Here is a 72,089-nt window from a genome sequence, read left to right as displayed (position 1 = left end):
ATAGGATGGGGAAGGTCTTGGGGTCAATCTAATCAAACACAATAATAAAAATAATAATAATAATTCAAAGATATGTAATGGGGATGGGGCCCCCTACTGTGGCCCCACTGGTTCATAGCTCCAGTCAAAAGCTATTCAGGTTTCGGCCAATTACCTATCAAAAAAAAAAAAAATATATGTACCGTCAAGCTATCAAGGCCAAATGAAATGGCCGACAAGGTGCCCTCTTGAATCTGTCTCAACTCCTCCTTGGTCATCAACTATTAAATAGACCATGTAAATAAAAATTAGTACTTAATATTATCTGGATTATAAATATCCATTTAAAATATAACATGAACTATGAAAATAAAAATCTTACTACATCATCAATGTATGATGATGGTGCCTCCTTGCCTCTAGCATGCGAGGACTCCCCAGGGTATCCTCCAGTCTGTGTCATAACATCTGGTGCATCATGGATCTCATGCACCTCATAATCTGCACTGTCTGCAGGAGGATCAACGGGTTGTCCAACTCAACCCAAGCATATGTGCCCACACATGACACAACTATGGGGCACACTTATATGTGGAGTCGAGGATGACATGTCAGCGCCACCAGATGCACTACTACCATCAAAAGTAGGCTGAGCTAATGACCTAGCCTGAGAAACCAAAAGGCTACTCAAAGAGTGAATAGCCGATATGGTCCATGAAGCTGCCTCACAAATGATATCTGGATGCTGCACTGGAGGTGGGGGATCAACAGGGGGAGGGGGGACATATGGGCCTTGGACTACTCTGACTGCCCCAAGTCTATTTTGGGGCATACCTAAACCTACACCCTGGAAAGGTTAGATGTCAAAGTAGTTCACATGTTTGCGTAAAACAAACTCAATATACAATTTTTTTACGAAATAGAAGGGGACATCAAGATTGTTGTTGGGTGGTTTGTCGAAAATCATCCACCAACGATCCCAAAAGTTTTTCACAATACCATAATTTGTGCACCATTTAATATAAATTTTTATTTTTGGGGGGTCTATGGGTTGACCAATGCGGGGATTCACAAACAATGAGGCAATATCGGCTTTCGATATCTTGTGATCCTTGATATCCTTATACAACAAGCCATCCGCATATTTTTCCCTCATAGAATCTTGCCACAAAATGGTGGCATTGTGCTCCTCAGTCATGGTTTCCATACTCTTTATGATCGACGTGAGAGGATCAAACATTGGGTTTAGACGAGGGATCCTATGATATACATATGCAATCCCCATCAATTCATTCAAATTTTGTGCAATCAAATCCTGAATTGAGGGGGGGTTTGGCAAAGGAGGGTTTGGTTGTTGCAGTTGTGGTTCATCAATGTTTTCATTGTTATCCCCCATTTTTAACCTAATTGAATGTAAACAATTGAATTTAGTCAACAAATTTAAACAATTTTGTATTTGATTTAAAAAAACCTAGTTTTCATGAAAAAACCCATATTTTCAATGAAAAATCAAATAAACATTAACAAAAAATACAAAATTGAATGAAAATGATTGAAAACAATAAAAATCTTACCTTTCAATCTATTTTTTAGCAATTTCTGGCCAAAACACCGGATATCGGATACAATCGAATATCGGATTTTTATAAAATCATGCAGCCCATGGGTTAAAAATGACTCATGAGCTATCACAGTCGAAATATATTTGTCTCAGAAAATTGGATATCTGATTTTTATACTTAAATTATTTTAGAATAACATTATATTATATAATATAATAATATATTATTATATTATAATATAATATTATATAATATATAATATTATATAATTATATAATATATTATTACATTATATATATATATATATTATATAATATGTAATATATAATATTACATTATATATTTTTAAATTTAAAATTACAAATAAAAATCGGATATCCGATTTGCCTAGGAAATTACCATGCCAAGGTGTACTGACACCCAAGCCAAGCAAAAAGTCAACATGAATTTTCGCATTTTTAGGTGAGTGGAGAAGGCTATTTTTTTCACATCGCCACTTTTTGGCCCCCCATGATCCTGCACTAACCCTGCTTCTCAACTAAGACCACCTTTCCCTTAGCCACTATAGACAATTCTAGATCATCAAGGGAAATAATCTCTTTCTATTCTCCACCTTTCTTCTTCTTCATTTGTTTTGGAGAGGACACATCAATTCTCCTCTTCAAACTTCTTCTGTTGGAGGAGCGACCCTCCTTAGGAGCACTGATAACGCTAGGAGTCAGACCTAAATGTAGTTAACATCTTCTGAAGGTTTATGAAATGACTCTTAGATGCCTATTCTTTATCTGCAAACAACCTAGATATCTATAAATTTGCTTTCCATTAGAGATATTTGATTTTCACACTACATTATCCTTCAAAGGTAAAGTTCTTGTGAAATAAAACATCAAACACATAACCAAAGAACCAAACTAAAATGGTTATCCTTGATCTTTTGTCATGGTAATGTTTTCTGTTAATTGTGTCTGCAATAACTCACACAAATCAAAGTCTTTGCCTTCTTTCACCATTTGATAAGCAATAAACACTGTAATTGTTGAAGTTGATCCTTCTCTATTTTTTAAATAAATTTTGTAAGAAATTCCATATGCAACATACCTCACAACAGGTTCAATGATAGTATTAATTATTAATGCTTGTTGATCAACTATGATGCCGGTTATGGTTTCGACTTCTTTGTTTTTAACAAATCTTTTCACCAGAATGAGTCCATTATCACATAGACCAGAAACAACTGCTTCTTTTGAAATTTGATAAGGCTTATCCAACACCATATGACCATCCTCAATACACTTCAAAAGACATTTGATTATATCCTCATTTTCAAACCACGAAAATTCGCTCCAAACATTCAAACACTTATTTCCTAATTCACTGAATTTTTTCGAATAAACATCTGACAAAGAACTACCCAACTTTTTATTTTCTCATGATTATATTCCTCTAATTGCACACCTTCAATTTTCTGAATAATCTTACTGCTAGATTCTCCCGCAACTGACTTCATAGGATCCATACATAAAAGATGTGAAAAATACCTTTTGTGCAATCTCTGCTCGAAAATTCATTATGCTCTTTAACTACTTTTCTCTTCAAATTATTCAATGCATGATACAAAATGATCAAAAAATTAGATATTTAACTTATTCGATGCACCTAGGGTTTCGCCAGCAAAAACTGTCTTGTCATATTGACGTCAATTGAAATTTGTACTTTTGCATACACGATCCACTAGAGCATATAACCACAACACAAGACACCACGTGCATCTTTTTCATGAAGTGGGGACAAATAGATTTTTCTTTGAAGCTCCTTCTAAGCCAAAGCTAGTGGGTCAATTTTTGGAGGAAGAAGCACCAACATCAGACTTAGGTGTAGTGCACTCAACCATTTCTTTCTTTCTCCATACCATAGTATTCTTCTTCTTAAGATAATTTATTAATTTTATTTCACCAGAGTATTCACATTCCTACATTTGTTAGGAAAATGTCCATACTTGTTGCAATTTTAACATTTGATAGTCCTATGTCCTGAATTCACAAAATTTGTTCTAGATTTGCACTGATTAGCTCTATGACCAAATTTATAACATATGTGACAATAACCTTGAAAGGGCCTATTCATAAATGATCCATTTATTCCATTCACAAACGATCTACAACTTCTATTCATGACTTGATTACTGCAGTTATTACCCTTGTGTCCAAAACATATACATTTAAAGCATTGAATATTTTGATTTACATTACACTTGTAATCTACAAATTTATGTCCAAAATAATTGCACCGAAAACAATAGCCACTGAAAGATGAGTACCTTTGAGCATTAGGTTTCCAAATCGGAGGTCTATTTACAACAAGTCTGGGATTTCAGACTTTGTTTAAATCTTTATATTTCTTCTCTATTTTGAACATTCACCGAAAAATCCCAATCCTTCCTTGTCCTTATGAGATTTCTGCATGGTTAGTAGTTTATCCAATAATGCACTGCTTTTACTAACTTTTACTTTTGACTTCAACTTCAATAATTCTTGTTCCAATTTCCCACATGCATCTGACTTCTAACTAATTGTATTATTCAGGCATTCTTCTATTTTCTTTCTTTCTTCTATCTGCAACTTCAGATCACAATGGTTTCATTCACTTTCTTTAAATCCTTATTAACTTCTTGATGACTTTCTTTGAACTTTTGGATCTGATCTCTCAGCTTCTTAACACATTCATTTGCTACCTTAACATTTTCTTTCAAGTCTTAATTTTCATATTCTGCACTTTCAAGATTTTCAAGAGTTGTCTTCAATTCTTCATCCAAATAATATTCTCCATCCATATCCACATGAGCAATTTGTTCAAGTCAATATCTCCCTCAAGCGGTTAAGCTAGCAACAAAAGACCAAGCTCTAATACCAATTGTTGAACAAACTAGAATACTGAGAGAAGGGGCGGAGGGGGGTGAATCAATATTCCCAAAACAAAATACTCTAATAAACTGAAACTTAACTTGATCCTAAATAGACTTAGCATGAAATGAAACATGCAATAGAAGTGAAATGCACAACATACACAACCATAAGAGAGACACCGGATTTTTTATACATGGAAAACCCAAATGGGAAAAACTACAAAGAAGGTTAACTCTAAATATAATATAACTAGTTATATGGGATTACAAAAGGAGGCTCACTTTTGGATTGGTTGAAAGGAACATAATACTGAGAGGGGGGGGGAGGGGTGAATCAATATTCCTACAGAAACCACGACCTTAAAATATAATTTCTTAATCTTTTTATTGATATATCAATTAAGCACATCAACATGAAATATCAAATGTGGAATAGACATGAAAACATAGCCACAAATGGAAAACCAGATTTTATACGTGGAAAACCCAAATGGGAAAAACCATGAAGAGTGTTAACTCTTGAGATGATATAACTAGTTATATGTTCTTTACAAAATGGGTGGCTCACTACCAGATGGCTCACTATCAAATTGCAAAAATGGCTCACTACCAAAATGCTCATTGCAATAGATAAAAATGAACTAAGGAAAGTTTCATCTCCAAATGCATGAAATCAATTCTAGGTTAAGCTCAGGTTACAATACAAAAGTTACAATAGATCCAGTAAAGGATCTCTATACCACTGACCACACACACCTACATTAGATCTAGTAAGGGATTACTACAATATTGTCTGCACTCTGACGCTACTCCATCTGCTTCACTGTCCATAAATCGCACTTCACACACTACTTCTTACTTGTCCACACCACACACAAATCCATACATACATATACTTCTATATATACTAGAAAGCTTTACAAATCGGGATAATATGTCAGCCAAGCATAAGTAATACGTTGCTCGGATCAACACGTTATCCAATAAATCCTTAATTAAAAAATATGATAACCAAGTCGACCTCTGCAAGATCTCTACATGCTTCCTTTACACAATTCATTCACCGATGCATATACCTTAAATACCAGAATAGAACAAGGGTCAACTAGACCCATAGATGCTGACCTATAAACACAAAACTCCACGCATAGCAACTCCAAACTCCAAAATACAAATATCATGCATACTATAGATATCGAACCACGAAACATGAAAGATACAACCGACATAACTAAAATAGCTAATATCGGAATACACCATTGATACCGGGACCAAAAACTAAGCATAACTCAGGATTTTAGAGATGAGGATATTTCATTCATGATTTCCAACAATACCAAAAACTGCATACAACATCTGCACACACGCACACACACACACAGATATATATATATATATATATATATATATATATATATATATATATATATCTCATCCAGACCAAATCAGATAACTGGTTTGACATCAATGACAACAATGACAATATTCACCCAAGTCTAACACTCACTATCGGAGGGCTCACTGCCCAGATTACAATGACTCACTGCCAAGAAAAAAAGGAATGAACTGAGAAAATTGCATCTACATATGCATGGGATCAGTTCCTATTAAGCTAAAACGACACACCGATTGCTTGCAGTAGATTTGGTTAAGAAACTTTGTGATTCATCTATTATCTACCTATACTAAAAAATATTGTCGCACTAAATATGTCCTTATTCTTTACTCATACAACATCCACTTTCTCGCTTTTTCACTTACCACTTTACTCTTCACTTACTTCATTGTCATTCATTCATCTCATCCATCAAACATAATGTGACTATACACACACACATGTATGTATATGTATATGTACATGTACATATACATATACATACACATACACACACACACATCAATAAGAATATACATCAAGTCGGCCTCAATAACATTTTCTCAAATGATTCTTCAATGGTCAGATCACACACTACAATCACTGGAGCAAAATAGCAACACAATCAATCAAGGTCGCCCTGACCCAGAATGAGCATATCCTCAAATTTCCATAATAACACGCTACCAAAGCACACAAATCACAATCCAACTCAACATTATGAGGTTAAAGACATGAATAACAAGTCAACGAAAGATTATCATCAGATATTGAAAGACCGAAGGAAATCAAAGCATATAAAGGTACCAAATATTGCATAATTGAATATGTTTCTGGAGCACAACATTTGGAGTGCGAGTTCCAAAACACCAAAACATGAACACGACAATCTCAAACAATGACAATAAGCATATCAAAATTTCACTACCTGTAAAGCGAAAAATCGCGATCGAACCCTCGTTGCTCTTCCCTCTTCCAACTCCAAGGAGAGAGAAGGGAGATTCACTAGGGTTGATGGTTTTCACTTAGGGGAGAGACTTTACATTCAAAAGAGGGGTTGAAACCCACAAGATCCAATCCCACGCAATGTAAGATTGGATGCTAAATGAGTTTCAAGGGTTATGACAGCAAGGCTACCCTCTTTTGTAAAGAATGTGCATAGAAGAATTAAGCTAGGAATGCATAGAAAGTGACAAAGATTCGCTTATAAACTGAGATAGGGATATAGTATGAAGCTGCGGACCTGGAATTAGCAGTAAAATGTCGATACGGCGCTGTCCTGCAAATTTGAGCAAAAGTTGTCGGGACGATGGCGCCCGAGCGCCACGGTCCTCCAAAAAATCCGCGAAACGAAGGGGGATCTATTCGTCTTTGCACAAGGATTCCAGATCTTCAATTTCAGCCGCGTACCTGCAACCTACACACAGAAAAGCGAAGACGATTGGGGGGTTAGGGATTAGGGGTTTGCCTTTAGGTCAAACCCCGGTTTTGGAATTAACCAAGAAATGAGCAAGTGCTGTAAATGTAAATGTCTGTAATGTAAAACAAGTACTAATACCTTGTTGTAAGGATGTTTGTATCCTTATGTGCGAAGGTATAGATGTTGTATGTTGTATGTTCTAGTAGTATGTTGTAAGTGATCTCCTCTTCAATGGTTGAATCCTTGTCTTGAATGCAACACTTAGCCTTGAATGGAGACTTGAAATGGTCAATTGCTTGAAGGAATGCTTGAATGCTTGAACGTTTGGGTATAGTTTCCACGCTTGTACACATATGTCCTTCTTACCCAAATGGGAGAGGCAAATGTAGTTTATATACTTGTCAATTAGGGCTGATAGACTGATTTTCCCGACCTTAGGCCGACCAGGAAATGATAATTTCCAAATTGCAAACAAAAAGACCCGAGACCCCTTAGGAGACCGGGCCCAAAATAGGACCCAGGGACTAGGGCGCTGGGCGCCCTGGTCCTGAAGGACCAGGGCGCTGGGCGCTCTGGTCCCACCTCCCGGGACAGCAGGGTGCAAAGGAGGTTCAGGCCAGGGTGCAAGAAAATGCAGTTTTCAGTGTCATAATCAGGTTTCGAGGTCTCCATTCAGGTTGCGTGTTGCGTCGCCATCATGAAGACCGAAATGCAGTTGAAATTGCAAGTGTCGCAATTTTAGGACGCTACATTTAGCCCCCACTTTAGCGGGAGTATGTATGCTCATACTTCCGGTAAAGTACAAGGAACAATCATTGAAAAACTTTCACCACGTCAAGGAGGCAAGACACACCAAGCCCCCAGTGGACTAAGGATCTTACGACTTCGATTGACAAAGTAAAAGGGAAGATCACGAGGGAGAACCATGACTGTCAGTAGTAAGGTTCCCTCACTATGAGTCATGCAAGAAAAATACCAAAAATTTTCAAGGCAAAGCTAAGTTCGCCAAGAAATTTTCAAGTATCTTGAAAGGATAGACAGGGTGTATGCCCCCCTACGTTAAAGCAATCGCACATGCCTCAACGGGGGTGATTGTTTTAACGTAGTGATACACATAAGAAATGAGCAAGGAAAGGAGCACGTTATCACAAAGATTTAGCCCCCAAGTGTGAGATAAGCCCAAGGATAATAGACACAAAACACAAAGCACAAGGTGACTTCACTTTCCTCGGGGTCAGTATGCTGTATGACAATTCATGTATATCATATGTATGTATGCATAATTGTTCTTCATTCCCCAATCAAGGAAGGTCACCTAGAAGAAGGGAACACATGTGTCTTTTGAGTCAACATGAGAGAGATCGAGAGATCTCAATGCTTTGCATCGTCCTCAAGTAGACAACACTAAGGACAACAAATAGAAGAATGAGAATAACATATAGAAGAAGTAACACAAGAGAGGAGGAGAGAATCTGCTATGCTAATGTATCTAGTCTAGCATGTCATCTACCCCCTGATCTTGCTGATCAATGTTTCGGGAAGGCAGGGAACACGCTAGAGGAGGAACATTCAACACAATAGATGGAGCTATCACAAGATCCAAACAAGGGCTATGTTCATGTTCTGAGCCACGTTGTTCTTGTCTAGGAGCTAGGATAATTGCTTTAGAAAATTCGTTAGATAAATGGTTATCAATATCAACAAGTTCATATTCACTATCAGAATGAACAGGAGAAGTAGCATTTTCATCATGAATAACATTTTCATCTATAGCATCATCAAGATTTATAAAAATAGGGTCTTTAATTCGCACAGGATCAAGACCATCATGCATCTTATGTTTTGGAGATTTTGGAGAAAATGGAATAATGCTTGTTGAAGGTGTTTTTGGAGATTGCAAAGTTTGAGAAGCGGCTGCTTGAGCCCTAAGACGACGCTTTCATCGGCGTTCACGTGTAGAACGATTTCGTCTAGTCTTAGTAGGAAGTGGAGAAGATAGAGGAGGAGGAATGTTCTCATCCCTATCACTTGGGTGTTTAGGTTGTGGTCTCTTAGGCTGGATAATAGGAGAAGAAGAAGGTCTCTTCTCTCTATAAAAAGAAGGAGGAGGAACTGCTCCATACAAAGGAGGAATATTTGGTTTAGGAAGAAGACCAAGTCCATCATGACGAGGAGGTATAGGTCTACTCTTAGAAGGTTTATTCGGCATAGACATAGTCACATCCATAGGGATGGGTTGGGAATCTTCTTGAGGAAAGACATTAGTTTTATCTTTCAAAGGAAGAACTTCCTTCTCAAGAACGATAGGAATATCAAGTTTAGGTGTTCTAGGTTCACTTAAAGATAGGATCATATCTGTTTTCCACTTTTGATAAGATTTGAAAAGATGATCACTTCGTGGTGGAAGAGATTGGAATTGTTTAGGCCAAAAGTAATCAATAGGAACACTAGAAGTTCTTTCAGCTGGTTTAAAGAGACTATGATTGACAGTAACAACTTCACCATTATGGGAAAATTTCAAACACTTATGAATAGGAGAAGCAATAGCTTTCATGGAAGATAGCCAAGGATAGCCAAGCTTCACACGAAATTGTTCGGATGAAGGAATAATAGAAAAGTTCACATTAAGGGATTTGTTATGGACCTCAATAGGCAATGTAATAGAACCAATTGCAGGAGAAGAAAATGCATCAAATAGTTTCACAATCACCTCTGTTTTGTCATATATCACTTGATTCAATTGCAAAGTAAAAAGAAATTCTTCAGTAATAACATTAACCATGCACGAAGGATCAATAAGCACTCCACGGCAAGGTGTATTCTTGACTTTTGCAACTATGTATAAAGGACCATCAGGTGCCCTAATGGTTTCACTGGAATCAAATGTGATGGAAGGTTCTTTAGGGTTTTCTTGCTGCTCTACAAAGTTAATCACATTCGGAGTCATAGACAAAAGACCATCAGATGAAAGAGAGGAATCATTAGCCTCAATCGCATTAGAGGTATGAGAAGTATGAGAAGGTAATGGATCAGTAAAAATCTGAAGATTTTGGTTAGGAGGAGCTACAGATGTATTGCCTTTATCATTCACTCCAGAAACAGAAATAGTATTATTATCAATCAAATCTTGAATTTTACCCTTTAAAGAAAAACATTTTTCAGTATCATGCCTAGGCTGACGATGAAATTGACAAAAATCTTTGTTATCAAAATAAGGTGAAGTAATCTTTGCAGGATCAATTTGTCTTATAGGAGGAAGAGTAAGCACATTTTGTTCCAATAACTTATTCATAATACTATGCAATGATTCATTCAAAGGAGTATACTTTCTTTCTTTCTTGAAAAATTTAGAAATAGGAGGCACACCTGATGCTGCATTCACATTGTTGTTGATGATGTTTTCATTGGATTTGATGAAATCTCTGTTCGGTTTAAACTTTCCAAATGGTTGTTGACTGCTATCACCCTTATCACTCGGAGCCATAGGATGTGATTGTTCCATTTGACTCACAGTCAGTTGATAATTGTGAAGAGTTGCACACAACTGTTGGAAAGAAGTAAACTCAGAAAACAGAAGTTTGTCTCGAATGTCTTTTTGTAAATTAGAAATAAAGATTCTTTGAATATCATTGTCAGGCACTGGAAAAGAAATTTGAGCATACAAATGCTTATATCTACCAATGAAATCAGTCACTTTTTCTTTAACACCTTGTTTACAATGCATTAAATCAATCAAAGTAACTTTAGGACTTATATTGTTTTGAAATCGTTGAATGAAAGCATTTGCAAGTTGTTCGAAAGAAGTAATAGAATAAGAAGGCAACGAGCAATACCATTGTAGGGCTTTGTCTCTTAATGTTCTAGTGAATAGTTTTGCAAGCAACCTTTGGTCATAAGCAAAATCAGTACAAATTGTTTGAAAAGTCTTAACATGTGTTAGAGGATCACCCTTACCATTATACAGTTCCAAATGCGGGATTTCAACATGTTTAGGAGGGATAGCTCGAACAATGTCAAGAGAAAGTGGGCTCGCAACATCAAATGTGGGCACACTAAACTTAGATTGATTCATAGAGGCAATTTGTTGCTGTAAAGAAGAGACAGTTTGTGCAAGATTGTTAATGGTCGCTTCAGTCGAAGAATTCATATTAGATGTGTTAGATTGAGATGGAGGTGTTATGTTATTGAAAGAAGGTAAAGAGTAAGGTGGTGGGACCCTATGATAGTCAGTCATAGGAGATGATTGGACAGGAGGAACACTACAAGGAGGAATGAAATGATTGAATGAATTGCCCCCTTGCGTCATGTTCATTTGCGGAGATGTAATAGGGACACTCATTGAAGGAATGAATGAAGAAGTCGGATTAAATGAAGGAAGAGGGTTAATTGAAGAAGAGGGAGGATTGCCCCCATGACTAGTGATCACAGGGGGAATGTCTTGTATAGAAGTAGCCATTATGTTTGATGTAAAGGTAGGTACGCTAGCAATAGGAGTCATCAAAGGAATAGAATGATTGACTTGTGTAGGAGGTTGTGTATAACCTAAAGTTTCGGCACAACTCTTCATAGGCATCACATTCGAATCCACAATGTGTGCAATACCACGCAAAATATCAATTCCATTCTTATCACTTTGAAGCATATGTTTTAGACCCTCAATTAAAGGAAGAGCTTGACTATCGGGGTATTCTTGAGACATCCATTGTCGAAAATCGTCAAATTGGTTATCCAATTTCGAAAGTTGTTCTTCAGAAACCTCATGGAGAGCTTCTTCATCATTAGGAGGATTAGAGGAATTACCCATGTCCTCGTTAAAAAGGCTATTCAAATTAGGTTCCATCTCCTCAGTAGTTAAACCTTGGAAAGACTTAATTCTACGGCTTCGTCTAACGGGAATAGTGTAAGTAGGGCTTATTGTTGTAAAACTCATGCACTAGAAAGAGAGAGAATATTTTGAATTTAGAGGTAGCAATTTTCAATAAAATCAGCCAATCTTCTGGATTTAAGCTGTTAAATGCAATCACGACAGTCTCCCGAAATTTCGGAAAAAATGTCCGGGACCATGGCGCTCGGAGTGCAACACGGTCCTTGCAACTTTTTTCAAAATTTGCAGGGATGAAAGTTATGATGATTTTAGAGCTAATCTGAAAAAATTGAGTGGTTTTACAATCTGTAGATAGGCCAAATTAAAGTTGCAATCTCGAAATTGAACCCTACCCAGATTGTCGAAAAATGCAAAAATTTGAATTTTGAAAAAGAGAGGGAAACTGAAATTTTGAATTTTATGATTTTAGAGGGAATATCAAGAGCAATGCAAATTTTGAAATTTAAAAATTGACTCAATTTCACGCAAAATTCAATTTTGAAAGCGGAAATTAAAGTTGTTGTAATTAAGCACTTAATTTCAAAAGTCACAAATTGTAAGAATTTGAATAAAGCACTGAAATTTCGAATGAATGCAAACACACTTTTCAGATTTAGGACAGTAAGAACACAATTTTGACACAAAATTTCAATTTCGATGATTTTTGAATGTTTAGAAGCCTTAATCCAAGCAATCACAAGACCAACTTTGACTTTAATTTTGAAGGTGTTATAATTGATAAAATCAGCTAAAATTCTGGATTTTAGCAAGAAAATACAGTAAGATCTAGCTCCCGAAATTTCAGAAAAAATGTCGGGGACGATGGCGCTCAGAGTGCACACGGTCCTCGCAACTTTTTTCCAAATTTTCAGGGATGAAAGATATTGTGATTTTATTGCGGAATCCAAAGTTACAGCTGATTTGGAGATGTTTTGATCGGTCAAATTGTCGGACAAAGGTTGAATCAAGAGGGTTTCAAAAATTAGGGTTTTGACACTTAACCACTTAATTTTCAAAATTAAAGCACAAATATGAACTGATAATTTGTAATAGAAGGGCAGATCTGAAACAAGCATTAACAATTAAATATTTCACAAGTTCAATTTCCAAAAAGAAAATTTAGGGTTTTTTATGCAATCACCTCTAAAATTTTGCAAAAGATCAAACATGGAAATGTAATCAAGGAATCAATTTTCAGATCTAAGCATGAGTAATCAGAAAGGATGTTCACGTCGGGTTCACCAAAATGTAAAGCGAAAAATCGCGATCGAACCCTCGTTGCTCTCCCCTCTTCCAACTCCAAGGAGAGAGAAGGGAGATTCACTAGGGTTGATGGTTTTCACTTAGGGGAGAGACTTTACATTCAAAAGAGGGGTTGAAACCCACAAGATCCAATCCCACGCAATGTAAGATTGGATGCTAAATGAGTTTCAAGGGTTATGACAGCAAGGCTACCCTCTTTTGTAAAGAATGTGCATAGAAGAATTAAGCTAGGAATGCATAGAAAGTGACAAAGATTCGCTTATAAACTGAGATAGGGATACAGTATGAAGCTGCGGACCTGGAATTAGCAGTAAAATGTCGATACGGCGCTGTCCTGCAAATTTGAGCAAAAGTTGTCGGGACGATGGCGCCCGAGCGCCACGGTCCTCCGAAAAATCCGCGAAACGAAGGGGGATCTGTTCGTCTCTGCACAAGGATTCCAGATCTTCAATTTCAGTCGCGTACCTGCAACCTACACACAGAAAAGCGAAGACGATTGGGGGGTTAGGGATTAGGGGTTTTCCTTTAGGTCAAACCCCGGTTTTGGAATTAACCAAGAAATGAGCAAGTGTTGTAAATGTAAATGTCTGTAATGTAAAACAAGTACTAATACCTTGTTGTAAGGATGTTTGTATCCTTATGTGCGAAGGTATAGATGTTGTATGTTGTATGTTCTAGTAGTATGTTGTAAGTGATCTCCTCTTCAATGGTTGTATCCTTGTTTTGAATGCAACACTTAGCCTTGAATGGAGACTTGCAATGATCAATTGCTTGAAGGAATGCTTGAATGCTTGAACGCTTGAACGCTTGGGTATAGTTTCCACGCTTGTACACATATGTCCTTCTTACCCAAATGGGAGAGGCAAATGTAGTTTATATACTTGTCAATTAGGGCTGATAGACTGATTTTCCCGACCTTAGGCCGACCAGGAAATGATAATTTCCAAATTGCAAACAAAAAGACCCGAGACCCCTTAGGAGACCGGGCCCAAAATAGGACCCAGGGACCAGGGCGCTGGGCGCTCTGGTCCCACCTCCCGGGACAGCAGGGTGCAAAGGAGGTTCAGGCCAGGGTGCAAGAAAATGCAGTTTTCAGTGTCATAATCAGGTTTCGGGGTCTCCATTCAGGTTGCGTGTTGCGTCGCCATCGTGAAGACTGAAATGCAGTCGAAATTGCAAGTGTCGCAATTTTAGGACGCTACACTACCATATCTGCATCAAGACATAAATACGAAGGACTGCAAATCTAAAATAAGTCAATTGAATACTGTTAGACTACATGAGTGCTTGGGGCACGAAATCAATTGCCACAACCAACACCAAATCTATCACATCACGATAAACGTATCCACATACTGACAATACATATTTCTAGAGAAATAACCATATTTGCAATACATCAGTAATAACTAGGATCCCCCATCTACATTATACACACCTATCTTCCACTATTCTGCACCATATCATTTGCACCATACATACCTATTCTCCACTATTTTGTACCATATCCAACCAGTCTGGATCCCCAGGTTTGACATCAATGACAACTAAGATATGTATTCCTAACATGCCAAAGCTAGCATAGTCAAGGTCATACAAATAGTTGGAAATGATCACATGATAGAGGTAAGAAGCATAAAGAAAGTCTTTTGAAGTCTATTCAAGACAAAGGACATGTTACGATGGAGATATGCAAAAGGCATGTGATAGTGTTGAAGGAATGTATTATTTCAAGGCATGCTAGTATTAGCATAAACAAAATATTGATAGAAGGAAAATAAATGTATAATATGAGAACATGGGCCATAGCTTCCAACGACATTTAAAATTCCCGTCCTCCCACCCGGAAAGAAAGTTAGGCAGGGAGAGCATGCTTTCATACAAATTCATTTGTATTTTTAAAATCCAAGCGTGTTGTCTCAAATTGTAGTCATTATGGTTTGTTTGCATTTACAAGGACCATGTTTTCCTTTTGGCAACTTCTCTTTGTTTGATGCCTCTACTACCAACAAGCTCCCTATTAGAATTTATATACAGTACATCATAACATTCACTAATTGCAGAGGTTCTATTCTCAAAATTCTTGCAAAAGCCTATATATTTTAGAAGAATAGGAGGCAATGAAGACTACAAGGTACGAGCAAAAAGAACAACCCTTTCATCATGATGACAATCCTAGTGTTAAGAAGTTAAACTCAATGGATGCAAGTTTCATTAGTAAAAGTCATGACACACTTCTCATGAGCAGAGGGAATGTTTCAAAGAATACAAAATACAAAGGATTGTAGAAATTTCTTAAACAAGAAATGATAGTTTGAAAGTAAAAAGATCAAAGCTTTCTCTAAGTTAAAGCTCTATTTGATAAAAATATAAACATAAAAAGAGTGTATAGCCATGTGTGAAGGAGTAAACAAGTGATAGATCTATCATGTTGAACATCAATAATAGGTAGATGTCATTGTGGTTGAAGCCTGTATGTGAAGGCTAAGAACATGACAAATGAATCAATAACAATCATGAAGGTAGATGGTGGGTATGATAGGTAGGAAGAAAACAAAACATGAAATAAAATAAAAAAGGCATAAAAGAAGATTATGCATGCAATTTAATGAATGCATACTTAAAAGATAGTATCATGCCAATAACAATGGCACATCAGAAAAATGAACTATGATTTAAAGAAGTTGAAAGTACTTCTACTACCATCATTTCAAATTAAACTTTTGCTTTTTGTTGATTTTTCCAAAATTGTATTTTAGCCGCTTCTTGTCTTCTTGTCTATATTTGAAAATAAATAAAGGAATAAACATGCTTCTAGTGAAAAATTGGAAGAAGAACAATATAAAAATATAATAAAAGTGATTTTTTTCTTTGCAAAAGAGAAACCAAACTACACTATATGACACAAATCATAGTGAAAACATAACCTAGATTTGGTAAAAAAACTACTTATATAATAAAATATAAACAAACATGGCAACAAAAACTTGTACTAAAGCCAAATGGCTAACAACCATTAGGGGCTGATAATACAAGAAGAGTTCAACAATGAAAGCTAAAAGAAGCACTTGCATCTAAACTTAAAAAGACACCAAAACAATTTACAAACAAGAGAATTTGGAAAGCAAATTACCTAGAAAGCTTATTGCATGAACAACATAGCAATTACCAGCCCAAATAATTCTTCAGCTATGTTGGTGAGTCTATTGATAATTAAGGTCCTCGAATGACCATTGTTGAGCAAAAGCTAGATATATGGCTTGTGGTAATCAAAGACCGCATTTGACATGGAACACGAGATTGCAACATCAATGTAAAGATGCCAACTTGTAGCTTAAAAATGCAAGAGAAATTGAGCATCATCCTTTAGACTTTCAAATTTATTACCCTATTATATTTTAGACAAGGCAAAATGACTGTTTAACAAAATGCATGAAAGAAATGTGTTTTCATGGACTTACATGATTGCATATGTATCTATGGGTCTAATAAATTACTCATGGAATGATTTCTGTGCAAACCTTCATAGGTTGAAACAACCCCAAATCCCCCCAACTTTATAAATAATGGTATATAGATATATATACACCCACACATACCACTATTTATGAAGCCATATCCACAGATGAATTATAGCAATAGATTCAAGGCAATCCAAAGTAAGTTGGAGTCCCTGCTTTTTACCAAAAATAATGCTAGAATGCATAGTTCTTTTTTAACTTTGAGGCCTAATTGCATTTCACTATTTTATTCATAGTTTGTACATCCGTTACAATCCAAAAAAATAAAACAAACATATATATCAAATGGAGTACAAACTACTTTGAAAGAAACCATTGGATACATTTGGCCTTGTCTAGCATTGATATTCCTACATCCTCATTGATGGTAATCAGAACAAGATTGGCATAATCAACTAAACCTTGGGCCTCCTTAATAATATTTGTGTTAGTTGCATGATGCAACAAAGGATGGAAAAACTCTTCCTTGTATCGAATGACAATACAAATCCATCGGTTTTAAGGGAATCGATAATGTTGCTTTAAACCCTCAAATCTTTGCATTTTGACAAAAAATGAAGTGTTCCAGCAAAGGAAGAATCTTAGCATAAAACTCACGGAAAGCACGACACGCTACTCACCTAAAGATTTTGCACAAATTGTCTCATGTAATTTGTTGATGGATAGTGTCAGTCGGATCCTCGGCACCGACTCTTTACCATCAAATGCGTGAAGGACCTTTTTGGTCTTACACATTTAATTCAAAGATATTATATTTCCGACATATATAGTTAAATAGTTTGTAAAATATAATCTCACCATCCTTTGTGAAGAGTCGAGATTAATTAAGGAGGTGTGTTGGTTGATGAAGAACCGACCCTCGTGGAAAGTCATGTTGCTTGGAATGGAAGACGTATGAGTATCTACATAAGTTCGGTTCCCTCTCCATGAAATGATGGAAAAAAAGACTATTGACAACAACTCATACACACCTTCTGCAGAACACATACACATCTACAACAAATCGGAGAAGCATATCGGATAATATTTTGTAGATCATGCTCTTTGTTTAGAAAACAATCTACTATCTTTAGCAGTCCAATTCTTACAGTCAGTACACAGATCGTGTTCCTCCTTGTGTTGTGATATATCCATTATCTATAGATCTTCTAGACATGCAACATTGGCATCAAGCAAGTGGATAGTTCCTGTAGCAGATCGAACTTAATCTTAGCAGATTGTACATTGAAGTGAATTGATATTAGCTTCAAGGAGTGAGGCAAATTCATTGTATAAACATCTTATGTATCAATAAAAATCATAAGGAACTTCTTGGCTAGGTTTTTTTTCACCTTATAGAGGAAGGTTTTCCCAGGATATACACTGTGAATTTTGTGTGAATTTTCTATCCCTATAATCTGATCGCTTAAATTTAACATGGTATCAGAGCCACGGTGATAGAAGATCGTGATCAGATTCTAAACAACTTCCAAGTATTCTCTCCTCTCTCTCCCGTGCAGTATCTCGAAGTCTCAAAAATGGTGAACAATCTTAAATTCGAAGATAGACTTGAAGGCACATCTAACTTCACCTCATGGAAGTTTAGAGTGCTCATTGCACTTGAAGAGAATGATCTTGTTCAATTCATAGAGTAACAAAAATTTTCTAAGTTTATCCCTAAAAGAACTTATCAATTTTGGAAGAGAATCTCTACTTTTCGTTAGAAATTTTCTAAGTTTATCCCTAAAAGAACTTATCAATTTTGGAAGAGAATCTCTACTTTCCGTTATAAATTTTCTAAGTTTGTCCCTAAAAGAACTTATCAATTTTATCATTTTTGTAAGAAGTTCATTGCACAGGGAGCGACTGGAAGGAAAAGACGCACTTATGCTACAAAAATTATTCTTTTTTTGCAGCTCTACCTGATTTATAGGTTCATTTTGTCCAAAAACCAGTGAACGCTTTGTACCCAATAAACTTTTGGTCCGATTTGCCAAATCTTGAAGAAGCTCTCTTATTGAAACAAAACTTTGTTTTATAAAATAAAAAATATTTTGCATATATTCCCAGTGATCTATTTTGGGATACATGCGTACCCTCAACATAACAGATCAACTACCATTACTAGTATTCCACCAGAATCGATTCATGCAAATTAGATCCTCTACTTGATAACGAGGCCAAAGAAAACATCTGATTTTTGCTCTTGTATCTATGCAAAGAGGTTCATCTTTTTCGATGAGACCTTCGTCATTTAGTATCGCTTTACTATTTAATCCTATACTTTGATCTATAGGGGTTTCTAGATTCAAAAGATTCAAAATTCAAAATTCTCTACGACGTCTTGGAAGGAGAATATCTTCGAAAATAAAATAACTTGAAATTTTTTCATTGACATCCTCAATAGTTTTTCTTTTTCTTTGCCGTTGAGATCTATCAAAAAGATTTACATTTATTCTCTTCTTCTTTAGTTTTAAGAAGACATTGGCTCCTGAAGTATTATAAATACTGATAAATTATGTAGAAGTAATGTTAGGCATATTCCTAAAAAAAAGATAAACATGCCTTTATATTGAGCTTGTAAATTCTTAAGAATTAGTTCGCCATGGGTAATGATACTATTGCTAATCTAATGACTTATATAAGAAATGTTGATATGGTAAAAAAAAAAAAAGTTCGAGTAGCAGCTACTATTATTACTGAGAACATCACAAGGATTCTTCTACGAGAAGGTTTTATAGAGGATGTTAGGAAACATCAAGAAGGTAAAATATCTTTTTTTTGTTTTAACTTCAAAATCTAGGGGAAGGACACAAAAGAGATATATAACCGCTTCAAAGCGTATTAGCAAACCTGGTCTGAGAATCTATTCTAATTCTCGAGAGATCCCTAAAGTTTTAGGTGGAATGGGGATTGCAATCCTTTCTACTTCGCAAGGAATAATGACTGATCGAGAAGCTCGACAAAAAAAAATAGGAGGGGAATTATTATGTATTTTATGGTAACTCCAAAACAAAAAGTAAATGCCTGAATTGCATTTTTGCTTCCAATAATTGGAATGCTATCAATAATATTGACAAAAGATATTATAAAGATATTATTGATGATAGGAGTCAATAATGACTCATTATTGAGTGTTCAGTGTCAGAAATTTGGCTGACAAAAAAGGAATTCATTATAATTCAATGAATATTATTGAGTAGTAATAGCTTACAAAAAAAAGCTATTCATGTTTATTTTTCAATTAAAATTCTATTAAAATGTCTTTTTTCTTTTTTTTTTTATGATTAAATGATTCCTCTCTTTTAGAAATCAATTTCATAGTTAATAACTATTCCTCCTTTTTTTATCACTGTAAAAAAACTAGGAGTCTAGTTAAAATGGGTACCAAAAAGAATTTTGTCACTGTTGAGGGTGTAGTTACGATAGCATATCCTAATGGTATGTTCTTATTCCATCTAGATAACGATATAGATGTTTTAATGGTTGTATCAGGTAAAATTAGATATCGAACAATACGAGTAGTACCGGGAGATAGAGTGACAGTTGAATTACCTCTTTATGATTTAAGCAAAGGACGTATAATATATAGACATCCTGTCAAACAAAATGATGACGACGACTTTATATCTGCTACTGATCAATATTGAGGCCCATTAACTCTATAAACAAAAAAGAAAAAGATTTTAGCATTAAATAAAGGACCACAAATATGAAAATCCATGCTTCTGTTCGCAAATTTTGCGAAAAGTGCCGCCTAATTCGTAGACGGAAATGCCTTCTTGTAATTTGTTACAATCCGAGGCATAAACAAAAACAGGGCTAATTCCTATTATATATCACGATATGAATTCTAAAAGGAATTTTGGCATCCAATTTAGAATTATTATAATATAAGAAATATATATATATATATATATATATATATATATTTCTTATATTATATTACTTTTTTTTTACTTCAAAATATCAAAATTTATCAAAAATTATAAGAATCATTTTTTTTTGGAATATGAGTTGAAGCAATAACAACAATATTTTGTTTGATGGTGGTTTCTTTTTCACCATCAATCGCATTATATGGATCCCTGAGGAGTTCTATTAATAATGCAATAAGGAAGAAATAATCATTCAATTCATGAATGCTTGGAATCCATATGGCACAAGGAGACATCAATTTTGCCAATTTGAGTGCAAACACGAATTGGATTACTCTTCTCGCAAAATACTCTAGAGGGCTAGGATCCTCTAATTGGTCATACAAAAACTTATGGGGTTTTCTATCATAATGCGCTTTTTCATATATGGGATGTAAGGGGTTGCTGTCTCGGGGAGATCAATAGGCTTCTAGGGTTGTAAGTCCCTTGTTATTCTCAGCAGGTGGAAGTTGTGGTGATTGACAAATGGTTAATGCCAAGCTACAGTTGTGTGAGAATTGGACGAAAAACTTATATATGGGAGTTGGTTGAAAGAATAGCTGAGTGCCAGGAGTGCACCAAGGTGGTCTGAGGCAAACACCTCCTCCTAGGGGTGAAGAAGAGTAACCCTGCCCTTTAGTCTCAGGGAGATAGAGGTCCTACATGGACATTAGGGGTGAAGTAGAGTAACCCCACCTTATCATTAGATGGTGAGGTTTACTAGTGGATGTATACTCAAGGTCTTTATCTCAGTGAAGTGGAGTAGCTGAGCCAATGTTGGGGATGACTCCTGGGGAGTTGCCTATGATCCGAGGACTAGGAAAGTGGAGTACCTAGGCCCTTGCGAGAAGGATGATCGCGCAATGGATTGTCCCGGTTGGGGAAATGGAGTACCCAAGATCTTGTAAGGGGGATGGCTGCGCAAAGGGCTATCTATGTCGGGATGTTGGAGTTTGAGAGTTGGGCGAGCCAGAAGTCCATGTGTCTTGTGGATCAAGTGGGGTGATGTGCTGGGCACACACCTAGGTTACCTGAAGTGGGATTTGCATTGAGGTCTGCAATCTCAAGGCCCTAGAGTGGGGGTCGAATGTGGCAATAGGGACAGGGTTCCGAAAGTGTGCTCATGTTGAGTTGAGCCATGAGGCGAGTCCAAGAGGGTGACAAAGATGGATGAGTTGCATGACCAAAAAGAGGACGTCATCCATAGGCGAGTTGTTCTAGGAGCACAACCGAGTTGAAGGAGAGTTCAATGACCAAGGATATTGGATTGGATCATGGAGCGAAGAGCTTGGTGTCCAAGTAGGAGTGCAAGGTGTTTTGTCAGTTTGAGGGACTTAGACTGGGTATTTGTGTGGAGCTGGTTATTGTGCACAGGATGTACAAGGAACTGGGTTCACCAGCAAAGTCATGTAGGCATCGGCCAGGGGCCCAAAGCAGTATGACTTGGAGTCCCCATTCAGGAAGGGGGTTTGAGTCGTGTACTGGGTAAGCTGTCGTGGGCTCATGAGAGAGTCAGTGGTGCACCAGGTTGAGTTTCGAAGGAGACAGGGTCTTTGTGGATTTAGAGCCTATGTGTGAAGCTACAGCCAGGGGCGAGGTGCAGCGCAATCTGTACCAATGCTTCAAGAGTAGTCGCATATCTAGGGGCATGAACTTGTAATCGGGTGCTTGGGAAGTACTTGGGGTAGTGACCAACGACAAAGTTGGAATTGTTTGTAGATCGGGCCAGGGGTTGTTTAGCTTACTTCATTTCATAGAGGAAAAAGATTTATCCGAACCAGAAGATCATGAGGAGAAAATGCAATTCAAGAAGAATGCAATCAAGGCAAAGAAGATATTAATCGACTCCATGAGGGATCACTTTGTGCCTCTCATCTCTAAGATGACAACTGCGAGAGATATGTTCAAAACCTTGGAGGGACTATATGAGATTAATAACGTAAGTAGGGCTCTTGCCTTGAGACAACAACTCCACCAAGTAAAGATGGCAAAAGGAGATTCAGTCCCTACTTCATGAAAATTTCAGAATTAAGAGATCAACCATGCACAATTCGGGATCAAGTGATAGATAAAGACCTTGTCATGCTAGCCTTTGAATGGTCTGCCTCATTCATTGGAGCCATTTATTCAAAGCATAAGTGAAAGGTCAAAATTACCTAAGTTTGATTGACTTCGAGCAGATTGTATTCAAGAAGAATCAAGATTGACTGCCAAAGGAATCATCAAGAGTTCTCAAAATGAAGATACACATGTTCTTGCCGCTCAATCTACCGAGAAGTGAAAGTATTGGAAGAAGGGCAACTTAAAAAAGAATAGAAATTTCAAATCAGATTCTACACCTGATTCTAGGAAGAGGAAGAAAGATCTCTCTCGCATCCAGTGTTTTAGATGTGACAAGTTTGGTCACTTTGCAAAGGATCATTTAACAAGACCTAATCATCAAGGAGCAAACATCAATGAAGTCTCATCTCAGAAGGAGGTTGAAGATAACTCCTATGGTTTTCTTTTCATCTCAACATTATCAAGCAATGTTCCCATGAACAGTGATACATGGTTGATTGATGGTGGAGCCTCTCGACATATCATCGGTCATCGAGAGTACCTTTTTGATTTAGCAGAGAAAGAGTCACATCTCTGAGTCATCATTGGGGATGATGCATGCTATGCTGTAAGAGGAATTGGTGCTACATTTCTAAAACTTGAACCAGGAGTTTCTCTACACCTAAGTGATGTATTGTTTGTCCAGGGATAAAGAGGAACCTAGTATCCATTTCAGCCTTGGAGGATAAGGGATATCAAATTGCATTTTCAGAAGGAAGAGTTCTTGCTTGGCCTAAGAACTCCAGCATCAAGGCTGCTCGTGTGATCGGAAACTGACATGAGAGCTTATACAAACTCTCCACTCTCCTAGTTCAAACACTTATTCATGATTCTTCAAGTTCCAACGAACTCTGGCACAAAAGACTTGGACATCTTCAATTCAAGGCTCTCCCATCTTTGGAGAAGATGGTAAAAGGTATTCCTAAACTCATTCATGTAAATGATGGTACTTGTAAAGGTTGTGCTGTGGGTAAAAATGTTAAAAGTTCTTTCCATAGCAATGAAAGTAGGTCTAAAGAAATACTAGATCTTGTACATTTAGATTTATGTGGTCCAATGTCAATTCCATCCCTAAGTGGATGTTTGTATTATGTAACTTTTATAGATGACTGCTCTAAGAAGACTTGGTTTTATTTCTTAAGGTCTAAAGAGTCTCATGAAGTCCTAGGTAGGTTTAAAGAGTTTAAAGCTCTTGTAGAAAATATCACTGGAAAGAAAATTAAAATTATAAGGTCCGACAATGTAGGTGAATACACCTCGGGCAGCTTTCGTGATTTATGTATTGAGGCAGGGATCAAGAGGGAGTTATGTGTTCCTTACAACCCTCAACAAAATGGGGTTGTTGAAAGGAAGAACGGATCTATAGTTGAAGCTACAAAAGCTATGATTCATGATCAAGACCTTCAGATCTTTCTATGGGTAGAAGCCTCTAGAACAATAGTGTATGTTCAACATAGATGTCCTCATCAGATATTACAAAATATAACTCCAGAAGAAGCTTTCTCAGGTATCAAGCCTGATATCAGTCACCTGAGAATATTTGGTTGTCCTGTGTATGTTCATATTCCCAAGGACAAGATAACCAAGTTAGAGCCCTCTGGCAAGAGAGGAATATTTGTAGGCTACAATGAAACCTCCAAATCCTACCGTGTTTACATTCCTAGTCAAAAGCAAATAGAGGTTAGTAGGGATATCACATTTGAGGAAGATGTTGCATTCAGAAAATCAAAGGGCTCATGCATGGAGATAGATGATGAGACTACTCAAGACATGGATATTGACCATACTTCTGAGGTTCAGAGGGAGTCTATAGGAAACATGGTATAAGCAATGATCCAATTGAACCCTTGGATCCCACTAATGGGCCTAGGGATATTGTTATGTCTCGAAAGAGACCTCTTTGGGCATGAAACACTATGCAGGAAGCTAAACAGTTTGTTGCTCCTAGAGGCACATTCAAGGAAAGCAAAAGACCACAAAGGTTCTCTGGTTATGTTGCATTAATGTGTAATCTTATTGAATCTGAATCGTCTAGTGTAGAAGAAGCCTCAAATCAACAAGTTTGGAAAGATGCTATGGATGAAGAGTATCAATCCATTCTCAAGAACAATGTGTGGGATATTATGCCTAGATCAGAAGGGAAGTTTGTTGTATCTTCTAAGTGGTTGTTCAAGATAAAACATGCTGTTAATGGCAACATTAAAAAGTACAAAGCTAGATTTGTGGCTCATGGTTTTTCCCAACAAGAAGGAATAGAATACAAAGAAACATTTGCCTCTGTTGCTCGCTATACTTCCATTAGAACCATCATTGCTATTGCAACAACTAAAGGATGGAAGTTTCATCAGATGGATGTGAAGATTGCTTTTCTCAATGGCGTGATTGAAGAAGAAGTCTACATCGAGCAACTTGAGGGGTTCATGATTCATGGGAAAGAGTCTCATGTGTGTAAATTGAAGAAAGCCCTATATGGTCTTAAACAGGCTCCTCGGGCTTGGTATGAAAGAATTGATAGATATTTAGTGGGGTTGGGTTTCTGCAAAAATGATGCTGATCCAAACCTTTACTTCAAAGTATTCAATGGTGATATGTTGATCTTGGTACTTTATGTTGATGATTTATTTATTACCGGAGAAGATCATCTCATTATTAGATGTAAGACGGAGCTAACTTCAGAATTTGAGATGAAGGACTTAGGACTTATGCACTTCTTTCTAGGGTTGGAGGTGTGGCAGAGGCCTAATGGGATAATCCTAAGTCAAGGTAAATACACCATTGACATCTTGAAGAGATTTGGGATGGCTTATTGTAAATCCATGTCCGCACCCATGGAAACTGACTTGAAGAAATTAAGGGAAGCCACAACTAGTTCAGATCTTGTGGACCCTACTATGTACAGGCAATTGATTGGGTCCCTGATGTATCCAGTTAACACTAGACCAAATATTTGTTATATAGTAAGTGCACTTAGTCAGTTCATGAGTGAACCTAGACAGATACACCGAGTTGCAGTCAAGCATATCTTAAGATACTTGCGTGGCACGGTTGGATATGACTTGAAATACTCTTCCAGTATGGACCTGATTCTTGAAGGATATTCTGATTCTGATTGGGCAGGGAGTGTTACTGATCGGAAGAGCACTTCTGGTTGTTGTTTTAGTTTGGGATCTGCTATGATTTCCTGGTGTAGCAAGAAGCAGTCTTCAGTAGCCTTAAGCACTGCAAAGGCAGAATATATTGCAGCATGTGTAGCAACTCGTGAAGCAGTGTGGCTTCGTAAGCTCCTTGCAGGATTGTTTGGTCAATCACTGGAGCCTACTATCATACATTGTGATAATCAAAGTTGTGTAAAGCTTTCAATCAATCCAGTATTTCATGACAGAACGAAGCATGTAGAGATTCGGTACCACTATATCAGAGATATGGTACAAAGGAATGTTGTTAAGTTGAGATACATTTTTATTGAGGAGCAGTCGACCGACATTTTCACCAAGCCTCTTGTGAGAGTGAAATTTGTGCATTTTCGAGACAAGCTTGGAATTGTGGAAAATGAAGCTCTTGCCAAGAGGGAGTCTCAGCATTAGTAATTACTTGATATGTATTATAATGCATTCTTCTCTGTGAGGGAAGTTTGAGGTATCAACCCTTGTTGAGCATTCTTCTTTGTGAGGGAAGTTTGAGGTATTAGCCCTTGTCATGCATTCTTCTATGAGAGAAGTTTGAGGTACTAGCCCTTGTTATGCATTCTTCTCTATGAAGAGGAGTTTGAGGTTTTAGCCCTTGTTCCACCCTCTGCAAGTAGGTATGGTGGATTACTCACCCTCTGGGAGTAGCCATGGTGAATGCCACTATGTGACTCAGATATTGAGAAGGATTCCTCCCTAGCTAAGAGGGAGTGTTGATGGATAGCGTCAGTCGGATCCTTGGCATCGACTCTTTACCATCAAACGTGTGAAGGACCTTTTCGGTCTTACACATTTAATTCAAAGATATTATATTGCCGACATATATAGTTAAATGGTTTGTTAAATATAATCTCGCCATCCTTTGTGAAGAGTCAAGATTAATTAAGGAGGCGTGTTGGTTGATGAAGAACCGATCCTCATGGAAAGTCGTGTTGCTTGGAATGGAAGACATATTAGTATCTACATAAGTTCGGTTCCCTCTCCATGAAATAATGGAAAAAAAAGACTATCGACAATAGCTCATACACACCTTCTACAGAACACATACACATCTACAACAAATCGGAGAAGCATATCAGATAATATTCTGCAGATCGTGTTCTTTGTTTAAAAAACAATCTACTATCTTCAACAATCCGATTCTTACAGTTAGTACACAGATCGTGTTCCTCCTTGTGTTGTGATATATCCATTATCTGTAGATCTTCTAGACATACAACATTGGCATCAAGCAAGTGGCTAGTTCCTGTAGCATATCGAACTTAATCTTAGCAGATTGTACATTGAAGTGAATTGATACTAGCTTCAAGGAGTGAGGCAAATTCATTGTATAAACATCTTATGTATAAAAAAAAAATCATAAGGAACTTCTTGGCTGAGTTTTTTTTCACCTTATAGAGGAAGGTTTTCCCAGGACATACACTGTGAATTTTGTGTGAATTTTCTATCCATATAATCTGATCGCTTAAATTTAACATAATCAACAATGTTGATGCATCTAAAACACATGTTAATATAACAAAAAAACTGATGACAAGCATAAACAAGGCTAGGAGAAAAATATTTTCTACGCGCTTCTGCGAGTAATATTACAAAGGGCAAATCACTCCAAATAAAGAACCCACAAAATTATGAAATTTTGAAAAGAAAACATTGTCTTATGCATTGGTTTATTTAGTAATGACCGACTTATAGATGAAGGTGAAAATGATTAGAAATATGTATCTAATCTAACGCTGGTTGGAATGGAAACATACATCTAGCCTCCATACGTGCCTACTAGAAATCCATGGAAATAGACACCCAACCCATTTTGAAGGCACATCAACAACTCACAAAACATTAGAAATCAATCCAAAATTTTCGTATGCTTGTTTATGCTTCGTCATATTTTGATTTTTAAATTTTTAAATAAAAAGGAATTAAATCACCTTAAAAATTGCAACCACCAATAAGAAAATTGTAAAAATCAACATAAAAGCTATCTTAATGACAAATTAATATAGACTATAGGATAAAAATATTGCACGATTTTCAAAGTAGCAATTAATTGGAAATAGGAAGATGAAAACATTAGTCTCCACTTTATATAGAGCAGGGGTATATCTTATTAAATAACAACTTTTTTGTTTTATGATTTGTCAAGATTTTGATTTTTAAATTTGTAAATAAAAAAGAATTACGACTTTTAAAATAGCTATAAAATCCAAAATAGAAAGATGAAAACATTAGAGACTAATAACAATAAAACCAAAATGTTAACTGGAACTTGTCAACTATTTTTTCCTCTTCATCCTTCCTTGAAAATCATTTGTTTCTCGTACTAATTTAATTGATGTACTCTTGGTTAATCACATAGTTTAAGCAAAGAGCCCACTCTCCCATAAAACCTTTCACTTAAAAAAAACTTAAAAAGTAAAAAAAAAAAACCAAAAAAAAAATCTATGCACTTCACTCTTCTACTGTATTTGGAAATTAATTGATGTACTCTTGGTTAATCACATAGTTTAAGCAAAGAGGCCACTCTCCCATAAAACCTTTCACTTAAAAAAAACTTAAAAAGAAAAAAAAACCAAAAAACCTATGCACTTCATTTAAAAAAAACAAAACAAAAACTCTTCTACTGTATTTGGAAAGAATATGGACTCCAGACTACCTATTCTATTGTATTCCCTGGAAAGCATATGCAATGATAAAAGAGAAGCCATGGGGAACTTAAAAAATTGAGCATGCTACTTTTAAAAAAGCAACCCTTGATTTGACTGACCATGAATCATCTACCCTAGATTCCTTTTTCTTGGAACTTTTCTCATCTTTATTGTGAGGCATTTGATTTCCTATCTGTAAAAAAAATACCCAGGAGTCTCGTGTCACACAGTTTTCTCTTTAGGGTTTTACCATAATTATCCCCTGCATCTCTTATGTGTTATCAGCCCTCCCTCTCCCCTCTGCCCTTCTCTTCTCTCTGTTTTTGTCCCTCTGTCTCTGTCTCTGTCTCTGTCTCTCCCCCTCTCTCTGTGTATTGCCTTCTTCAGAGTATGAGTATGCAATGGGATTGGGGTTGTGTGTCTTGTACATATCTCATACAGGCTATCTAGGTAAGTTTTTGCACGCGATATAGATTAAGAAGAAGACTTTTTAAAATTTAATGAGCTACTTTCCTACTTTTTCTTTCGGTGCATAATTCGTGGTAAACGGCTGTACAGGATTTCTGGTTGCACATACTTATGCAAAACTCATTCTGGGAGCTGTTATTGATGTTTTGGAGAATATTACCCGCGTTATTCAACAGTAGGAGAAGAACCCATATCAGGTATGGTCGTTAACAAATGCCTATGTTGGTTTAAGAAGTCGATACTACACTTATGGGGGAGCTCAGAGAAATAGAATTGAGAAGCCTAAATGTAAACATCATGCATATTTTTTTGGGTTTTGGTATTCAAGCTTTAGCATTTGGGAATTGTATGGAACATAATTATGTTTTCGTAAGCGAAGTAGATCTGAGAAGCCTAAAATCAAACTGCTAGCGCGTTGTTTGTTATTTGGGTATTTTTTGTTGTTTGTTATGTCCTTCGGGCCTTATTTTTCTTTTGATTTGGGGCTTTTATTTTTTTTGGTTATTTGGGGATATTTAAGCTTACGCATTTGAAAACTGTAGGTCTCTATACCAGAGTTATTTTTTCGTTTCATTGCCGGTTTAAGTAAAGCTGATTTTCATACTTACAGTCTATAACTTTATATTAATAAAACTGGACTCATCAGATTTTCACATGCTTGTTGTGAGTGATTTCGGGATAACTTTGTTAATTTTACGTTATTCATTAATGTAGAGAAGAAAAATATATTTTAAGATTTTGATTGCAATACAATTATTTTTTAATCTATGGAGGTTTATAGATTATACATAGCAATATGGGCTATCTTACTCCAGTTTCATCCTATTCCATCTATATTTGTATCTAAAACAAGGCCTGTGGTTTGTTTTTGGTTGATTTTTCAGTTGGTTTTGGTTTCTGAAAATGGATCCAACTGATAAATCAAAGAGAGGGGTTGTGGCCCCGTTGGCCTGGAGCTATTGGAAAAATCAGTATTGACAACTTCTGTTTTCAAGCGTTTTGACCTCAAGGTCTACAAATCCTGCAGATTCTATGTGGATCAGAACTACTCCAATGATCATGTTAAGAAGCTGCAGCAACGGATGTTGCGGCACTTTTGTGGTCTAAGAATTGAGCTGACCTATGCGGGAAACCTGGGACCAACTAACAAAGGATTTGAGGGAAGTGGTGCATCATATATTCATGTTATTGGCAATCCTCCTGCAGCAAATGTTCTTACTAAACTTTTGCGAGAAGATTTACGCTGCCTTCCAAGTAGGATGGGAATTTTTCTAGCCATGAGAAGGCTTGATCAGATTGACATGCTTTTGGAGAGAGACTTTCCGTTTGAGGTAGAATTGCTTTTCTATCCAGACAGGAAAAAACGTTTATCTAAAATAGCTCTAGACAATGCCAAAGTATTGCTTCTGCAAGGCATGGAGAGCGTAGATGTGGTTGAAATTGTGGAAATATGGGTGGAATTCCTTTAGTTTTAGAATTATTTGGGCTTAAATTCACAAAGCAGGATTGCTCATGATACAATAAGGGCAAGAGGAAGAAAGTTGTCACAATCAGATAGGGTATTGTATTTGGAATCATTAATGGATGCCGTAAAAGACAGTCAGGTATGTTGTGCTTACAATGTTACCTCATTAATTTGTTTGAATAGTGTATTTGATCTTGTGAAAAATAGATTTATAGATAAAAATTGAGTTTTAACTTTTACATTGTAAATGCTTTTTACCAGACATTGGAGAAAATAAAAGGGATTAGTGATGAATTTGAAATTTAAGCAGGGTACCTGAAATCGAGGCACTCTTATTTAAGAGTTATGCATATCCCCAAATCCATTAAAGTGAATGGAATATGCCTTTCCGCTCTGAAAGTCTAAAGTATTTAGACGCTGGTGGACATTTGCCTCTAGATCTCAGTCAACTCAAGTGACTGGCTGTTTTAATGGCAACAATTAGTTACAATGTTGGTGAGGCAAGTGCTATTTCTTTTCTAAAATACTCAAAATCGGCTATACAATAGTGCTTTTTACGAATTCATTTATTGTTTTTGTCTTTCATTTGAAAAATCATGTGCAGTTACTCACATCTTTACTTCTTTTATCCTTACCCAAAAGTAAATCGCTGACATGTTGTTTGTTATTTGGAGTTTTGGATGTGACAAATAACAAACAATGTGCTGACTGTTTACGATTTATCTTTATCTTTATCTTTGAGCAATTCTGCAACCCTCTCTTCATTGCTCCAAAGCTTTGACAACTTATCTTCATCAGAAGAATTGGAGTTAAAAGGTTGTGATGTATTGATGATGGTTCCAACCAGCTTTTGTCAACTCAAATCATTAACTTTCTTGCAACTAAGTCAGTGTCTTATTTTTTTGAAGGTTGTATTTGTCCGAGTGCACTGAACTGGATGTTCTCCACCTTCGGACAACTGAAATCTTTATTTATGGAGGAATGCAGCACTTACACCACTTACACCATTTCGCCAGACAGCTTTGGCAATTTATCTTCTTTACAAATGCTGAATTTAAGTGAATGAGAGAAACTCTTTGCATTGCCTAAAAGTTTTGTCAATATATTTACCTTGAAATTTGTAGATTTGAAAGGTTGTTCCAACTTAAAGAGCTGTGCAAAGTGATTTGGCCAGCTGATTTGTTTGAAATTCTTGGATATAAGTAAAATTCGAACTGACTAGCCTTCTTCATACTTTTGGATAGCTCTAAGTCTTTGGAATATCTTGGCATGGATGGTTGCAATTATTTGAAGATGTGTAACAGTGATTTTGGATCCTTGACAACACTAATGGCACTCTATGCATGTTGGTTAGGGTGATGTTGCGCATGCATGCAAAATAAAGTTATCTGCTAGTTTAGAAAACTATGCATGAAACGCATGACGATGTGCATATTGAGAGAGTCAAGTTTAATAGTTGTATCTGCTACTTATAGCTGCATGTTACAGTTTATTGTAAGGGGCTACGAGCTCTATAAAAAGACCTCTTTATTGAGGCAATATGTAATCCATTTTGAAGTTTGAGTGAATAAAAGAATTTCCTGTCTAGCTTGTGTTATAAGTTTAATGTGTTTGTTTTTATTGCCTTTGTTTATCCTCTGTTTTCAGATTCACAATGCAAGCTGAAAGTAAACAACTGACATGTTTTTTGTTATTTAAGCTTTATCCTAGATGCATCACATGTTGGTGTTGGAAATAAGCCACACCCGGGCCAACGATGGACTGGTCCAAGAGGGGCCAGTAGCTCAGTGGTAGAGCACTCCAGCAGCGTATGGAAGGTCCTAGGTTCGAGTCCTAGCTGGTCCATGTCTCAACATAGTATCAGAGCCAGGTCCAGGCTAAGAGCCCCAAGCACACGAGAGGTGTGGCTTAAGGGGGGGTTTTGGTGTTGGAAATAAGCCACACCCGAACCAATGATGGACTGGTCCAAGAGGGGCCAGTAACTCAGTGGTAGAGCACTCCAGCAGTGTATGGAAGGTCCTGGGCTCGCGTCCTAGCTGATCCATGTCTCAACATCACATTGTCAGTCTTTGAACCAAGAATCCGTGGACTTAGTGATTGAGATAAAATGTTCACTTTTTTAAGAAATGGCTGGATCTTCGCCAGTGATTCAGTGACAGAAACGAATTGGTAGCACTACCTGTTGATTGTGTTCAATGATGAGGTGAGTATGAACAAGAGTGGCGATATGGTTAATTTTTCAGCCTATAAAGCAAAAGTTTAGTAAGATTCAACTGTCAAGTTTCTGGTTATAATTGTTATTCTTATTTTCTCACGTTGCATCTCAGATTGATGGGCTCCTGCACACTGCCTAGCATACACGATTTCATGGTGAAAGCGGAATTGTGGGCATTGATGGTGATTGATTGACGATTAGCAGAGTGGTCCTGGTCCTGTTTTGCAGGGAAGAAAAAGAAGCAGAAGTGCATTGGACAATCTGCAACCGGTGTTTGCCTTCTGGTAAACTTGCCTTCAAGAATTAGAAACAAGGATGGCGGAAAGTAATCGTAGCAGAAAGTTCTAGGTTGTGTATGTGTAGGCAGGGGATTTGGAGAAAAGAGAGGAGAAAATATGGCATTCTTTCCTCCAACTTTTACACACCTGTGCTTGCATACTTGCCAACAATGGAACAGTCCAATTATTTGCATTTGCTCTTTATAGCCTAATGGCCCTAAACAAATGTGAATTGTTCACAATTCAGTCTTTTCGTACATATATTGTTGGATTAGTTCAGGGACAGAAATTGGGGTAATTCGTTAAGTCAATTCTTTCCAAGTGATTACACAGGAGGATGAATGGGAAACAGGAGAAAAGATGATTTGGCAACACTGACTGATCACACAGGTGGGTTCAAGAGGTTATTCTCAATTGCTGGCAGACATTTGTAAACTGCTTTAAGGAATTCTCCCTGCATGACGTGGATAATCATATATCCAATTCCAAGAGGAGCTCATGGAAAAGTAAGTGTAAGTTACTAAATAATTGCATTTAGCAATCAAATATAAAAGATTTCTTTCCTTCAATCAGTTAAATATTAATGATTTCTTTCTTTCTTTATCCTTTGCATGGATTAATTATATAAATATGTCCAAGTGACATATAGAGACATCGCTGGAGGAGCTTACCAACTTGATAGGTGTACTAGTTCTTCTAAATAAAACCCCTTTGGTGGTTTAGATTAAATAACAATGAGCAATAGGAAAGTCTACATATATAGACCTAAAGATGTCCTAAATAAAAACGATGTGGATCGAATTTTTCAATGTCCTTTAAGAATCAAAATGTTCAGTAATGACTTACTCTTTTGCTTGCATTTGAATTCATTCCACGTTGAATATTATTGTCATGACATAGTAACATGCCACATAAAAATTCATTGAGTTCGTTCATAATGGCTAGTAGAAAGAGGTAAGAGACATAAAATTTGGAATTTTTTTGTTCACCTAAAGATTAAATTAGCTAATCACGAGCTACTAAAAATGAATCTTACAAATAAAATGATAATTTTGAGAGAGTGAGTGAATGCATGGAAGTAAATGCAAATAAAGGTCCATTGATGATCAAATGTTACCTCAAACTTGCTGGTCTCCCTTTGCGACGCTATCAATGTGTGCTGGTCCTTCACTTGTTTCCACCGCTCTATCAGCGTGGGACTTCCATTATATTCAGTGTTGTCAAATTCTTCATATGAGCTAGGGTTTTGATTGCCTTTCCCTCTAATTGAGGCCATCCTGCTAATACTAGTGCCGCTAGTGATATCAAGCAATGAAAATCAGGACAGAGTTTCTTCAGTGATTTGAAATATATTAGGCTGAGTCTTTGCAGAGAACTGAGCTGTCCAAACTGATCAGGAAGGGTCAACATATTGTCTGGACCAGATATATACAACTCCTAAAAATGACTTATTTGACTGAAGGACTGTGGAAGGCTCACTAATTTGGGACATGTTTCTAATTTTAAATATTCTAAAGACGATAGACTATCAAAGTTTTCTGGCAATGCAATTAATTCTTCACAAATAAGAAGTGTAAAATCTGCGAAGACTTAAGCTTGCCGAAGCTGATTGGAAGATTTACTAGTGAACAAATACTCAAATGCAGTTCTTGTAAAGCAAATAGATTACCAAAGCTTTCTAGAGATGCAGTTAATTCTTTACAACAATAATTCGTTAAAATCAGCAGAGAAAGAAGCATGCCCAAGCTAGTTGGGAGGCTTATTAAAGATTGAAGTTCTATATGCAGTTCTCGCAAAGCAGATAGATTTTAAAACGTTTCTGGCAATGCAATTAATTTTTAACAATGATTTAACCTTAAAATACGCAAAGACTTAAGCTCGCTGAAGCTAGTAGGAAGACTTACTACGGGACACCTAGAAAAATGCAGTTCTTCTAAAGCAGATAAATTACGAAAAAGCTTTCTGGCAATACAATCAATTTTTCACAATAATCTAACGTCAAAATCCGCAGAGAGTTGAGCATGCCGAAGCTAGTTGGAAGGATTATTAAAGATTGAAGTTCTAAATGCAGGTCTACTAAAGCAGATAAATTTCCAAACCTTTCTGGCAATTTATTAAGAGTTTCCCCTTTTATCTTTAGGAAGCGAAAGGATCGAAGTTCGCTAAAGCTTTCAGGAAGGCTTTGGAGTTTAGGACAAGATTTTAATCTTAAGCCTTTCAAAGCAGCAAGGTTGCCAAAACTGGCAGGTAAAGTGGTGAGGCTTTTATAAAAGTTGACGTCTAAAAATTGCAGAGATTGGAGTTGGCCAAATGTTTCAGGGAGCGTCATTTGGGGTGGACACGAATAAAATATAAATTAAGCTCTTCCAGTGAAGATAAGTTGCCGACACTTTCAAGCAATCCAGCAGGTATACTTGAATCACTGCATAGGTCCAGAAGCTGTAATGAAGAAGGAAGCTACAAATACATTAGTTTATTTCATATTATATCCAGGCAGTTGGATGCGATGGTTTAAACTAAAAGAGGGGTAAAAATTTATTCAATCACAAGAAGAGATACAAAGCTAGAGCATTACACAACCTTGTCATTCTCTACTAATTGGTCTAACTTAAGAGACAAATCCTGGGGTAATTGTCTCCTATCCATAATGTTCCAATTCTGCATATGATCAGAAGCCCATTTAGCCAAACAATTTGCAACACCATTCCATTCCCTCGGAATATGACAGAAAGCTACAAATTTCAAGGAAGCACACAACCAAAAAATCTGATTAATAATCATTACCAAATGCCAATTGACATCTTCTAACCGTTGCCTATTCAACAAAGTCACCACCACTTGATAATCCGACTTAAATGATCCTTCTCCACCCAAGTTTACAACTACGCTCCACAACATATAAAATGGCTAGAGCCTCTATCAAATTGTTAGTATGCATCCCCTTATAGATTTTCCGAACTCTTAGGGGAGGAGGGTCCCAACGCTCCTCCTTGCTTATCTTTCAAAGTGGATGTTTGCACCTATTTTGTATGACTTGTCCAACTACCTCTGGGGTACCTCCATGAAGAGGAAGATTAAGATGATTACAAAAAACATCACCAGGATCAACACTCTCAATCAAGTCACACTTAGCCGAGACAGTCTGACAAAGAGAAAGATGAATTTTCCACCACAAGTGTTGAACCATCAACTTAACATCTTGAAAAATCCTATGATTCCTCGCCAACTAAATGTGCCAGATGATAAAGGTAGGCCCAAGAGCCCAAGCGACTTGAAGAAAAGAAGTCTTAACTGGAGCCTTGCCCCAATAAGCAAAAAAGAAATAAAAACAAAAACAAAAACAAATATAGAAATACCAATTTCTTTGCGTTGTTGACATCCACTGGTAAATCATTACCTCTCAAATACCTTAAATTTTCAAAGTTTTCTTTGCACACTCCATTGATATGAACCTCACTCCTATTGTGACCTTTTCACACATCACCCCATTGAGAATGGGGACCCTCCCTTTTTTCCTGCTTTCTAGGGTTTTTGTTAGAGCCTTGTGACCTTTCGGCATCGGTATTGTCAGTTTTGAATGGTCTAAGTTTTGAAGTTGTGAGTCAATTTGTGCAAACTAAGGTCAGAACAGAGTCTAGACACCGACAAAGTGCCTAAAAGGCCGGAGGACGAAGATTGCAATTGATTTGGTTAGATTTGGACAACTTTCTATTTTTGGAAAGTTTTGTTTTTTTGCTTTTTCCTAGTTTTTAGGAAGTTTCATTTTTGACATTTTAAGCACGATCCATGGAATGGCTATTTTTAGAAAGTTTTCCCTATTTGTTAGTGATGTTGCTTTTTCTATTTTTGGAAAGGGATCTAGGGTTTGCACTGTTGGTTTTGAGATTCACTAAAAATGATCGTCAAATTTTTCTAAAATTCAAGTTTTGTTCGAAAAAGCCAAATTCCTAGATTTTAGGGATCCAAAGGAATTCGGTGGATAAATGGAGCAGTATGAATTTCAAATTTCAAACAAATTCGAGAAGAATTGCACAAGTTGTGAAGATTTTTAGTTTTGATCTCATGGTGCATAAGTTTGACCAAGTCCGCCCTAAATGGGTCTCGCAATGAACCAAGTCTGCCCTCGCCTTGGTGCATATGTGTCATGAACTTTGCTTTGGAAGGGACTTAACTTTGTCAAGGAAGCAATGAACTCCGTCATGTATGAGGTGCACAAGTCAAGCAAAGTCCGCCTTGAAGAGGTATACATAGTGCACAGGTTTGATGAAGTCCGCCTTCACCTAGGAATACAAATAACTAAGTCCGCCCCATGATGGAGAAAGAAACTCACAAAGTCCGCCATGTGTAAGGTGAAGAGGGAGAGAAGCAATTCAAGTCTGCCTTGAAGTGTGTGGAGACAACAAGTCAGTGGTGCATGAAGTCCGCTCGAAGGTGAAGGAAGTAGCATGTGGAAGGTGCAAAGAATGAGTGAAGTCCACTCTACCTCTCTTGCAAATAGAAACACTTCAACCGAGTCCGCCCAAGTTTGGGGAATGAAAGGCATGAAGTCCACCTTCCTATTTGGAAGAGAATCAACCAAGTCCACCAAAATCATAGATAATGGAAACAAAGGCATGAAGTCTGCCCTCATGAGGTACTTGCCAATTTGGAAGGAAAGAAGGTGATGTCAACAAGATTTATCTTCCAAGTTCGAATTGAGAGATTTAGAAGGTTTTTGAAAGAGAAAGATTGAAGAGCAAGTTTGAGTAACAACTGAAAATTGTTTTAGAAACTTGCATTTCTGAACTGAGATTGAGAGTTCGAACTAGATAAGGGATGAGAAGTCAACTGAGGATCAAATTAGAAACTTTCTTTGCATATTTGAAGGACTGAGGACTAAATAGAAACAAATTTTTGGAAGATTTCTGAGTTTCTAATTGAGAATTCAAACTCTAATACAAATACCTTCCTCATTCTTTCATTTCTTCATTTGAAGTTTGAACTTTCAAGAGCAAGTTGAAAGTGTTTAAGAGAGATTTTGTGCAGGTGAAGGACATTTTGAAGAGTTTTTTGCAGGTTGGAAGTGATTTCAAAGGAGATTTCAAGTATGTATGAGATTTTCAACGATTTTTCACAAGTTCATACACATATTTTGGAAGAACCTTGATTGTTTGAAGGACAAATTTTCTGATTTTCTGAGATAGACCTCTAAGTTTTACCTTCAAGCAACTTCTTTTCTTTCTCATTCTTTCGAAGGTGAAAATGAATCTTATGGGCAGATTATTGGGTTTCTTACCTGATTCGTTTCAAAGTTTTCAAAGAGAAATAACAAATCAACTAATTTCCCTTCTTTTCTTTCTCATTTTTTGCCCTATAAGCGAGTTAGAATGAATTTAACTAAATTTTCTTGGACATAGCTCTCAGGTTCTGATTTTTGATTGAAATCAGACCTTGAACTTCTTAAGTTTGGCGATTTTCAAGGGTTTTCTTAAGATTTTCAGAATGTTAGAATGTTGAAAAACCTCAATTTTAAGGGCAAGTGTTGGAAAGAAAGAGTGAAAATCATAATGTACTTAGCTACCAAATTCCAAAATCGTATCTAAAATGTAGATCCCAACTTAAATTTGTTTATTCTTTTTGTAGATTTGGATGACCTCCGAGGTTGGAACAACGCGCAAGGTCGAGATGAAGTTCCAAGTTGAAAAAGATTCTCCTCCAGAATAAAAAAATGAACTCTAAGTGGAAACAAGGGGGAGATACAAACCTAGGACATGTAAACCTTAGGGAGTTCAAGAAACAGATGCACGACACTGACATTGACACTCAATTTCCTACATTGATAGCAAGGAAGATGATGCAGAATGGTATAGTGCAGGCTGCTGGTTTCCTTCCAGTGATGCAATGTACTGAGTTGATGGTAGAATGTTTCAAGCATTATAACCCGAAGAATAGAGAGATAGTGGCACTTGATGGAAGGATTCTCGCAAATATTGGAGAAATAGCAATTAGAGAAGCCTTTCACATCCTTGAATATCACAACACGATCTATATGACCAGGGATGAAGCAACCCAACTATACAATGACAATGTAGAAGAATATGAGGCTAATATCAACCATTCATGGTTGGAGAAACCTAGGAAAGGTGTTTCCAAGATACCTAAGCTCCTTGTGAGGGCATATTTCAAAGAAGATTACAAAGACCTCATTGTTTTATTGAGTAGAGTCATGCGCAGCCAGTAGGGTGCTCCCTTCGAGCCATGGATGTACTATTTTATCCATGAGGTAATTGCTGGCATTAAGATAAATTGAGCTAGAATCATCAATGATAATTTGGATGATCAGTTGAGAAACTTAGAGAAGAGTATAACATTTTATATGAGTTCTTATTTGATCTATTCTTTAGCCAGGACATACAGATATAGATGCCTTGTGTGCGGAGGAGTTGTTGGAAATAAGGAGAACTAGTTCGTTGTCTATGTTTGTTATCCACAACTGCACTTGGAGGAGAAATTCCATTTGAAAGAGTTAATGATGCATTCTTAATGCATATCATGAGAACCCTTCAGGGAGGTTTTCATAAGCGACTCTCTCAAGAGTCAAAAGATTTTATCAACAGGTTTGGGTATTGGTATATCCAATATCCTAGGTTCACCTACTTAAGGATCCAGAGATTCTTCGGACAACCGTATAGACTACCCATGTTTCCTACAAACAAAATGTTACCACTTGAAGTAGTAAGACAATTGGAAAACTTTATGATTGTGCAAAGAAGGAAACAAAAGACAGGTACATCTTCTCTCAGTATCGGAAATGGATTCGAGACGTGTCCATAAGCCCAAGTTGCTACACATGCTGACAAGGAGATTCAATGGTACCCGTTCTTTCAATATCAAACAAGGGGCTATTTCGATCCTTTTCATCGGATGAAACAAATTGATGGGGAGTGGTTCGAGCATAGACCAAACCTTGAAGATTATTGGGCTAATGCGGCTGATAACTTCGAGATCAGAAAGAGATTTTGGTCCAGGATCCCACTAAGCTTGATCAGGGCATCCGAGGTATTCCGAGTGGCAGACCAACTTGAAGAAGACAATGAATATGAGCAGCCACATTATGCCACCCTGAAGAATGAACCTCTTGCTCTAGTTGATTGGACAAAATCTGAAAGATTTGACCTGGGTGTTCTTATGAGCCCTGTGATCGAATACTCCAAATGGTGGGCAGCTCAGAGAACAAAGGAGCTGAAAGCAAAGAACGTTATCTTCACCTATGATCTCATGGGGGCTGATGAGTATGTTAACACAAAAGTTTGCACCCCTAGTGATCAGGCTTGACCACCAACCTTGTGAACATTGAATCAACCTCTCAAGTGTGGGACCTTGCACTATTGTGAGGTTGAATCTCTGGAGAAGGCCTACTTCCTCTTCAATCTGAATGCAGAGTGTTGGACCAACCCAACATTGATAAAACTAATCTATGGTCTGACAAGGAAAATGGAGAGAGAGAAGGGTTGCATGAAAGAAGGGAAATAGGGTTTGCACCTAGACTGAAAGGATGATCTCCCCTGCCTATAGCTGCACAAAACATCAATGAAACCGCTCGAAAGATACACAAGTTTCTATCCAAGTCTAGCTTTCTAAGACCGAGTCAAGGTTGGAATTCTTAACAACGACAGAGAAACGAGCAATGTTCTCACATGCCACTCTAAGAGGAGTCAACACTATCACACATGTTGAGAAAACAAGAAAAAGATGTATTCATACAAATAGGTAAGAAAATACACACGTTTGCATAAATTGAAACTAGGTAAGACAAGTAGATTCTATTAATGCAGAGGCAAGACAAATTTACAGATGCAGAAAAGACATAAGAATTCTGCATGAGAAAAGAAGGGAGAAGATCCTGAGAAAAATGTACAAAATTGCCTTTATAGTTCAGGCATAACTCAGGTGGTTGCAATTGAGAAAACCCTAACCCCACATGGGTTAAGTTACAAAAATATCAGAGGAGAGGGAGAGGTCAGATCCAAACTCTGATGGCATGCTACAAATAGCTTTGGGAGCGTCCTCTACCTTTGGAAGCGTGAACCCCCCCACTCGGGATCCCTGCCAACAAGCATGGCTGAGTACACTTGTAGGCACAAAAAGTCTCTGTTCTGCATTAAAGAGAGCATGGTGGCATCTGAAGTAATGATGAGCAAATCTGGTGGTTGAAGGGCGATTGGATCAAATATGAGGTGTCAACTTGAGCAGGAAGAACGTCTCGACAGTCGGGTCGACAACAACTTGCTTGCAAAAGTTCAAATGCCAATGACCTCTATGAATTCAAATGTTGACCGTTGATCTGAGAGATTCATGCAAAGATGGACGTGCAAGATCTCTCCATCTAGGCCTCCATCAAGCCAAATCGACGATTAAAACATGGCCGTTGGATCATGCCTTTATGAAGATTCGACAAACACAATTGGTCGACGTGGCACTCGGGTCCACGTATCCTTGGCTGTGCTGACCATTGATTGCATTGTACTCTTACCTCGCAACATCTCTACAGGTCCTTTTTAACCTCACGGGATAAGAAATTTGCTTTGATTCTGCTTTGCTTTTGTTATCCAGTGGGTCACTTGTGTCTTTGAATTTACCCCACGGGATAAGCAAAATGTTTTATAGTTTCTGTTTGCTCCTTATCTCACAAGATCTCTCTTATCTTTGTTTTCCTTCGTGGGATAAGGGTCCTTTGTTCCCCTTGTATCTTACCTCGCGACATCAGTTGTGCGTTGTTCTAACCTCGCGGGATAAGATGAAAGCCTTTCACTTTGCTTATCCTGTGGCCCATCTGTTGTCATCATTCTACTCCGCGGGATAAGGAGGAATACTTCCTCACCTTTGAAAATTCTTATCCCGTGACCTTGGCTTGCTACGTTCGAAAATCCTGCGACTGGTAAGAGGAAAGGGGAAATTGACCCGCTAACGTCCGGGAGCCCCTCCAGCCGGTTGAACCTGAGTGAGTTGACCGATTGACCCGGTCAACTCGAAAAAGAACTGGGGCCCGCTTTGCACTTTTTTTTTTTTACCTTGCTTATCCCACGTGGTCTCCATCGTCTTCATTTATCTTTGCGGGATAAGCGGTCCAAGCTTTATCTTTGCTTTCTTATCCAGCGGGCCCTTATCCTTGGAGATCAAAACCTTGCCAAACACTTAGCCGATTGGATCCCTCCTCGGCGATCAATAACACGACTCGGTCAGTGGTCAATAACACAACCTGTTATTGACACATCATATAACCCTCATGTTATATGACTTTGCAAAATTATGAAGAAGCAACTAACTTTGTTGAGATCGATAACATGACATGTTATCGGTATTGACTAACATGAAATGTTAGCCACACCGAATCCTGGATCTAAGCTCTGCTAAGGTTGGCACAAAAATTGCCAATAGAGTCCATGCCTTCGAATCACATGAGTACATCGAGTAACCTAAAGAATCCAGAGAGTGTTGCGTCCAGGAAGAGAAAAGAGCCCACTGAGAATTCCATAAGGGCTAAAGGAAAGAAAATCACTGGAGATGCAGATGTGACCAAAAAGCACAGGTTTGGTGAAGGTCATTCGACTATAAGTGCTACATCTACTGCTCCAATAAGAATTGAAATTGATGAACAAGAACCTGATAGTAAAATGGGAGCTAATGACACAAAAGTTATTCCTCCCGTAATTGAGGAAATCATTAGAGGAAATGGTTCAAGAACCAAGTCAGCCCCCTATTCTCACCAGAGTTCTAGAACTTGAGAACCCAAAACCTCAGAGAGAATTCCTCGATGGCATAGTTACTACACCTAAGGAAGTTGAAGATAATTTTGATGAGAGTGGCATGGAACAATCAACCATCCCGGATTGGTTGAGGGAAAGAATGAAAGCCAAGGTTCTTGAGGAGGTTCATCAGGTAGAGAACACAAATACATTCTTGGCTGAATTAAATAAACCAATTGAGATAAGACCACCTAAACCAACTAAGAAGTTCTCTTTGATTTAGAGAGATAGTGCAGGGTTTAGATCAGTACATGTAGCAGTACCAAAGGCAGGAAAAACTCAAGACAACATTACTCCTGAGGACTATAAGGGGAAGACCACGAAGATTCAGGAAGTCTAGGAATTCGAAGGAAAGATTGAACAAGGAAGTTGAAAAGAGAACGAAGGTTGAAGCTGAGAATGAGCAATGAAAGAAGTATGTTCAACACTTAACAAAACCACTTGATTGGGAAGTACCAGTTGCTCCTCCCGCACCTCTTCCACTAGAGTCAATGAAGGATTATGAGGATATGAAGACTACATTTAGAGAGGCTAAAGGATGGACTTCCGATGCCTTGGAGCGTGCTGACATACTTGTTGCAAACCTAATATCAGCATATGACTCCACCTCTTTCTTGTTAAGAAGAATTCAGGACATAGCTGAAGCTTGGGAAGATGTTGAGGAGATTCAAAACAGAATAATCCCACACTTAAAGACCATCAAAGGGCTTTCCCAATAGGATTTGGTAGATGGAGAAGTTATTCAGTCAGGGGAGAGATATGATTTCAGCACTCGGTACTTTGCTTTGACAACTGGGGTTGAATCTTTGAGAAAAACCAAAGCTAAGTGTTTGGAAATTGAAAACATTGTCAGTGGTATTCTGGACAAGGTTTTCCTCACAACAGCTGAGATATTGCAGCAAGATGAAGTGCGAGAAAAACAATTACATGTAGAGAATTTGAGGGCCAAAATTCAAGGAAACTTCTTCAAAGTTTCAGGAGCGATTCTCAAGGATGATCTCACTAGGATTTCAAGATTCTTACTCATTGATGAGAACTTCCTATCACAAGCAGCTGATTGGGAAAACGCTCTCGCCACATGTACTAATGACGTAAACATGGTTGATTACCAAATTGGCAGTTTGTCAAGTGTCACCGTGGAGGAGGTTTGACCATTAGTGTCCAGATACATTGCATCTACTAGAAAGGAAACTGGATGCCTACCTCAGTGAAATTAGCAGCTATGCCACTTGTCTCCTTCTCTTCTATTCAAATTGTTAGAGTCTTGGGAAACCCTAATTAGGGTTTTAATCTTTCAATCTGGGCCCTTGATCGCTGTTCGATCTTGGCCATTCAAAATTTTGGATTCCTATATAAGGTTTCCTCCTCTCATTTGGAGAGTGTGAAGATTTTGAAATATTGTTGCAAGGAGGTCATTTTCAGATAATACATTACTTGTGTGCTTTTTTTTAAGGCTTTGTAATCTCTATTATTTGAGTGATTAGCAAGGTTTTCAATTTCTTCAACACCTTAGTTAGATTTTATTTCATGTTGTTAAGATTGAATGAAAGATTTGATAAGTATCGATTCGTGGTGTATCTCCGCTCATACTTTTGATGAATAGATGATTTTTATTCATTATGCAAAGTTAGTCCGAGCTTTCCATTTTGTGTATGCTTAAACTTCCGATCATAAGCACATTCCTTGAAGATAGCACCCGCTTTGTGTAGTTGTCTTAAGTGAGGCGAAGAAAAGTGTGGTTTATTGAGTTCACCAAATCAATACCATCTCTTGAATTCATAGGAGTAGAGTAGACTTCTAAACCCTTATCCTTTTTATCCTTTTTGAAAGTCTTAACCCGAAAATCCAAAAAAAAAGAGGAGCACCAATTGATAAACCTGTCTAAATCCCAAAGTTGTGAACAATTCAAGCGTAAGTCCCTTTGTGTATTACCAACATATCACAATGCCCATTGAGCTTATCCCCATGTCAAGACTTGACAAAAGAAACCTTGGAATCGCCATATGATCTTCTCACAATCTTAACATAAGAGGTGATTTTTCAAGAGAGGATAGAGTGTCATTGGACATTTTTATTCTAATGTTTTGTATATGATAAAACGTACACCAACAACTCCCAAAGTGGATAATTCTTAAACTCCTAGCTGTGGATGCAAAACGCTTGGATTTAACCTCGTATTCATTTGTGCTCTAAATCCGGATCCCTTTTATTTTCTGCATGGGAAAGCCATGTACACGATGATTGTGCTCACAAAACTATGTATTTTTGTAAGGAAAAGGGGAGAGCAGAAAACAAACCTAGAAATTATATTAAACATCATGAAAACATTACATCAGTTGACTGAGTTGTTGCCTTAATAACCTTTAGACCTAATTACATTCTTTTCACTAACTCAACTTCATACAAACTCAGATTTTACAACTTCATACAACTCTTTATAGCTCCACTGAGCTGGACTCTGCTGAGAGAATGAGCAAAATACAGATTCATGCAAAATAAAGAAAACCTTTGATTTATGGAGGAAAGAGAGCAGACATAAAATAATGTTTTTGTGACTACACTAAAAATGTGACAATGGACAAATAAGATGAAATCCACTCGAATGGAAAGAAAGAAGGAAATATTTTTTTATAGTCCACGATGTTGGGCGGTCTGCATTTGGGTTTATAGATGATTTATAGTAATATGGTGTAATGTCCCCACTTTGAAATAGAATTTAATAATAAATGATAATAATAAAATTAAAATATTAAACATTAAATAAAAATATAAAATAATATAATTAAATATGATTAATTATAATTTAAAATTAATTAAGTTAATGAAAATTCAAAAGATCCGAAAGGAAAAGCTGTGACTCCCTCAACAATGAGATATAAAAGGGAGAAGAGAACCTCATTTGAGAGGGGGATAATTTGGAAATTAGAAGTGCAGATCTGATTATGAAAGGTTGTGTCTCTTTCGAAGGGTAGAAATAATGAAATGTCTCTTTCGAAGGGTGCTAATGGTGAAAGGGTGTGTCTTTTGCCAAAGGGCATACATGATGAAGAGGTCTGACCTCTCCCTCACATTGAGAGACATAAATGAAAGGAATCAAAAGCATCTAAGGAGAGCACCATTGATTGGATTAGATCAAAACTGTTATTAAGTTACAGGTAGTAACATCCTTGTTCTTGGCGGTATCCATGGGGATTAAGAAAAAGAAAGGAATGGGTTGGAGATTAACATGACACTCAGAAATTAAGAAAAAGGCAACAAAGGTATTAAGGGACTGGTATGATATAATCCGCTCTCAATATGCTATGACTCTTAAATATATCGAATCTCTCTCAAATAATTTAAAAATTATAATCAATCACAAGTACAACCATAGTCTTGTACCATAAAGAAGGAATACATACAAATAATAAGGTTATAGAGAAATGATCAATTTGTTATAATTTACACATTCTAATAGTGTATCTGTATATGATCAACATTAGTCATTGACATAACTATAATGAAAATATTATACTGACTTTTCATGTATTTTCTCTCTTATCATGTATTATGCATATCGGTTTCATATGAATAGAATCTAGTGCCAATTCTGATTTAATATTAGTGCTTGGATATTACATATTCAAACTCATCATGGAGGGAAGGATGAGGGATGTAGGAAGAGGGTTAAGGCTGCCAACTAAGTAGGCCTCCTTGTTGGATGCCTAAGTTGTGCCATCGAGGCCAAGAGGGTCAGCTCTTGGGCTTAGTTCGGTTAAGCTAAGAATTCCGCTACATTCCCCCCTACCGGACCTACCTTGATAAGTTGGTAGCAACACAAAAGATAAGACATGGATAGGAAAGTAAGACCAACATCCTGCTAAGTAGGCCGTCTTGGATGGGGCCTAAGATCTGCCACCAAGGCCAAGAGGGTCAATGTTTTGCTCTTGGGCTTAGTAAGATTTGGCTGGGTCACTCTTATCATGTCCTATCCCAAACCTAGAATAGGTTTAATATGATTATAGTTTTAAGCGTGATATTGATTTACATGTTCTAATTGATAGCATTAACAAATTAATTTGTATATATATATATACACTTGTGTTTTATATGCGATGATTGCAAGGCTTAAAAGTCAAGAAGTTGTTGGAAAGATAATTATTACAAGTAATTCCCTTAACCCCAATCTCTTGAATTTGCGTTGTAGGCTTTAATTTGAGGCAGTTAGAGTAGGATATTATATATGGGACTATCCCATACTCCTTGTGAGAGGTATCTAACTATACTACAAATGAAACATACATATTTTACCTGTACTACAAATGAAACATACATATTTTACCTATGTAAAATTTGAACTTGTGACCTCTCTTTCAAGAATACAAATTCTCCACTATACTTTTGAATAAAATCCAATTCAATGTTTGCCTTTAATGCTGAGAAATAAATTGCGGATATGGGGATACAGAGATGACAAGATGAGCTGACATAATTATGATTACAATCTCCAACATTTTTTATCTTCAGAATGTGAACTCTATCGTGCGAGAAGGATTCTCAAAAGCCAGGAAATAAATATGTCAAATATTAAAGGGTTTAATCTTTACAGATATTAGAATGATGTTCATACCCTACCTGCCTAGCCTGGAGAGCTCGAGAAAAGGATTTTACATCATCCATAATTCTATTTGAGTTTGACAGCTTCTTCCCTTGGGCTCTAAGTGCATCCACAACTTTCACAGTGCCCGTCTGGTAGTCCATATATCCCACGAACTCCTCTAACTCATTCCAGTTTGGTTGATCCCGAGTATTTTTATCGCAAATCGGACTCACGACAAACTTGTACCAGTCCTGCACGTTCTAGTGCTTTAAGGTTTTCCATTCCAACAACATAAGAGACAATGCGCCATGGCCAACTGTTGAAAAAGCAAGCGATGTCCAAAAATGCTTCTTTTAGACGGGGCTCTTTCAAACTGTTATATACAACATCCACTACACTTCTACACTTATCCTCTTCTCCTCTTGTTAGCGTTTCCTTGAGAGATGCAAACACATCTTTATAGGTGGACACGTCACTAACTTCCTCTCTCAATTTATAGCCCATTAGCTCCAAAATGAGAGGGGATTCCACTGCACATTTCAACAAGTCCATCGATTTTTTTGGGAATGACTCGTTGTCGCTTTTGCACAGAAGTTGTTTCGCCTGTGGGCGAGTAAGAATATTGACATTATATTCATAGCGTTCAACAATAACTCGTTGTAGTAGCACGCTAGTCTCTTCCAGCCTTCTGGTGGTGAGAAGAATCCTCGCCTGCTTCGGAAGGCAAGGCAAATCCGTCGGTAGAAGATTTTGCAAGTCTCTTCCTTCCAAAGCATGGCCGATAAACAGTCTGATTGGCTCTTATAAAACATGTTTTTAATTGTTCTCAACGCTGCTCATATCTTGTCAGGCTTATTTTTTTGTCAAACAAATCATGCAGAATCTACTCCTGCAGCAGCTTAAGACAATTTGGGGAACGGTTGTCCTCCATATCGATCCTGCAGAATTTGTAGCAGAATTTGTAGGACTTAAGAGTTGGGAATGTGAAGCCCAACCATCAGATGACCTTTTGCCTTCTTTCAACTATTTGTTTCATAGCTGAATATGTTTGTATAAATGGTTTGTGCAGTCCATGTATGAGGGGTATTGAGATATTGATCAATAGAGAGAGTTTCCTGCTTGAGAGTCGATGTAGCCTATATGGCGGACCACTATAATTTGGGTCCCGTGTCATCTTTGTTGCGTTTGTGTTATTTCCTTTCTGTTGTTTTTTGTTCATTATATGTTTTTCCCTGCTGGTTTAAATTAACAATTGGTATCAGAGCTTAGGTTAAGTTATTGAACAAAGATAGAAGAAGATGATGAAACCGATTCAGTCATTGAATAATTTCTTAGAAATTTAAATTCGATGGAAAGTGATGTTGTGCAAGTGAAAGTTAAAACAAAACATCGTGTCCATTGGTGGGATGGCTGGAAAAATGAGGAGGATTCAGTTGAAGAAGAGGATGTTGAGGCAAGTGAAGAGGAGCTTGAAGAAGATGAGACATATGATGCTGAAAGCTACCAAGAGGAAAAAATTATGAGACTAAAGTAGCAGAATTTCTTACTCACGAAATCTATTGTATTTTATGGAAGATTCCTAGGCAAGAATTTTGGAGGTTGAGATTTCGTCTAGTTTAAGGGAAAAAGAATTTATGGAAAGCTTAAATGGAGCAAGAGTAAATATTAGCAATCTTGAAGATATATCGATTGATAGACATCTTGAGCTTAAGAACCTTGTAATACCTTGGAATATAATCATAGTAGTTCAAAGGCCAAATTATTGGCTCCTCAGGAAGATCTGCAAAACGTTCGTTTGAGAGAAACTGAGCTTCAGACTAAGCTAAAAAATATTGAGGAACAATTGATAAATAAGGAGAATGTCTTGGCTAAGTATATAAAGACAAAGGGAAATTGTTTTTCTTTTAACTGCCATGAGAAGTTAGAAAGTCAGAGTCTCATAGTCGCCATGTTTCCAGAGGTGTTTGGACATGCTCGGTAATTTGCTGTCGAATTAGCTGTTGAGTTTGCCTCTCGAGAGGAGGAGGATGCAGTTTGGAGTGCTGCCGAGGAGGATGCAACCTGGAACGTTGCCGAGGATGGGCGAAGTTATGGCCTTGGGAGGCTTGGCGATGATAATGTTTCTATCGATGAGGACAATGATTTTGGCAGAGAGGTTGACAAGGCTAAAGAGACCGCTAAGGAGAAATTGGGGTTTTCTCATAGAAGTAGAACAATCAATGAAGATATTGAGATAAATGAGCCTAATATTGATATAGATCGAGCCATGAATGATTTGAGAGAAATGGGTAGGATTTCATGTGTAGGCAAAGCCTTTGAATCGATGTTGCAAGAGAAGCTTGTAGATTGGGGTTGGGTGACTACAATTGTGGCAGAAACTGAGGTAGACCTCATAGAGGAAAAATAAGTGAAGGCAGTTCAGATATGCAAGTTGTGCAAGAGGGGCTAGTATGAAGAAGTGCTGCTTCTGTGTGACAGGCATGATCGAGGATGGCATGTCTACTGCCTATCACCACCGTTGAAGGGCGTGCCACAGGGTAATTGGTAGTACTTTGTCTGCCTCGATTCCGAGTCGGACACCTTTGACTTCACCCAGGGAGATCTTTATTCTCTCTGCTTGTTTCAAGCCTTCGTAGACGGGTTTAAATGTAAATTATTTGGAACATCTGATCGATTCAATCATTATCCCGAGTATGTTGCAGCTATGACAGTTCTGAAAGGAGAAGTTGCTTTGGCAAAAGTTGATGCTACATAAGAAAACAATCTGGTGGAGAAATACATTGTGCAGGGGTTTCCTACATTATATTTATTTGTCGATGGAGTTCACAAGATGTGTCTCGATGAATGAACAAAGGAGGGAATTGTTAGCTGGATCAACCAAAAACTGGGCTAGTTATCTCCAATCTCACCTCAACACAAGATGCAAAAGCTTTAATTGAACTAGAAAGTACAGTTGTGGAGCCCTACAACGCTACGTTACCAGTTCATCAATTGGTGGAGAATGCATATGATATTTGCTTCAGGGTTGTGTTGGAGTGGGAGGCGAACATGGTGGCTCAAAGGGAAGTGTTCCAAAAAATAGAAGATGTTCGGTTGTTAATTTTTGTTAAGTCTAATAGAATTTGGAGAATGCTCATTCGAAGTTTTCGTGAGCAAAGTTTGGCAAAATTAAAATCTTTAATGGGTCTGGTTGCAATATGAGAATTGAAATGGAAGCAGGGATGTCGTTCTGCATGGTTGTATTGGTTGGCCTTCACGAGGGAGATTGTTGGGAATGTGAAGCCCAACGATCAGATGACCTTTTACCTTCTCCCAACTATTTGTTTCATAGCTGAATACATTTGTATAAATGGCTGTGTGCAACCCATGTATGAGGGGTATTGAGATATTGATTAATAGAGAGACCATTATAATTTGTGTCTCGTGTCTTCTTTGTTGCGTTTGTGTTATTTCCTTTATGCTGTTTTGTGTTCATTATATGTTTTTCTCTGCTCGTTTAAATTAACATTAAGGTCAATCAGACTATACACACTAGTAGCCAGGTGTGTCTTCCAATTGCTCTTCTTAAATATTTATTAGCATCAATCTCTAGAAGCCTAATTACAAAATCTCGTTGTTCTTCAATACCTACTGCCATATCAAAAACAAAAGCCCCGATTTATCTATATGCATTACTCTATTTGTTAATCGAAGCTCTATAGTTTCATGTATAGCTATAGGGGGCTTCTATCTTTGACGGGGGAAGAACACTAGGGATACTTTTCAGGAGACCAATTATTGGAGATGTTCATACTTGTGCGCAAGTTTGTCTTGGAAACTTTTCAAATTTGTCTTGGAAACTTTTCAAATCCTCGATATCCACAAAAGAAGAAAATATATCTTCAAATGAAAGGAATAGAGTATTCTAATACTAGTGAACAAAGAGAAATTTGTTGAACAAAACATAAGTTCATTCTCTTTTCTAATTTTTCCTCAAACAAATTTCATCATCCTTATTTACTGCATTCATATGCCATGACACAAATGATTTTTTCTTTTGTTTTAGTTTTTACCACTCAAGCACATTCTTTTGAAGAGGGTGTATACCCATCCTCATTCTTCAACTAAGTTATAAATGGAAATGCAGATTTAATTTTAACTTTTGGAATAAGTTGAGTGCCAGGTTTGAAAATCTACAGTTGATTTTGATATTCAAATGTTGGCTTGAAAAATAATACATTGCAAACTAGCTATTGGGGATAGGATGAAATATATTATGGTTCAACTAGCTACCTACAGTATGTTGAAAACATGAAACACATTTTTTGGGATTGTTTCTATTTTAAAAATAGTGGTTTGCTGCGTTTAAATTTTTTTCTTCAACCTTTAATCATGAACTTAATTGGAAAGAAGTCATTTTGGACTTTGGAATGCATAACAATGCGGTTGCAGATTCTATTAGGTAGGTTATTCTTAAGAATATTTGGCTAAACATATGTACTGCTGATTTTTTTAATAGTTTTTACCATGAAATTGATGAAATTGACATTCTAAGATGTTACTCTAACTTAACTCCTTCATGTGGCCTTTTTTTCGCAGTTCCATAAGTTATGCAAAAAAGAAGAAGAAAGGTTCTGGAGCAGCTTCAACAAATCAAATAACCATTTTTTACAATTTTAGCATGATCACATGTCTACTCAATGAATTTTGTAATATAGTGTAGACAAGTTAAGAAACCTATGTGAATTTCAACATGTTCATAGGTCTAGTCATTGTAAATTTGTAATATAGTTGTCCTTGCTATTAATAGTTTTATTTTGTATTGATTGCCTTATTCTATGTAATTTTCTTTACTTGATTTCAATATATATATAAAATCAAATGATGGTAACCCAACATTAAGTTTAAAGAAGGGCCAAAACTATAGAAGCAAAATATTTATGGTGCATAACATATGTAACAGTGAATGCATAATTCTAATCTTTTATGCCTAATCGAAATGCTCTGTTCTCTCCTGGAACCACACTTCCTTTTGTGCTAGGTGGTTCATGCTCCCCTAGGTGCTGTTGTGGGTGGTGTCGCCATCGATGAAATTGCTGCTGTAGTGGATGGGTTGGGTGCCTAACCTGCAGGTGTTTCTGCTGCGAATACTCAGGTTGGTGATGCTGCTCTTGCTTCCATTGCTGCTAATGGCGACCTTGTTGTGGGTGCTAAGGTCCCTCCCAGGCCTCCTTTTACTAGTAGGCGTATCTTTGCTTGTGTGGCCAGATCTGCTGCTCATCCTCCCAAGGGGATTCATCCACTTCCTTGTGCCAATACCTCCCTGGTGGTGGTTTGTGGACAGGACATTGTGAACAATGTCAATTTCTACCAACATTGTTCAATGGTGTTCAAATTTGGTGGATTTTGGCCTTCTCTCTTGGACCTTGGGTGAGTGAATCCTGGAAGCCTTTGGTTGATCATAGCATTGAACTATTTCCTTGTGTTAGAGGCTTTTTCATTGCTTCTTTTGCTTCATTTCAAGATCGTGACTTAGTGTTGGGTAAGTTGTGAGCTTGGGTAGTTCACTCTCTCTCTGTCAAGCCACATACAACTTCTTTAAATCCTCTTAGTAAACCATTTAATGTGTATTCAGTATGGGTTCGCCTTCCTAATCTCCCCCTTCATTTCTAGGAGCATTCTTGTTATAAGGCCATTGAAAACTCTATTGGCCGATTTTTGATCGTTGATGAGGCCATGTCTTCCATGGGTCATTCTACCTTTGCACGCCCTTTTAACTGATTTGGACGTCTCTTCGCCTCTCCCTGGGGATGTGGTTCTTATGGTTGGGGATAGGCCATGGACTCACTCATTGGATTACAAGGGCCTCCCCTTTCGCTGCCAAAGATGCTTATCAACAGGTCACTTAGCTTCAAATTGTTCTCTTTTGTTACAGAGGTGATACTACTTGGTGGAAGGATGCTACTGCTGATCACTAGACTGTTAATGCTTTTGATTCTAATTCTATTGACTCCTCTCACGAGGGTGATGTCTCCTACCTTGATGAGGTTGTGTCTCTTACTACTGCTAATGCCTCTGGTGACCCTCTAGTTACTATTGTTGTGGCCTCCTCTGTTCTTGAGGCTCCCACACCTGTTGCTCCTACCTTGTAGTTCTGATCTACTCCCAATGTTTTTGCTCCTGATGCTGTTCTGCAACAACAGTTTGCTGCTGCTCTGGAGCAACAACTTGCTGTTAGAAACTCTGTGGGATCCTCCCCGCTTGTTTCTTCTTTTGACGTTTCTTATGACAGTATTGCCAAGACTGTTGTTTGTTGCAAGAAAAAGGGGAAGTCTTTCCCCCTCCCCCAAACCCCTCTTGGTCAAGTTTTGGTTGTCTCTCCCCATTCTTGAGTTGGGTTTTGGGTTGTAGGTTTGACAATTTTTTCACAATGTTGCCTTGTTGTCATTGGCTTGTCTGACCTTGTTTTGTTTTGGGTTTACACTCTTGTTTTGTTGTCTCTCTTTTTGCTGCGTAAGGGCTATTGTATAATGGGCCAACACACTTGTTTTGCTGCTTTCTTAATAAAAAATAGTGAATGCATAAAGAGGATCAGAAGAATTATTCTAGAACAAGCAAACACAGAGAAAAAATGATGACTAAAATGTAAACTGATGAACCACAATAAACATGTAAGCCGTTGACTTATTGCAATATTAAAATTATAATGACAATAATTGTACATGCATATTCCTTTGCCTTATCTTTACTAAGGTGTTGATAATAAATTTACAAGTGATAGTTTTTGGGGGACGCAAATTTGATGCATGATATTTTAATTGTTACACATTCCCAAATATTTGATTTTCAGCAATAAATTTATTTATTAATCATTGTAGACTACTCCCCAAGGGTGTTGAACATGCCAATGTCTACACAGTCGAAATGCAACATTTATTAAAAGGACTTTAAAAAAAAAAATTCTCTATATAAATATTACATTTTAGTTGGGTGGATAGCCACCATTGTTTTTTTTTGCTCGGTAATAATTTATATTTTATTAATAATCATTAATTAAAAGTCTTACAACAACATCATAAAGTCTTCCTTCAAAGTCCACAAATTATCCAAAAAAGACAACCCCTAGCTCAAAAAAGAACCACTACAAAAAGCTTCCATATAGAAACGACAGCTACGCTATCAAAAAGCAACTACCCGAATCCATCTCTAACTTGCCAATCTAGGAATTTAACAAAAAAATGACAACTCACTACAGACAAAAAACACTCAATTAACTACAATTTCATCAACTCACTATCTTTGTCTGCATTTCAAGCCAGAATCCTCCTCGGATTTTCTCTCTTCTGTCTGCCTACTCTTCCTCAGACGTAGCACTCTCCTTGCAGAACCCTCCGCTTCGTCTTTGGCAATCTCAATTACAACATCCAGTTCTTTGATTTCCACCACTAGTTTTAATGCATCCCATCCACGCCTCGCCTCTAACTTGCGGTGTACCTTGCACAAACCTCTCGACCACCTTAGAAACAACATCAAACTTGTCTATCGACCATGCTCATCCTCCACCAAGCCTTCACGCACATCAAACTCTCCACTTGACACGACCCATTCCAAAAACATTTCCATCCCTACTAAGGATTCCTCATGAATTATCATCTACATGACCCGCCTCACCGTTCCTGTGTTCTCCCCCACTTCCAATCCCCATGCCATTATCAACAAGGAAATGTCCATTCGAGTTTTATACCTATGCTTAACCAGGTTGAATGCATCTCCAACAATGATAGCCGCACATTGTGGCAATAATTCATCTGAAAACTTGAACATTTTGCTGAGCCTTTTGATTGTTAAGTCCCCATAAAAAGGACAGAGTTGTTTCTTGCTCTTCAAAGTGAAATTATCTTCCATTTTGCACCCTGCACCACTCCACTACCGCAATCAACTTTGCTCAAAACCACCCTGCGAAAACCCTCTATCAAAGGCTCGACTTTCTTCACCCTCAAACTTCGATGAATCATGGGACATTCACTTAATAGCATGTTCTATCCTCTTGGCAACTGAAATAAATGCATCTCCATGTTTTAAATGCCCGCCACCTTTAACCACCTCAACTCTACTCTTCGTACTTATCCTACATGCAACATCATTAAATACAGAGTCCTTACTCCTCGTCGAACAAAGCTTGCCGAAAGTCTTCAATTTTTAAATCTCCATTCGCATTAAAGGACAAAGCCCATTTAGAAAGAATGTCCGACGCTTCCACATTCCATGTTCGCCTTACATGACTAACTTGGAAATCATCAAAACATCTAAGTTCTTTAATTATACTATTAATCCAATTTTGCAAGTGCCATGCCTCGATACTACCCTTCATAATAGCTTGTATGATAATCAATGAATCCCCCTCTAGATGTAGTTTCCTGACATCCAACATCTTACCAATTCTAACCGCTAACAATGCTGTTGACGCTTCTGGTATATTATTTGTGCCTTCATCAAGCTTTTGAGAACCTAAAGCTATTACCTCACCCTTCCAATCCCAGACAAGCCCCAGATGGTCCATGATTGCCCTTAGAGGCACCATCAAAATTAAATTTTCACCACCCCTCCAAAGGTCTCTCCCACTCCTCACTAGACATACAAACATTGCTAGTTTGAACCCAACTGTGCCCCTTAATGGGTTGGATAACTACCACTATTGAACATTACATTGTATCAATAATAATAAAAAACTATGAGGAATGGTGTGGCAATGACTTTAGAGTGTTGAACATTTATGCGATTAGTTTAATTAATACCTATTGGTTGAGTAGGAGATTAATTTCATTTAATTAATTGCCACAATATAATCTTTCTTCCTTGCCTTGCCAACCTATACATCAATTAATAGTGGCTTTGAATAAAAAACAAATCAGGTTTAAATGACACAAATATATAATTTTTGTTTTTTAAATAAAGAGAATAAAAAAAGAGGTTAGATAGGTATGTATGAATAACGTGTTTTTTTTAAACATATGCAAGGGATGTAACATTTTTATGTAAAGTAGTTTTGTTTTATTTCCATTACATTAAAAAAAAAATACCATATCTTCAAAGTTTAGGTGGAATGGATGGTTTGTTTTTGAATTACAATTCTTTTCATTGTAATCTAGTTTTGTTTAAGTTTAGGTGGAATGGGGAGTACTTTTTGAATTTCAATTCTTTTATCTTTTCATTGCAATCTAGTTTTGTTGAAAAAAATAAATAAACAAAAGTTTAGGTAGAGTAGAATCCAAAGTAAAGATGAAAAATCAAAGAATACTAAGCAATTAAAGCAGTCTTTAACACTTTATCAACAAGGTTTTCTTATAAGCACAAGTCAAACAATAGTTTAATAATATAAGAGCTCTCTCCTCCTTAAGAATATCTTCTATTTTTTTTTACACTAATAATTTTTATTGTGAATCTCTAAAATGCAAAAACCCATTCCTCAAAACTAGATTAGATGTTTAACGTTGGATACAAGTAGCACACATAAAACTTGCAATGATTCATAAATCTAGACACGCCTCATTTGAAATATTGGTTGGACATTGTAAAAACTTTGTTCTTCAATTTTAAAAAAGGTTGTGTTGGTCACAAAAATGTTGATTGGGGTTTATGATTGCTATTTGTGGCCATTGTTTTAATATTAATCTTATTTTTTAAGATTAAAATGAAGGGTTTAAATGGTTAATAGGTAATAATAATTTAATATTTCGGTACATTAAATATGATAAATAATTGTTTTATATATATTGGTTAATTTATTTTTAATTATTGTTTATTTTTAATCATTGAATTAGATGATGTTTAAAAATAAATATTATTTACTAAATCAAATTCTAAAAATATCTTCGAACTCATCTATCTTAGAATTTTAGACACATCATTTTTTCGTAATAAGAGAATGGATAAGATATTTAGCCAAACTAATAGTTCCATGCAAAATAACATTCTATTTCAAAAATGATCTTTCAAGATAATTTTTTTAGAAGTTATATTTTAACCCTTAAACTTGTAAAAATTTAATTACATATTATGCAAAGAATAGCTACCAAAATAACTAGTCACCTTCCAAAATAGCGATAAAATGAATTATACAAATCTACCTTATTACCCCATAACATCTGCATGCCTAATACCATGCACAAAATAACCTTATACTCAAACATGGAAACCTAATAGTAACTAGTCTCCAAACTAAATAGAGTGCACATAGATAACAACAAACTAATAATACTAATAAAAAAAATAACATCCCAATACTTCATACAATAGTTTTCATTCTTAGCCACCTCTATAACTTCTAATTAACCATTTACTCTTGAATAACCATTCATATCCAGTTATACATGATGTACATGATGTTCAAACATAATACACTCATGCCTAATAACATTATTTAAATAACTATGGATGTCATATCCTATGGTTTTATCCCTTAAGATAGAGAATGCCTAAATTACCAAGAAGCTACTAGCATATTTCTCGATTTGATGGCTTTTCTCTCACAACTTTGTTGGTCTTCACATGTTCTTAGTAGTCAACTATGCCAATTTTGAACCCTATGCTTTCTATTGAATGTAATCCCATAATTCATAATATGAGGGTTTTCTCATCACATCTAGTTGCAATAAGAATACATTGAATACACATAAATTTATTAAATTTTATATGGTGTAGTCATGCATTGTTAGCAACAACCAAGAAGGAAAACCGGGGGAGGTGGGGGAGGGGGGGTGAATCAATTGTCACCGGATAAATAAAATTAAGCACAATCTCATATCTAAACAACTACAACAAGAATAAAGATAAACACAATAGCACCAACACACATAACACCAAGATTTTGACGTGGAAAACCCGGTTAAGGGAAAAACCACTTTGGGAACCTACCCACGATAAGATGATACTCTGTAGTAGTATGTGTAAATATTATAATGGGGAATGCACATGCATTCAAACACACTGCCTAGAGCTCAATGCTCGAAATAAGATGACCTAGAAGGCTACAACCCTCAGGGAAGGCTCACTACCTTACAATAAGATTCAAAATACAATCCGGATTACATGAACTACAAATATAGCATCTCCTTATGCCTGATGACAGTTCCAGTTAAGAACATGTGTCTTCCCTGCAACAATCTCTTCTCAATACTCCACACCGAAAGATAAATTCGCTTATGCACCACATATACCACTCATTAATAATGCAGACACAACCATCGATACCCAAATTACATGACTATACCACCTATATATACAATTCATCAACCTTGACTACAAGGTTGACCAAACCCTCAACTCTCAATCACAAACTTACATCACACGATACATAAATGAACCACCAGACCAATACAATGATATACATGACATAGCATGGACGTAAATCAAATCTCTAAACACGCATCACCACCGGAGATCTCACCAAGATCAACCGCAACACGCTACACCACCAAGAATATTGCATAACACAAAATATCACCGGATTAACAAAATCACCATGAACATGCACAAGAATTAATGCAGAGCACCAAAAAAAAAAGGACACAATAAGAAAACAACAACAAGCACATTAGAACCATCCACAATAGCTGCACCAACATCACTTATGCAAATCTTCATTGATCAACACACTAACTCACAAGAACACTCAACATCAACAATTCGGACTAGAAAGATAACTTGTGAAGCACCAAGTCATGAACCAGCTAAACTGAAGATACACATTAATATCCAAAACCTTCTCCCAAATCCGCAACCAAAGATATGATCATACTGGAGCTCACCGGATCAAATACCAAACTCTACCAACCACTTCACAGAAAAACTAGATCAAATAATATGATCAAGCAATCTTTAAGATCACAAAAACCAATAAGGAATAAAGTATTCCAACATTCCAAATAGATAAACCATCCATATCAGCTCAATGCAATCATCAGGGACACTAAACAACTCACAACAACACAAGAATGTTGACATCAATGACAACAACATGTCCTAGCAACAACAATATCCAACAATCTCCCCCTTTGGCATTGATGACAACATATGAATGTGAAAACAATCAATTCAAAAGAAATATCTGCAACAAACTCCCCCTAAGATCATGCACACAAAGATCCAAAGATAAAGCATTTTTTCACATGACTCTCTCCCCCTTTAACAACAATGCCAAAGACAAAATACAAATTATGCTCTCTCTCCCAAAAATCATCTTCTAAGAAGGACAATCTCCCCCTTAGGGTAAACCCAAAATCACACACTGACTACTTCGGCTGAGTAGCAACACCAACTCATCAACCTGGACAAAAAGATAAGGCTTTGAAATCCACTGGATTGATACAACTCCATGCATCTAGTTCTCAACAGGAGGGGCAGAGACCCCTAACTTGTATCTCAAATAAACAAATGCATCTGCAGGCAAAGGCTTAGTGAAAACATATGCAATTTGACCTTTGTAGATACATATTCCAATCTGACTTCTTTATCACTGACTTTCTCCCTTAAGAAATGATATTTTATAGACACATGCTTTGTTTTAGAATGCAAGACCAGATTATTTGAAATATTGATAGCACTTGAATTGTCACAATATATAGCAGCAGGCTCATCATAAATCACCCTAATATCTTTCAACCATCTGTTTCATCTAAACTACCTGAGTATAATTACTAGCAACAACAATGTATTCAGCTTCAACAATAGATAAAGATACAACTTCTTGTTTCTTACTGGACCATGAAATCAACTTCTTTCCCAAAAAGAATGCTCCACCATTAGTGCTCTTCCGGTCATCAACATCACCAACCCAATCAGCATCAGTGTAGGTACACAACATGAAATCATCATTCTTCAGATACCACAAACCATAATCAACAGTCCCCTTCAAGTATCTAAAAATTCTCTTCACAACAATAACATGAGTCTCTTTAGGATCTGATTGAAATTTAGCACAAAGACAAACAACATGCATAATATCTGTTCTAGTTTGAGTCAAGTACAATAATCCACCAACCATAGATCTATATAAAGTTTGATTAACTTTATGAGATTCACCATTCTTAGATAATTTGCATCCAATCACCATAGGAGTTCCAACAGGTTTAGAATCAGCTAATCCAAACTTTTTCAACAATTCTTTCACATACTTAGATTGAGAAATGAAAATACCTTTAAAGGTCCGAGTAATCTGCAATCCTAAGAATAATTCCATCTCACCTATCATAGACATCTCAAATTCCTATTACATATCATCAACAAACTTCATATTCAAATCATCATCACCGCAAAAAATGATATCATCAACAAAGACTTCAACAATCAAAATGTTATCATTCTCAACTTTGAAGTATAGATTACTATCAGTAGTACCTTTAGAGAATCCAAACTTCAAAAGGAAACTAGTGTGGGTCTCAAAGGGGAAATACTTATCCAATCTTGCATACTAGGCTCTAGGGGCTTGCTTAAGTCCATACAGACCTTTCTTCAATTTTTATACCATATCTCCTTCATTTGATAAAGAAAATCCATTGGTTGCTCAATATAGACTTCCTCTTCAAGATCACCATTCAAAAAGGCTGACTTGACATCCATATGATATACCTTGAAATTCTTGTAAGCAACATATGCAAGTAACAATATAATAACTTCATTTCTAGCTATAGGAGCAAAAGTTTATTCATAATCAATACCTTTCATCTGAGAACACCCTTTACATACCAATCTTGCTTTGTTTCTGACAACTTCACTGACTTCATTCAGTTTATTTTGGAACACCCATTTAGTACCAATCACATTCTTGTCTCTAGGTCTCATAACAAGCTCCCAAGTGTCATTCTTTTCAATCTGATTCAACTCTTCTTCCATTGCTTTTATCGAATTTTCATCCTTGCATGCTTCTGCTACATTCTTAGGTTCAATATTTGAAATCAAACATATCTATTCAACAACATTCCTTCTCCTAGTCATCACACCTTTATTATTATTACCAATAATATGATTTTCTTAATGATTCAACCTCACATACCTTGGAGTCTTCTGATTATTCTGATTTTCAGGCTCTTACACTTATTCATCGACAACAACAATATCCGGATTACCTGTCTCCATCAGATCAATCCACTTCAAGATCTCTATCTGCACGGGCTTAGGAATATCTTCATCATCAAAATCATATCCACATGCTCTGATCTGCTTTCCAAGACATTCTGCATCTACCTTTACATTTTCACTCTCAACTATTTTCTTTAGTCTCTTATTATAGCACTGGTAGGCCTTGCTCTTAGTAGAACATCCCAAGAATATTCTTTCATCACATCTTACATCAAACTTTCCTATATCCTCATCTCTCTTGATATAACATTTACTTCCAAAAATTCTGAAATATCTAACTATAGGAATATGACCAAACCATAGCTCATATGGAGTCTTACCAGAATCACCTTTAATATGCACCCAGTTGAATGTGTAAACAACAGTTCGAACAACTTATCTCCAAAAGGTCTATGCAACATTTCCTTCAATCGACATAGTCCTTGCAACATCTAAGATAGTTCTGTTCTTCCTTTCAATAACTCCATTCTACTGAGGGGTTCTAGGAGAAGATAACTGTCTTCTAATTCCATTCCTCTCACATAATGTATCAAACTCTCTTGATGTAAATTCTCCTCCTTTGTCAGATCTCAAGCACTTTAGCTTCAACCCTATCTTAGTCTCCTTTTTGGCTTTGAATATCTTAAATTTCTCCAACGCTTCTGATTTCTCCCTTAAGAAGGTAACCCACATCATCCTTGAATAATCATCAATCAACAACATGAAATATCTGTCTCCCCACATGCTTCTCACTCTAGTAGGACCACATAAGTCAATATGAACCAGATCTAACAATCCATTAGATGAACACAACTTACCCTTGAATAAAATTTTTGTTTGCTTTTTGATTTGACATTCTTTACATACCAGATTAGCGGGCTTCACAATCTTAGGCATATCTCTATCAACTGGAGTAAAACTTATCCTTACCATGTAGTCAAAATTAACATGACACATCCTCCTATGCCACAACCAGCTTTCATCAATCTGAGCAATCAAGCAACTTTTCTCACCAACATTCAAATGAAAGATATTACCTTTAGTCTTAGTACCTGATGCAATCTCTATATTAGAGGCATTTAGGATCTTACATTTACCATTCTTGAATTGCAAATCATATCCTTTGTCAACCATATATCCAACACTCAAAACATTATGCTTCAATCCTTGAACATACAAGACATCATCAATATTATGCTTACCATTGAAAGATATAGAACCTCTACCACGAATCACACAAGCTTTGTCATCTCCAAATCTCACTATTCTACCATCATACCTTTCCATATTCACACATTTACCTTTATCACCTGTCATATGATGTGAACAACCGCTGTCAATCCCCCATTCATATTTCTCTTCAATCTTCAGAGCTAAAGCTTTCTCTTCAACAATGCAACTTGTAGGAATCACTGATATCGGATAATCTTCTATGATAGCAATAAATACAAATTCTTCTTCTGAATTCCCATTCTTTGATTCCTCATCTATCACACTTCATCAGCAACATAGTAGCATCTCTTCTGATTTTTGTACTTCTAGTAAGGCTTATAGGGCTTATCATACTTATCATGCTTCTCATATATATCATTCTTATTAGATCTATCATGCCTTTCAAATTTATCATGCTTATCATATCTAGACATTCTCTCAGGGAACCTAGAAGAAAAATGTCCTATCTTATTACAAGAGAAACATTTCAAAGGTAACTTTTCATCATACTTACTAGCTCCTTTAGGCAACCTCTGAGCAATAAGGGCTTTAAGCTCATCCAATTCTCTTTCTTGCCCTTCCATCTCTCTCTTTTCTCTTTCAAATATGGATACCCAACATGAAATTTCTCTTAGATCATACTTTTGCTTCCCAGATACAGAGGCTTTGAATGCAATCTCTAATTTCCCATGTGATTCTCCAAATTCTCTCAACTCAAATGCAATAAGCTTTCCAACCAACATATCTCTAGTCATTGTAGTCACACTCCAGATCTCATTAATAGTAGCTACCTTATGTTTGTAAGAAGGAGACAATGATCTCAACACCTTAGCAACAATCTCATCTTCTTCAAGGGTTCCACCAGCACATCTGATATTCATGACAAGATCATTCACCTTAGCCATACAGGTTGATATATTTTCATCTTCTTCCATCTTCAATACTTAATACTTTCCTTTCAAGCTCTGCAACTTAGCAACTGTAACTTGCACATCTCCTTTATACAAGGTCTCTAGTTTCTTCCAGATCTCATGTGTAGTCTCCAAACCCATTATATTAGTCATCTATGAATCAGTCAAGGCACTCAACAATGCTTCCTTCGCTCTTATGTTATGTTCAACATCCCCAATCTCAACAACAGTAACCGGTACATTCTGAGGAACATTGTAAACATTCTTTGTGATATTCCAATACTCATCTCCAAGACATTTCAAGTGAACTTTCATTCGATCCTTCCAAACAGTATAATTGCTTCTATTAAATCTAGGACTCTCCTTCTTGAACACATAAGTTGCCATCCCGGATCTCCTCGAGAGGTCAAGCTTCTTCCGGAGGATCTAGCTCTTATACCATTTGTTAGGAACAACCAAGAAGGAAAACTGAGAGGGGGGGGGGGTGAATCAATTTTCACCAGATTAATAAAATTAAGCACAATCTCATATCTAAACAACTACGGAAAGAATAAAGATAAACATAATAGCACCAACACACATAACACCAAGATTTTGACGTGGAAACCCAATTAAGGGAAAAAACACGGTGGGAACCTACCGACAATAAGATGATACTCTGCGGTAGTATGTGTAAATATTACAATGGGGAATGCACATGCATTCAGGCACATTTCCTAGAGCTCACTGCTCAAAATAATATGACCTAGAAGGCTACAACCCTTAGGGAAGGCTCACTACCTTACAATAAGATTTAGACTACAATCCGGATTACATGAACTGCAAATATAGCATCTCCTTATGCCTGATGTCAGTTCCAGTTAAGCACATTTATCTACCCTACAACAATCTCTGCTTAATACTCCACACTAAAAGATAAATTCGCTTATGCACCACATATACCAATCACTGATAATGCAGACACAACCAACAATACCCAAATTGCATGACTATACCACCTATATATACAATTCATCAACCTTAACTACAAGGTCGACCAAACCTTCAACTCTCAATCAAAAATTACATCACATGATACATAAATGAACCACCAGACCAATACAATGATATAAATGACATAGCATGCACCTAAATCAAATCTCCAAATACATATCACCACCGAATATCTCGCCAAGATCAACTACAACACACTACACCACCAAGAATACTGCATAACATGAAGAATATCACCAGATCAATAAAATCGCCAAGAATGCACACAAGAATCAATGCGGACCACCAAAATAAATAAGACACAATCAAAAAACACCAACAAGCACATTAGGACGATCCGCAATAAATGCATCAACACCACTTACGCAAATCTTCATCGATCAACATGCTAACTCACAAGAACACTCAACACCAACAATTCGGACTAGAAAGATAACTTACAGAGCACCAAATCATGAACCATCTTAACTGAAGATACACATGAACATCCAAAATATTCTCCCAAATCAGCAACCAAAGATATGATCATACCGGAGCTCAGTGGATCAAATATCAAACTCTACCAACCACTACATAGAAAAACCGGATCAAATAATATGATCAAATAATTTTACGAATCACTGAAACCAATAAGGAATAAAGTATTCCAGCATCCCAAACAAATAAACCATCCATATCAGCTCAATGCAATCACCGGGACACCAAACAACTCACAACAACACATGATTATGTTGACATCAATGACAACAACATATCCTAGCAGCAACAATATCCAATAATCTCCCCCTTTGGCATTGATGGCAACATATGAATGTGAAAAACAATTAATGCACAAGAAATAAATCAACACAAACAATCTGCAACAAACCCCCCCTAAGATCATGCACACAAAGCTCCAAAGATAAAGCAATTTTTCACACTAATCTCTCCCCCTTTGATAACAATGCCAAAGACAATACAAATTATGTTCTCTCCCAAAAGTCATCTTCTAAGAAGGACAATCTCCCCCTTAGGGTAAACCCAAAATCACACACCGACTACTCCGGTTGAGTAGCAACACCAACTCATCAACCCAGACAAAAAGATAAGACTCTGAAATCCACCAGATTGATGCAACTCGATGCATCTAAGTCTCAACAGGAGAGGTAGAGACCCCTAACTTGTCTTTCAAATAAACAAATGCATCTACAGGCAAAGATAGTGAAAATATCTACAATCTGATCCTTTGTAGATACATATTCTAGTCTGACTTCCTCATCACCGACTTTCTCCCTGAATGAATTGTTCTTAGTTCACATAATTTCTTCATACACTGCCTTTGTCTTTCCTTTTCAGCCTCTCATTGTTCGATTGTTCCTCGCTTGTTCTTTTCCATCATTAATAACGATTGTCCTAAATAGAATCATTTTGCACTAATTATAACAAAAAATCAATCATTTAAAAGGATGCAAAACAAAATTTTCCTTACTTTGACATATAAAACTGTCACAGAATCACGATATCAGTTCAGTGGGGCCTTCAACGACTTCAAAAACTCATTTTGCGACTGTTGAGGCCGTTGACCAAATAAAAATATGTGCAGTAAATGCATACAGGTTATGTTTAGTTAACCTGTATGTGTAATTAGTCCCTAAAAATACCCCAAAAGGCCAACGTTCATAATTCCCATAACCTGTACGCACTTTCTTTTTATGCTAAAAACCTGTACATGTTACTTACAGTAAAGAAAGGGAGAGAGAGAGAGAGAGAGAGAGAGAGAGAGAGTTGGGGAGGGAGGAAGAGGAGGAGGGAGGGAGAGGGATAAGAGGATGGGAAAGGAAGGGAGATAGAAAAGGGGAGGGAGAGAGAAAGAGTGGGGAGGGAGGGAGATAAAAAGAGAGGGTGTGAGAGAGAGGAGGATGGAAAGGGGAGTGAGGGAGAGGGAGATAGAGAGAAAGAGTGGGGAGAGGGAGGGAGGGAGAGTGAGAGGATGGGAAAGGAAGGGAGATAGAAGGGGGGGAGGGAGAGAGAGAGGATGAGAAAGGAAGGGATATAGAGGAGAGAGAGAGAGAGAGAGAGAGAGAGAGAGAGGATGGGAAAGGAAGGAAGATAGAGGAGGGACGAAGGGAGAGTGGGTGGAGGGTTGGAGAGAAAGAGAAGGATGGGGTGTGGAGGAAGGGAGAGAGGGGGAGCATACTAATTTATTATTTTCATCTTTGAACCTGATGCTCGCTCTCAGGGGATGATCTTAACTTATTTTTGTAAGCACTATTTTTTATATTGTAATAATGGTTTATCTTTCCCCTTAGGACACCATACGACCCCTTAGGACACCATACAACACCTTAGGATATCGTATGGTCCTACTTGGGCTTGTATGGTGTGCTAAGAGAACTTATGGTGTCGTGAGGGGTCATGTGGGGTCTTAAGGGGTCGTATGGTGTGCTAAGGGCCCGGGTGATCTGAACTTATTTTTGTAAGTAGTATTGGCATTGATTTTTATATTGTAATAATAGTTCATATTGCTCATTAGGACACCATATGACCCCCTAGGATACCATACGATCCCTTTGGACACCATATGACCCCTTAGAACACCATATGATGCCTTAGGATATCATATGGTCCTACTTGGGTTCGTATGGTGTGCTAAGGGATCTTATGGTGTCGTTAGGGGTTATGTGGGGTCCTAAGGGTCGTATGGTGTGCTAAGGGCCTAGGTGATTTGAACTTATTCTTGTAAGCAGTATTGACACTGTTTTTTATATTGTAATAATGGTTCATCTTAGCCCTTAGGACACCCTATGACACCTTAGGATATCATATGGTCCTACTTGGGGTTGTATGGTGTGATAAGGGGTCTTATGGTGTCATTAGGGGTCATGCAGGGTAACACCATATGACCCCTTAGGACACCATACAACCCTTTAAGACATAATATGGTCCAAAGGGGTCGTATGGTGTGTGAAGGGGTCATATGGTGTCGTTATGAGTTATGTGGGGTCCTAGTGGTTCCACACATGTATTACAACACCATATGACCCATTAGGACACCATATGACCCCTTAGGGAATCATATGCTCCTAAGGGTTCATGTGGTGTGCTAAGGGGTCACATGATGTCGTTAGGGGTCATGTGGGGGTCCTAATTGGGCCACACATGTGTTACAACACCATATGACCCCTTAGGATATCATACATGGTCCTAAGGGGTCATATGGTATCATTGGGGGTTATGTGGGGTCCTAATGCGGCAACACATGTCTTAGAACATCATATGACCCCTTATGACATCATACGACCCCTTAAGATATCATATCGTCCTAAGGGGTCATGTTGTGTGCTAAGGGGTCGTATGGTGTAATTATGGGTCTTCGAGGTTCTAATGGGGCAACACATGTGTTAGAACACCATACGACCTCTTAGGACATGATATGGTCCTAAGGGGTCATGTGGCATGCTAAGGGGCCATATGGTGTCATTAGGGGTCTTGTGGGGTCCTAATGGGTCTACACATGTGTTAGAACACCATATGACCCCTTAAGACACCATACGACCCCTTAGGACATCATATGGTCCTAAGGGGTTATGTGGTGTGCTAAGGGGTCATATGGTGTCGTTAGGGGTCATGTGGAGTCCTAATGGTGCCACACATGTGTTACAACACTATATGGCCCACTAGGACACCATATGACCCCTTAGGACATCATATGCTCCTAAGGGGTCATGTATTATGCCAAGGGGTCACATGATGTCGTTAAGGGTTACGTGGGGTCCTAATTGGGCCATGCATGTGTTACAACACCATATGACCCCTTACGACACCATATGACCCCTTAGGATATCATATATGGTCCTAAGGGTTCATATGGTGTCATTGGGGGTCATGTGGGGTCCTAATGGGGCTGCACATGTGTTAGAACATCACATGACCCCTTAGGACATCATATGATCTTAAGGGGTCATATGGTGTGCTAAGGGACCTTATATGATGCCATTAGGGGTTATGTGGGGTTTGAAGGGGGAGAGGGAGGGAGAGAGGGAGAGAGAGATTTAAAGAGGGTAGGAATACAATGCACTAAGATATTAAGAGACTATATATGCATAAATTTTACATACATATATGTATACATACACATACACATTTTATATACATATATATACATATTATATATATACATATTATACATGTACATATTATATACATACACATACACATACACATACACATACACATACACATACACATACACATACACATACACATACACATACACATACACATACACATACACATACACATACACATACACATACACATACACATACACACACACACATAAGGATGTCTTTATGTTGACATAACCCGTACGGGTTTTGTTCTCTCTAAACCTTGTACGCACTATTGTTTCTACAAACCCCATACGTGCTATTAGTAAAACAAAACATGTACACATTTAGAGTGTTTAGGCTTGTGATTAGGCTTGGATGACAAGGTTGAGGGTTGGAAGTTTGATTTCTCTCCATTTCCATCCTTTTTGACGTGTTTTGTTTTATCAAATTGGTTTCTCGACTTTGTCATCATCAGGTTTACACCTCATCTACTGGGCATTTCTAAAATTGCCACCATATTTTCACCCATCTTCTGAGTTTTATAACCATATATATTTTTTAAAATTTGAACAACAATAACATATTAATCTTGAATTTCTTTTACTAGTGTCTCCATAGTTCTCAAAGACATTTGTACCATTTTTTTAATAACTTTTGATCTACTTATCCAAATTTAAAAAACTTTATATATTATTGTAGTGCACTTGATTCTTTACACTTAAAAAAAATTAAATTGCATTTTCGATTATTTTGGTGCAAGTTATGCTCCACTTACGAATAGGTACATAATTTTCAGGATGTGTTCGATTCGAAAAATCATAAAAAAAAAACTCAACAAAAAATTACAAAAAAATACACAATTTCTAGTGCTCACTTTTAACTATCTTTCTACCAAAGGATTTGTGAAAATATTAAATTTAACTATGACTTTTTTGATGTGCACATCAGACACTATGTTATGTTTTTAAGAAAAAATCAGTATTTGTTTTTCATGCGCGAAGGATTTGATCCCCTTAATCTTATCCAATTTTGAATTAAAACTAGTAGTTTGGAAATTAGATTCAGAGTACTACTATAATGGAGGGAATTTGTCATCTCAAGGATGATGAATCCTTAAGGAAAAATTGTCCTTCCAATTACCTCTACGAACATGCGCTAAGATGAGCCAGGGGATGACAGATTTATACAAGGAGCATTAGCCACCCGAGAAGCATCTCTAGACGGCTCTACAAAGCCTCTATCCTCAGGATGAGCGTGCAGAGCTGGGACACCAGCGTGGTGCACTGTCGTCCTGTACGAACGAAGCACAAAGTCAGAGAAAAAAGTTCTGGACGCGCTGACAAAACTTATAAAACAACTAAAGAATATTGGAAATTATGAAAAACATAATTGCGAAACAGAATAAGGAAAATACTAGAGGACAAAGAAATCTCACAACCGGTCCACATTATGAAGCCTCCCGCAAGATAATATCCTCTTCATGATGCTGTGCCTACACACATGCAAGAGAGAAAATGTTGGGGGTTGTGTTTTGGAGTCTGCCTAAGTCAGAACCCTGTTTTGGTGTTTCCACCTCCATGGACAACCCAAAAAGCCATGGGAAAGGAAGATGATGAAGAAGCTGATAAAGAAGAATGTAAAGACAAATACAAAGATAATGCTATGCTATTTGGTAATTGGAAAATAAATGAGATATCGAAGGTGAAAGATAGAGTTAGATTACTCCCTTAGTGCTTGGCAAGTGTTGGAATGCTTGATAAATTTGGTAGCTTGATGATGCTGCAAGAATGGTGGTGGTGTCTCCAAGAGCTTCCATTTCCAAGAGTAAGTCTCCCATCTGCCAAAAGATCCTTTGGAAATGTCCCAAAACCAAGGATATAGGCTAAGGGATGAGCCTGAATGTTAGTGGCCGTGCAGGGAGGTGTTACGATTTCTTCTTGGCACGGGTTGTAACGTCCCAACGACCATTTATTGGCTGGCATTTTGGCGGGACGTCTTTGCACCGCGTCTTCATCCTGCGAATCTGTCAGATCGACAGAGTTGGTAACGCCTCTGGGGAAGCTAACATGGAATTCTTTGGTGGACAAAAGGACAAGTTGGCAAACCTATCCTCCAAAAAACATGGGGGAGGCACCACATGTCGCAATTGCCACTAAAGGTGATGAGGGTGATATTTTTGACTCTACATTTTGTCCCCACTTTAGCAAGAATGTCTCCGCTAAGAGATGTGAAGCTAAAGTAGGAAAGGTAGAAGAGGTGAAGAGGATAAAATATCATGATAGGGAAGTAGATGCTCGTTGATCGGATGAAGTTACCCTCGATGATATGATGCTAGAATTTTGGAATATAGACTGATACTTGGAACATCGACAACACACTAGCTGTAGTCTATCCTGATGGATGATAAGATATGATAAAGAAGTTGGAACAAAGCACAACAAAAACAAGCCTCGCTGTGGAGGAAAGTCCCTTATGACAAAAAGATACAAGATAGGGCAACCGCCATTGGTACAAGATATCCCGATATTGTTAGTGTGATGCTCAACTCTGAGAGCCATATGATAGAGCATGATAAGATGATATGAATGTTCATATGATAGGAAAAATTGGAACACCGATATGTATAACCATATGATAAGGCAAAATGATATACCGACATGGGTAGCGATGTGCTCGATCACCATGGGATAGGACAAATAAGTTAGCCAACATGGGTAGCGACATGCTAGATTGCCATGCGGTAGGGCAATTGGAATTGGAACATAGTAGATTGGCCTCTGCCAAGGCAAGAAAGATGATGTAGATTGGAAAGATGGTTTAGCCCCCATGTAGGTACTCTTTGGAACATATCAAGGATCAAGTGGTTTGCCCCCCACCTAGGTGCACAAGATGAAACAAATGCATGAAAAAGCATAAAAATAAAGGCACAAACGTAGAAATGATGATATGATGGCCCCCCCTTAGAATGATATGCATGTAAGGCATCTCATTCTAAGGAGAAGAGGAGTTGTGGCATGTCAACATAACAAGATGTTTCCATGGAATGCCACCAAGAGATAGTGACACATAAATATCCACAACATCAAAAGATGCAGTGCAAAAGGACAAAGGGATCCGATAGTATGGCATCAAAACCCATAACAGTGTCAAAAAGATATAGAGTATCATTGTGAGATGGGTGTGTTATCATAGTGCCAAATTTCTCGGATATGAGGAAGAGCATAGGAAGACAAAGATAAAATGAAAATTTAGGTCAACATGGAAGAAAGAAAAGAATGCCCCC

At 37.3% G+C, this 72,089-nt stretch overlaps 2 long non-coding RNA genes across 2 annotated transcripts; both read left to right on the top strand.

Moving 5' to 3' along the window:
- The first annotated feature begins 28,738 nt into the window (after positions 1–28,738).
- On the top strand, positions 28,739–31,148 carry LOC131055412 (uncharacterized). Its single transcript, XR_009108339.2, has 4 exons — positions 28,739–29,165; positions 29,274–29,380; positions 30,068–30,787; positions 30,910–31,148. It is a non-coding gene; the product is annotated as an uncharacterized LOC131055412 (long non-coding RNA).
- Positions 31,149–32,347: 1,199 nt separating this feature from the next.
- LOC131055413 (uncharacterized) lies at positions 32,348–52,318 on the top strand. Its single transcript, XR_009108340.1, has 3 exons — positions 32,348–32,851; positions 32,976–33,647; positions 52,084–52,318. It is a non-coding gene; the product is annotated as an uncharacterized LOC131055413 (long non-coding RNA).
- The last annotated feature ends 19,771 nt before the right edge of the window (positions 52,319–72,089 follow it).

This window comes from Cryptomeria japonica, chromosome 8 (genome assembly GCF_030272615.1).
Source record: "Cryptomeria japonica chromosome 8, Sugi_1.0, whole genome shotgun sequence".
In the NCBI taxonomy this organism is placed as follows: Eukaryota; Viridiplantae; Streptophyta; class Pinopsida; order Cupressales; family Cupressaceae; genus Cryptomeria; species Cryptomeria japonica.
The sequence above is the reverse complement of the archived record's forward strand: the minus strand, read 5'-3'. Positions and strand labels throughout refer to the sequence as shown.